Raw genomic sequence first — 72,089 nt, forward strand, 5'->3', positions numbered from 1 at the left:
GCTCTTTACCTATTTTTCCAGTGAAATTCCTGGCATGGAGTCCCATTGGCCTTGGGCTCACAGGCCATCCCTGTGCTCAGGGAGGTCACACATTGATTGTTTGCATCTGGGCACCAAATGAACCAAGAGTAGGTTAGGCATGGTTCCACAAGAAAACTGACGCACATTACCAGAAGCAATAAATGCATATCCACAGTAGTGTTTATTGTGTATGATTAGACTGAAACATTAGACACACTCTTCCCTTGCCCTCCGGTATCATTCTTTTTTCCATTCCAACTTCTCAGTCTTCCTCACAAGATGTACCACACCGACTTTCACTTTAACCTTTTAAAACTTCATTCTGTACTTTGGAAAGTTTTTCAGGCTTTCAGTGGCTTGCCTGGATTCCTAGCTACAGAGGCCCCATGATACTCACATCATTTCATTATTTGTAAAACTCCAGCTCCTGCCAACTGGGCCACAATTCCTGACTGCCATCTATCTTGGATCCCCTGAGAGCTGGGCTTTGGCAAAGCCCCACTCTGCCCTTTTGGGGGAAGTACTAGAAGTTCCAGTACTGAGACTTGAGAAAAACAGACCCACAAAGGCTCTTGCTTCCTCAATGGCTGCCCAGAAGGGTTGGTTAGTACAACTAAGAAAGGCCGGGAAGTTAATGCACACACAGGGTGAGTGATTCATGAGAGGCAGAAAATGAGGAGCTAGAAGTCTGCCTGACAGACTAGGCAACATTTACACAGGGTTTCTCTCTTAAGATTGCATGACCAACCACCAGGCTGTGTTTTCTCCTGAGGCTGTGACCACCTACATAATGCACCCCCGTGTGATTGCTTTCTGGCCTTTCCTACCCCATTCCTATTTTTGTCTTATTCTTACTGTCCCGTCATAGTGCCCCCACACCCCTCCAGTAAAGGGTTAGCACATCACTTGCTTTGGCTTTGCTTCTTAGGGAACCTGAGCTAAGACACAGGACTTTCTACTTAGGTTTCCTCCTAGACACTTGTCATCTCACAACACAACACACATTCTTCTGGGGAGACACCACCCACTCCCATGGTTTCTGCAATATCTATTTCTATATCTATATCTATCTACAACTAATTATATTATATTATATATATAATTATATACATAATTAGTTTTATAATAATAAAGTTTGTCTTATATATAATATATATAATCTGTAATCTGCTCACTCCCAGACCTCCATCTCTATCCCGGGCTTCTCTCCTGAGCTCCCAGCTCCATGGACCCAGCTCTCACTGGAGGTCCTTCCCAGGAAGGCTCACAGGAATCTCCAACTAACAAACTTAGCTATGGGCCAAACCCAAACTGCTCTAGACATTTCCTCTTTTTGGGGGGTCAGGGCGGGGGTTGGGAATTTCCTTTCTTAGTCAATGGCACCATCATGTTTTCCTAAATCAGACGCCTGAAACCACCTTGACCTCTCACTGTCTCTTACTGCTTAGTGGTCACATCATCTCTCATCAGGCCTTGACCGTTTATCTTCTCATCAGTATTATTCCTCTTCAACTGCTGTAACCTCCCCAAGCCATTGTCCCCCCTCTCCTGCAGTTTCCCAGCCCATTCTTTAGAGCACGACCCTGTAAAACACAAATCTCAAAGGCTCTTTGTGCCTTTGTAAACGTTTTTGGATGTTATGAAGTTTGCATTTTATGCCCCACATTCTGTCTATATTTTCGGGTTTATTTCTTGCCTCTCAACAGTCTAGGTGACCTAAGTTCCAACCCTATTGAACTTTTATTTCCTTGGGGGCTCATGAGGTTTTTCACCTCTGAGCCTTCACATAAGCTATTTCCTCTGCTTGAAACAGTCTCATCTCTCTTCATCTTGCTCACTTGTGCTCATCCTTTAGGTTCCAGCCTAGCTATCACTTCCCCCAGGAAGTCCTCCTGGATATTCACTCCTTCCCCCAGTTCAGGCTAGGGGTTCCTGCTGTGGCTGCCACTGCACTTGGACATCTGCTGTCACTGCACTCATCAGAGAGGTTTAGTTGTCCTCCTTTCTGTATAGGGGTGGGGCCTCTGTCTACCTTGCTCATAACTGCTTTCCTCCAAACCAGGCATGGGGATAGGCTTCAAACTATGTCTAACATATAAACACATTTGTAAAACTTTTTGTCTTCTCATCCTGTCAAGTCTAGAACACCCAGTTTCCTTTGCCAAGAAATTCAGAAAACAAGTATGTACTATCTTGCCTTTGCAGTTCTTTGAAGAGCTTTCATTACAGAATTATATGAGGTAGAATTGTGACTTAAGAGACTAAGCTTTCAGCTAGATTGTAGCATCAGTTATTAAGAAATATTACCAGGGCGCCTGGGTGGCGCAGTCGGTTAAGCGTCCGACTTCAGCCAGGTCACGATCTCGCGGTCCGTGAGTTCGAGCCCCGCGTCAGGCTCTGGGCTGATGGCTCGGAGCCTGGAGCCTGTTTCCGATTCTGTGTCTCCCTCTCTCTCTGCCCCTCCCCCGTTCATGCTCTGTCTCTCTCTGTCCCAAAAATAAATAAACGTTGAAAAAAAAAATATTACCACAGATGTGAAAGAAATCGTTATTACATGTTTCAAAGTTTCTTTGCTTTCTGTTTTACATTCTGGTTTTGTTGAAAGATAGAACTTAAAATCTGTAGTCTTTAAACATTGATTTCACTGCAGGTCAGTAAGCGGAACACATGCCTTTACTCTCCACCAGAGGTTGTCACTTGTGCCCAGAGAGCCCGGGACACAAGTCACATTTTTATACACTTATTTTTTAGTGCAGACATTTTACTCATGTTTCTTTTTCTCGGACTTTTTGCCATTGGCCTAACCCAATATGCCTTTGAAAGTTTTTTTCTTGTGGTGTTTGTTTATTTTACCATGATAATTACCATGATATTTATTTTACATGATACTTATTTATTATTTATTTTACCATAATGATTAAAAGTGGCCAAAAGGCATTTAAAAACATTTCCAAAACATATTTTTTCACTTAAAATAAGCACATCACCAGCCTCCTTTAGAAAATATTTATGACACTATTAACATACATATTTTTTTAAATGCCAACACATACATATTCTCTGAGCCACATAGCACACTGCTTAGCACTAAGATTAATTTCTCTCTAATAATATATTCAGTTAATATGAATTATTAATTTTCAGGGTCCTAAAATGTTATTGAAACTTAACTAATATAAACTGAAGTAGAGGTAGAGGTAAGGGAATCGAAATAGAGTGAGTGTAATTCAACTCTAAAACTGGTTTTAGGCTGGTATTCCCTAAAGAGAAGTAAAAGCTCTTTTACAAATCTGTGCTGAAATTTCTATTTCAATTTTGATATGTAAACATAACTCAATTTTTTAAGTCAGTCGAGGCTACATTAGGCAAAAACTAAATTGTAGCTTGCCCCAGGATTCCTTAAGTCAATTTCTTAAAGGCCTAAACAGGTACAGAAATGAGGCAGGAAGAAAGAACCTATAACTTTAATTTTTAACTTTATTTTTTAATGATTGTATATACCAAATTAGTTTAAAATGTTAATTTTCAAAGTAGGGCCGGAAACCTAGGGGGTAACAGGCATTACTCTTAAGACATCTCCCTTCACTACTTTCTAACTCAATAGGGAAACCTGCAGTTCGACCTTAAAAAGTTGTCCAGAGGTGATACAAATTCTAATCTCATTAACAACAGGACCCAGATGAACCTTGTGTATCACAGCAGCATTAAGAAAAGCTAGAAAATGGAAGTTAATTATGAAGGAAATACAGGTCTGTGAACAAAGACATTTAAATTGTCAAAGAAAGAAACAATCTAATGAACAATAAACTTAAGTGAAGCTAGCCACAAAGAAACCTAGTAAATCAAGTTAGGGATTCTTCCATTTATAATAGTGCCCACATTTGGTGTAAATAAAGCTTGGTAGGCTCAAGGAAACGAAAGAACAATACTCAAACGATTATGAAATAACCACTTAGGAAAGTTAATGCTGACCTAATTAGCATATTTAAAAATATTAAATATTGGTCACTTATTTTTTTAATATTATTACAGCTATAAAGCCTTCTCTGGAATTTGGGGTTTTGATAGTAAATAATCAAACTTTCCGATGATAACTTACTTTTTAATCTAGGTACTTCCCAGTAGAATATACAAGTCTATTATTATTAAGGACATAAAACAGCAAAAGCCTTTTTTGTCTTGAGACCACACTAAAATAGTTTATCCTAATGAGAAAGATTTTCTGTTTCTAAAAGATGATGAATAAGACATCGTCACCAGGAAATCTGGTTTTATATGCTCCACTGGCCTCAGATATGTGCTTGCTTTAATCAGGTCATATATGATACTTAACTGATTCTGGAAAGTGATGAAAGTTTTAATTGGTAATATAAATTAGCAGAAAAAAATTCTACACATCCTAAAACAGGATTTTGATATCTTAGGGAAATATAATTAAGAGCAAAATATTCTCCCAATCAAAAAAAAAAAAAAAAGGCTCTCCATAAAAGTAGTAGACACAGAAAACAGTTATTGAATAAACATCAAACCAGAATGTGATGATCCAAGGCAATCTACTAAGGGACTACAAAGAAAGAAATCTCACCCTTTTGTAAAGTCAAGCAGATATAATCCACAGCATACATGTTCTCAAGATAAACCATAATTAGTCCTCAAGTTAGAGGAGCTGACAGCACCATTTGTTAGATATAGCTCATCCTAAATTCACCCGATAATTCCAGCGATTGTATGTGTCTGCTGATTGGTTTTGGACAAAAGAAAATACACTTCTACTATCTTTACTATAGGAAGTGGTTTTGCAACTGGGAGCCAGGAGCCCGTCACCCTATTGTCTCACGAAATTGGGAGACAGGGGTATAATCTCTCTTGATGATTACATTTGAAAGAGATGGCTCTCAGGTCCTTGAGAAAGACACTCTTGGGTCACAGTGCTGGCAAGAGGCTTATTTAGCTTCTAAAAAGATTTATACACATTTCAAAAACACAGAGAATCAAATTTTAATTAAAAGATTTCTAAGAAATGCTCCAATAAGAGGGAGGAGGGAGAAATTTCTTCCTTTATTTTCAACAGGGAGAACTAAGCTTTCCAATTTTTATGTCTTTATAGCTACTGCAATTTATTTTTTTTACTAATAATTGTGGACATTTTTAGATGAAACTCATTAATATATTTTTAATGAATTAATACGTACTTAGTACTTAAAAAAAGCCCTTCTTGCTCCAAATATGGAATTGCTAAATATGAGATTTACTGACGGATCTAGTGTTATAAGTCACTCTGCTGTTACTATCAGCATACTGACTGACAGTTTGAGGAAAAATTGAGAAGCTAAAGAATTTTTCAAAAATGAATGTTCTCTTGACACTTTAAGTGAAATTATCTTTAAAGTTGTTTACATTCAGCAGTGCTTGGGTGGCTCAGTTGGTTAAGCATCTGACTCTTGATTTCGGCTCAGATCATGATCTCACTGTTCGTGAGTTTGAGGCCCACATCGGGCTCTGTGCTGACAGTGCGGAGCTTGCTTGGGATTCTCTGTCTCCCTATCTCTCTGCCCCTCCCCCACTCACTCTCTCTCAAAAATGAATAAACATTAAAAAAAGTTGTTTAGGTTCATTGTAGTGTTATCTTGGACTATACTGATTTAAAACATGACTTACCTGAATCTATGAAAAATATCTGATTTATTGGTCAGTAATCCTCAATGTGGTCTAAGGACCACTGGTACCAGAATTGCCTAGAACAGTGGTTCTCAGGTTAACGTGAAGAAACCCCACCTGAACGGATTGCTAAAATCCTGGTTGCTGAACCCTTCCTTATGGTTTCCATCTGGTAGGTCCAGCAGGGATCCCAAAGATTTGCATTTACAAGTTCCCAGGTACTGCTGTTGGTTGGAACCACACTTTGAGAACCACGGACCCAGTGTATAAAGCAAGCACACATACTCCCGGGCCCCATGCTAGCTGTATAAGATGCAAAGATCTGTTTTCAGTACAATGTTAGACACTATACCTTTGTTCTTTCATGGGTTTCCTTCCGGGGTTTCCTAAGTTTGCTTCTGCACCTTTATTTTTGTTTGTTTTGCATATTTCCTTCAATAGATTCTCAGCTAAGGCAGGTTGATAGTTGCATAAATAACCATATGGATGAAAATGATAAGTTATTTAACACATACATAGCTGTACTTTAATACAGTGAGAAGGAACTGTAAAATCAGAACAGTGACTAGAACCCTCTGCAGGAGGGTAGTAGTTACATTTCCAGTATCAAAGGGGGAGAACCTTAGATTAACTAGTGGGTTTTTTGTTTTTGTTTTTGTTTTTTGGCAAAAAGGGATAGAAAGCTTCTTTTCCAGTGGAATTTCTGGAATTCCCTTTTCTCTGGTTAGGATTTCCATGCATCTTCCCAGCGCTAAGACTTCAGAGGTGTAAACAGGTGTACAGAGGTTCATTTTAACCACATGAACAAGTCTCAAGGCTTCTTTGCCTTGAGACTTTGCTCAGAGCACACCCTACCTCCATTCATAGTAACCCTGCTTCACACAATGCTTAAATTTTCTCCCATGTAAATGGTTCTTAATGATCATAGGTTATAAGCAGCCATCTCAAGACCTCTAATATGGCATGTATATCATCATATGCTTTGATAAACTAATCAGAATATTCCAGACAATGGTCATGAACATACTTAAAGGCTTTAACTGTTTCTATTAAGGGACAACTGGTCTCTGCCTACTTTGGAGTTTAATCCCACAGTAGAGAAGTCTTTATTTTCCTCTGAGGTCATAAACTATGCTTTATTACAATGATGGGTCCTTGTAGCTCTGACATATTTGGTCATTTTTTGTAGATTTTGAGGTCCTGTTATAACTCAGCAAAGAATTTTCAGCTGATAGGGACACCTGAGTGGCTCAGTCAGTTAGGCATCTGACTCTTGATTTCGGCTCAGGTCATGATATCATGGTTGTGAGATACTGCCCTGCATCAGGCTACGTACTGAGCAGGGGGCCTGCTTCAGATTCTCTCTCTCCCTCTCTGCCCCTCCCTCATTTGTTCTCTCTCTCTCAAAAATAAATAAACTTAAAAAATACATAAAAAAAGAATTTTCACCCGATAGAAGGATCCAGCGACACCTGTGTTTCCATATTTTTGATAATTAGCATCTTCATTCAATTTCATCAGATGCTTCTGTCAAGCATCAGCCCTTCTAGATGCTTCTGTCAAGTAGCATCTAAATGTCTTGCATCAGGGTAATTATTCAGAATGTTAGGCTGGATGTCACCCTGTTCTTCAAAAAAAACACTAAATAGCTGAGAACATAAGAAAAATATGATTGCTGATCCAGACAATAATCAAGGTTTAACAATGCAGCCAAGAATTTGAGGCTACTTCCATAAGCATATATCTGACTTGACAGGGGAAAGAGCCCAGCAGCAATGGCAAAGACAGCCCAGTATGTTCCCAGGCATGTGGTCTATTCTCCTGCACTATTACTATTATTATTTTTCTTTTGAGAGACAGAAAGAGAGCATGCATATGTGAGTGGGGGGAGGGGCAGAGGAAGAGGGAGAGAGAGAATCTTATGCAGGCTCTATGTCCAACGCAAAGCCCCAAGTGGGGCTTGATCTCATGACCAGATCATGACCTGAGCCGAAATCAAGGGTTGGAAGACTAACCTACTGAGTCACCCAGGAGCCCCTCCAGCATTATTTTTAATGATCTGTTTGTATGTGCACATGTATGTGGAATTCTGTGTTACTTCATGTGAGCAAATACATCATTTCCATAACATTTATTGCTAACAACTGTGAAAACTGTCAAGTTTATCATGTTGAATCAAAGTTGCTGATGGCAATTTTTAGGGTTATTAAATATAATATGGGCTCAGACCATAAATGAGAATTAAAAAATGGAAAAGATATCCAAAACAATCAACTTGAAAACAAAGATAAGTCTGTTAAGAATGGACATTACAATGACTTTTAATAAACATTAGAACTATGCAAATTAAATTTTTTTTTTTAGTTTTATGTTCAGAAAAAGCTGTTATAGGCTTATTAAGGACATTTTATTTCAAAGCATATTATCTTCTAAATTGATTTGTTTTGGATTATGTCTCTGAAAATCATTTCTAGACCTTCAGTTATTTAAATGTGTGAGTTGAACTGATAATGGGGGTGGGAGAGGGGTGGTAAATTTAAAGACCTTTCCTGTAAGGAGTATTAAACATAGAGTCCCTCTATGGATGTTATTTTAATCCATCTAATGAGACAATGCAGAAAAGGTCACATTTTGCAGGGGTAATAAAACTAAACGTGGTCTGCCTGCATATACAAGCACAGAACTCACTGCAGACAACTGTATCAACAATTAATTATGCAAACAAACCAATCTGCCCACAGTGATTAATCACCTGTTCTGCACCTAGCAGTGTGCTAGATGGTACATGGTGCAGATACTGGCCTTCTAGATACATATTAATTTCTCAGAAGCTATTCTGGGAAATTTAATGACAAAAGCCATTCAGGTTAAAGGCAACTGATATTTAAAATCAATGTGCAGTCATTATTTGGTTTTCAGCCATCACCAAAAATCACTGCTCTGTGGTTGTTCTTTCCACTCACTTGAGGAGGTGACTCACCCTAAAAATAATAAGCATGACTGTCTAGTGACTTCGGGATGGGTGGCTGATATTCAGATAGAAAGACAGACAAATAGAAGTATGTTCTTCTGGGTGTCCAAGAATACCATTTTGAAGGATTTGGCTGTCTCAAATGCTTCCTTAAAAACAAAACAAACAATATAGTAATGCTCAAAATAAACTAGCTATACTTCTTAATGAGAATGTTGTATGTTAGGTTCTTTTTTAAACATTAGGATGACATCAGTTTGACATTTGGATCAGTTTCAGGATTCCAAGAGGAAAGAGACGGCATGCTCAAATCAGGATATTTCAAGGAGGCTTTTATTTACGAAGAAAATAATTATCAGGGCAGGACCAGGGTGTATGTAACTACAGGGGACAGAGTAGGGACCCAGCAGCAGCTGAAGTATTACCAGTCCCGGTCCTGAAGGTGGAATTGCAGATGCTGACAGAAAGGAAGCTACGTGAGCCAAGATGCCAAGCAGAATGCATCTGTGGCTGTCATTTCTCCTTCCTCTTGCAGGTACTTTAAACATTTTAAACTTGTCTTCCTCGTTCCTTCCCAGTAGATAAACTAGCATTTGAGGAGTTGAAAAGAGGATAAAGGGACAATCACTTCTTCCAGAATTTCACTACTGCCACTGTTCTTTCCAAGGCCCCTACTGATCTGACACTAAGTCCAACAGACACCTTTCTGCCCTCGTAGTTGTAAGTTACCTCTCGGTTATAAGTGATAAAAATGCAGCTAAAGTTGCTTAGGAAAAAGGATACTTTGGATCATATGATTGAAAAGTCAGAGTTTATGCTTTTTCCCAAGTGTTCCTGCAAAAGTTGTAAAATGACCTGGCTGGTTGGCATGCCATCCCTGTGAGCACAGAGATGAATATCTGACGGTGTGTGTCTGGGTCATGTTCTAACTGTGGGGCTCCTGGGGGGATTTACTCCAACCAGGGCACTCGAGCCAAAAGTAGAGGAAGCATGGCTCCCGACAGGAAAGCTAAAGTGTCTTTGTCGGAAGAAGGGACGATCCATTAAAATCCACTACAGTTGTTAGCTTGTTTGTCCTGTTTGTCTGAAATACTTGGCATAGATGGGTCCCTTTATGGAATACTTTTTCCTTGCCTTCTTTGACATTATTTAACTTTACGGCCACCTAGGGCCATTTCTATCAGGCTTCCTACAGGATGTACTCTTCATAGTTCAAACACTAGTGTCCATATTTGTTCAGACGCACCTTCCTCCTTAGTCATGCAGCTTACTCTGATCTCAGGCTAGATAAGCCCAACGGTGGCTCGCATCATTCAAGCGTTTATAAAGTCCTGGCTTCCACTGCCAGTGCTTTGTCACCTCTACCACCGTCTGGTCTCTGCCTCCAGTGGGCACAAGGGCCTGACTTCTGCAAAGCCTGGACAGTGCCTACCATAGGGGTGCTGCAGCAGCTCCAGCACCCAAGTTCAACCTGGTAGAACCCCCGAGGGCTCAGGCTTTCCCAGCAGCTGCTTAAGAGTAGGAAGTAATGAGACCTGGAAATGTGGAAGCAGTTGATCAATAAGACACGGGAAATGGGAAAAACCTGGCAGATAAATTGTTTGCCCTTTCTTACCCTGAAACAAAACCTCCTTCATGGGTTTCATACGACCTTTCTGGAGATGTCCTGCATGAATTAACATGTGGCTAATGTTATCCTGTGAGGCTGTGGCTAGTTTGGCAATGTATCACCTTCTATGTGCTTTCCCTCTTTCCTGGACTCACCTGTGTTTTTATCCTTCTTGAACTTGTCCAGGCATGGCACCCCAAAGAAAGTCTGAGCACACACCTTTGTCTCAAGATTTACTTCTTAGGGAACTTGGCATAAGATACAAGACTGCCTTTCTTTGCCTCTCACCAAATTTGGTATTCATTGGGGTATTTCTCAGGTCCTTTTTATTTCTAACAACCCACATTCTGCCTGGAGGGCCTCTTCCACTCTCATGATTGGAATCATTGGAGACTCCAAGATCTCCATCCTAGGTTCCTCTCCTGAGTTCCAGAACCAGATCTGAGATGTCACTACTTACTGCACAGGTAACCAAACACAACGTGTCCAAAACTTAAGTAACAGAATCTCACAGTTGCCACTCCAAATTGCTCATGCTTTGACATTTCATATCTTGTGAATGACATCATCATGCAGTCAGTTGCCTAAGTTAGAAATCAGAATCATTCCTGACTCCTTCCTCCCTTACTGCCCGTTCTGTATATCCCCAGGCCTTGCCATCGCCTCAGGGCACCTTGGTCTCATCCAACTTCATTTCATTTCCACTGTCATAGTGTCTCCAAGCCATTCCCCCATTTCTCCTGCAGTTCTCCAGCCCATTCTTTAGAGAGTGACCCTTGTAAAATACACATCTCAAAGGCTTTCTTTTGTTCTTAAATTTTCCTTAATGCTGTGTAGTCTGGATCTATTGTTTTACTCCTGCCTATATCAACTGTCTTTATGAACTATATCAACTGTCTTTATGAAATCTAGGCTCCAGCTCTATTGATCTTTTTTTTCCCTCATAGACCCATGATCTTCTCACTTATAAGTCTTCACATAAGCTATTTTCTTTTTCTTTTCCTTTCTTCTTTCTCTCTTTCTTTCAAGAGCGTGCACGATAGGGGAGAGGGATGGGGTGGGGAGAGAGAATCTAAAGCAGGCTCCATGCTCAGCATGGAGTCTGACATGGGGCTCAATCTCCTGAGACCATGACCTGAGCTGAAATCATGAGTTGGATGCTTTAACAACTGAGCCACCCAGGCATCCCCACATAAGCTATTTCCTGTGCTTAAAATGGTCTTCCTTCTCCTCTTCACTTTGTTAACTTTTACTCATCCTTCAGGTCTCAGCTGACATACCACTTCCTTTAGGAAGCCCTCCGGTCTCTCCCTTTCCCTCAGTTCATGAGAATGGTTCTTTCTATAGTCCCCATGGTCCCCTGTATGTTGAATTTAATCTGAGGGATCAACTTTCCTTCTCCTCTGTGTCTAGGGATGCAGACTCCCTTGTCCATAACAGTTTCCCCCCAAACCTGGCATGGTGACTGACCCAGTAATTGCTTAAATATACACTGAAAAAACAACAAGGCCAACACAAAAACTTCATTTAAAGTCATTTTTCTGATAGCAGGTTCCCAGAATTTCAGAAAACTAATGTGGATAGTCTTGTCCTTTTAGATCATTTTAGAAGCTCTCCTTACAGAATTATAGGAGATTTCATCTTAATGATTTTGAAGAAACTAAGCTCTAAGGTAGAATGCGTTATCACCTAGTCTAAGAAATAACGTCACTGAGAGGTGGATGCAATTCCTATTACATATTTCAAAGTTTCTCTGGTTTCTGCTTTTTTAAATGTTTATTTATTTTTGAGAGAGACAGAAAGAGAGAGTGCAAGCGTGCACTAGTGGGGGAGGGGCAGAGAGAGAAGACGACAGAGGACCCAAAGCAGGCTCTGTGCTGACAGCACACAGCCCAACAGGGGCTCAAACCCATGAGCCGCAAGATCATGACCAGAGCTGAGGTTGGACGCTTGACCAGCTGAGCCACCCAGTCGCCCCTCAGGTTTCTGTTTTGAATGCTGGATTTGACAAAATGCAGAGTTTAATGCTCACCATCTTAAGAAAACAAAAAAGTTTTTAAGAATGTGTTTCACAGCAAGTGAGTGATGAAGCACTTGTGGTGGAATTGCCTGCCAGGACATGGACTGTCGGTCACGCAGATGTCGGCAGGAAACACACTGCATTCTTAACACACTTATGTCCCTTAGTGTTAATACTCATTGCCCTTGTTTGATCATGGTTGTCCTTTGGGTTTTTAATGTCATGACTGAAATTGAGTAGGTTTTATCCGTTATTGTCCTTTTAAAAAAGTTTTTGGGGCATCTAGGTGGTTCAGTCGGTTGAGTGTCCAACTTCAGCTCAGGTCATGATCTCGTGGTTCATGAGTTCGAGCCCACATTGGGCTCTGTGCTGACAGCTTGGATCCTGGATCCTGCTTCGGATTCTGTGTCTCCCTCTCTGCCCCTCTCCTGCTCATGTCCTCTCTCTCTCTCTCTCTCTCTCTCTCTCAAAAACTGAATAAAATATTAAAAAAATATATTTTTTTAAGTTTTTGAGTGTCAATATTTTTGTTGATCTTGTTTTTGTGCTTCTTTGCTACTTTATGTGGGCACAGGCATTGTTTCCATTTTGTATGTTGCTGTGTTTATAGTTTACCATCCCTTGAATAGAAATTAATGATCATGATTTGTAGGGTAATTAAATGAACTGGAGGCTCATAAAAATTGAGAATTTAGAAAATGTGATGTTCCCAAAGATATCAAAATTAGCAAAATATGCATATGTTGTAAATGATACAATGCTGTATACACATTATACTATACATGTAAACTATAAACATTAGAAGTATATACATTCACCTTCAGCATGGTGTATGATGGGCGGCTGGGGATGGCAGAGGGAGTGGTCTACACAGACAGGGACTTCAGGGACTTCCACTTTTCAATTCTAGGTCTAGGCAAGTTTTATATACTCAGCAAGTACTTCTTAATATCTAAGCATATTATCTTCTAGAATTGCTTTCTCTTTAGTATTTAAATGCCTCAGTCGGCAATTTTGGAAGCAAATGGGAAAAACAGAGGCCAAAGCACCATAAGACAGATACAACACCTTGTCCTGTGCACTGTTCTGCAGTTTTAAATGTAAACGGGTGTCTCATATATTATAAAGAGAATTGGTTCAGGCCTCTGAAAATCATTTTCTAAGTTCTATTTTATTTGTACCCCTAAATTAAGCCGGGCTGCAGAAATTAAACTGTCTAGGAGACATATGACCAAAAAAGTCCTGTCAGCCAACAATTTCTACATTTACTTTCCCTACAGGATGAGAAAATAACTTTTTGAGTTTTAGGCCATTGTATCTATAAACAGCTCTGCTGATGGAGCTCTCTATGAAGAATCATTCAGATTGGTATGTTCTTCAATGTCAAGATTAACTCTGTCTTCTAGGACTACTCAATTGCTGCACCTTCCATGAACCTGTTCCAGCTCATCTCCCCAGGAGAGTCAAGCTCCACAGAGCTGTTCCTATGGCTCTTGGAAATGCCTAGGACAGCCCTCTCTCCAATTTGGACTTGGAGTACTTCAATTGAAGAGAATGATATGTTTTTTTTCTCTTTGTGGTCCTGGGTCAAGGATAGTGCCAGTCACTTTATAGATAATAAATATATGCTGAGTGGTAGATGACAACTAAAAAGGGCTCTCCTAGAGACTACTTACTAGGAGACCAGAGCCTGCAATTGTTAGGATGTTATAGTAGCATATATTTTAAAATATAACCTACCATTCAGCCATGGCTCCATTATTTTATTTATATTGTGGGTAGCTTTGGTTATTTGAAATACGTCGACCAGATAAGATGATAAACCCCAAGAGATCTTGCAACTCATTTCAAAGTAATAATTTTCAAGAGTTAATCATAAAACAAGGAAGAACTTTAGAGAAAAATAACATCTTGGGAAAGTATATTCTTGGGGAAATAATGTTATTTTTTTGTGTATATATAAATGGATTTTGGATTATAAGGGAAATGGGATTTTTGAAATGTTTTGGTTCAAAACCTTCACATGTAAAATATTAGTTAAATATGATTTGCTTCACAAAATTAGTCTAAAGGCTCCAAAATGGAAGGCTCCAAAATGGAAGTATAGAGAGGACATCCCAGCAGATCTCTAGTTGTCCAAACTAAAGCAGATGTAACAGCAGTAATGTGTTTCACATTAAGCCCCAGAATAGATCTGCGCAGGAGATCTTTGAGTTTACAGAGATTCAAGTTCTTAATATAACTTCTATATTTAGTAAATACTCAGAATCAGTATATTCTTTTATCTTCAATTCTCTTATCTTCAAGATATCTTCAATATCTTGGGAAGGTATTTGAAAAACTGGGATCTAAAAGTATCTGTGTGTGTGCACATGTGTGTGCATTCATGTATGTGTGTAGACAATACTATCATCTCTTCATTACTTTAAGAATAGCCATGCTCTGGGGCTCCTGGGTGGCTCCGTCGGTTAAGTGCCCGACTTTGGCTTAGGTCATGATCTCATGGTTCGTGGGTTTGAGCCCTGCGTCTGGCTTTGTGCTGACAGCTCAGAGCCTGGAGCCTGCTTCAGATTCTGTGTCTCCCTCTCTCTCTGCCCCTCCCCCACTCACACTCTGTCTGTCTCTCTCAAAAATAAATAAAACGTTACAAAAAATTTTAAAAAAAGAACAACCATGCTCTTTCATATGTAAATGAGATCCCATTCCAGAAAAACAAGTTTTAATTTTACTACTACCACATTCTACTCAAAAATTAGTATGACTTCATTATATTTATTAAACATAGGTGAATAAACAGCATCATTTACATATTATTTAATGTATAATATTTAATATATAATATATTATTTAATGTATAACTAAATCTAGTTCAGTTTCCCTCTCCCTAAACATGTGCAAGAAATAAAGTAATAATTTTGAGTATTGCAGGAATTCAGGTCGAGTTCTTGCTAAGGATGAAGCAAAAAAACATCCTCAAAAAACTGCTGCTTTACTCCCAAGTTATCCTTGATCTTGTGATCCCTAACTCTGTGATGAAGAGGATTGGGCGGTGAGACAATATTTTTAATAGTTACCCAAACTCTATTGTTATACTGATAAGCTTCCCCTTGTCCAATCGGCATTGAGAACCATCAACGTTCTGCTATGATTTGACTTCAGAGGGCACATCATTATCAAACAAAAACGTGGATCCTTTGTATGAGTAGTAGTTGCCATGCAACTTCTACCTGGATGCTATTTTAATCTATTTAGTGAGAGATTCTTTAAAAATCAGATTCTGAAAGACCGTACAGCTATGAATGGCAGGCTGCATGTATAATTACACAGCTGCTTGCAGAAAACTTCGTGTGTAATTATGGAAACAAGTTACCTGCCTGCTGTCTAACGCTGTGCCAGGTATTCTAGACAGTGCAGAACAAAGACCTTTAAAATTTGTATTGATTTCCAAGAAACTATTTTAAATAAATGTTATAAGATCATTCAGAAAAAAAGCAGGATCAATATTTAAAATCGATACATAGCCATTATTTTGCTTTTAGTAGTGACTGACATGGCTACTTCATAGTTCTTTCCAATGCCCTGACAATTAGATGAATGTCTGATTCACTTAATCTTTCAAAGGCTCTAAGAGCCATAAACCTGAATGTCTAGTAACTGGGATAGTGTCAGAGAGATAGACAGATGCCTGTCTGGGACTGTCATTTAAAAGGATTTAGCTGCTGAACGGACCATTTTCCAAAGAAACACCAATCATTTTTAAGTCCTACCAGAAGACTGATACTTACCAGTATTCCCTAAGAAAGGTAATGGTGTAAAACTTTGACATTTATATCAGTCAAGGTCACAAGAGGACATGGATGGCACATGGAAATCAGGGTATGTTGAAAAAGTTTCACCGACAAAGGAAATGATTACAAGATGGGGAAGAGGGTCAAGAACCACATAGGTGAATGCAGAACACAGAACTGTGGTGAAAATGTTGCCTTTGCTACGTTTGAGAGAGAGATTACTGACATGTGGAAGGAGAGCGTCCTTTCACAAAGGTCAGACTGAGAGCAGGAGTGACCTTTGGGGAACACGTGGCTAGCCTGACAGGAGCTCACAGGAGGTCACTCTTTGTTCTTACTCTTTCTATTCTCTATTAACTGCTGGCTCCCCACTGGCCAACTTGAAGCCTGAGAAGCTTCTAACTTGAAGCCTGAGAACAATTGAGCACTTTTGTGTCCTTGAAATTTGGGGCGGACATGAATGGGTGGATAAGCACAGATAAGGAGCCTGGAAGGGCAAATGGAGGATATTCAGCACAATGTCAAAACAAATTGCTCTTCCATGCCATTGTGATTATTCCATTATAACAAAAAGCAATCTAGTGACCATACGGCTTTTATGGCAGGAATGGTTCTCTCTTAATAGACGGGAGGCTATCTTATGAATGTTTGAAGCACTGAATGGGAAAATTCCCATAGGTGGCTGCTAAACCACAAAGACAAGTGACCTAACATGGCAGACACTCAGCCTTACTGCTGGGGCAGGTTTACGGGGCCCCTTTTGTCCATGTTACCTGGACAGCCCACGGGAAGCTAACAAGGCCTGGCATTGCTCAGCCCTTGAGCAATGGGCCTCTTAAGCTCCATGACTGGAGCAGCACCAACCTGTCCCTGGCACAACTGGGAGCTGGGTTGAAGCCTTGCTGCTGCGGTGAATATGACTTGGTCCTGTGGTGTCACATGCCACCTCAGTATTTTCCACGGGGCTTAATTGCAGTGAGGGTCTGGATATGACACAGCTTCCTGGGAGTCCAGCCACAGAGAACTGGCCTTACCTCTGTGGGTAAGGTTTTGTGTGGCAACTTCCCAGCTCATCGGTACGTTCTTCTTTTTCTACCAGGTCAAGAATGTTTTGAGCAGCGGTGGAGTTCTGTGGAGGTTGTAAGTACTAGGACTCAGACAGGCTGAGTCACAGGCTCTGAGCTCAGGACTGACCCTAATGAGATGAGCTTGGTCAAGTTCTTTCCTCTTCCTGGCTTTAACTTTTCTCAGATTTGGAAGCTGGGGGATGATCAGGTGGATGCTGGATGAGGTTATCTAGAGTGATTCTTTCCGATCTAATATCCTGTGATTGTACTCTCTGTAATTGTCATCAGTGTCTACTCCTCAACTCTAGAACACAGAAGAATGTTCTTAAAATTAGTCTTTGAAAAAAACTTTTGAAGATGATTTGCCTGTGTCTAATACTTTGTAAATGCTAGATAGTGAGTATGGGGAGAATTCTGAATGCATTATATAAATTTAGGGGAATGTATGCTTCCTTTTGTGTTTACTAACAAAGATTTGTGTTTAGAACTGGTTTCCCTATGAGCCATGATAAAAAACAACAGGATTTTGTAAATCAGCACCAAATAGCAAATAGCGTAAGTAGGAGGGATCTATGGGTTTAGAAAAGGACCAATTCTAGTTGATCTGAACTTAACATTTGATGAAATAATTTGCCTACTACCTCTGTGTTTAAAGAGAGTAAGACAGAAAGAAACTACAAGACAAAATGGAATTACAAAATTCTGTTAGATATTCTTAAACTTATAAATCATATAGTGACTATATTTTGATTCATCTAAATAATAATAACCAGTTTCCCTATCAATAGATTAAATATCCTTGTCTCTGAGGGATATTTTGCATGATCGCTCTTTACAATTTTCTGAGTTTATGAGATGTTAATTAATAGTGAGCTTGAACTATTTCTGTTTTTAACAGTCCTCATTTCCTCACAGTGGAGTATGGTTGCATGCTTATTTTGGCTGAGTGCTCCTTATACACCGCACTGAACACTGGACCTCTTCTGGCCACTAACCTTAGGGACTTGCTCTGTGGCTGCCAGCCATTTCCACATATGGGTTTACAAGCATAGAGGGGATCACTTCTTCATCAACCTTAGAATAATGTGTCAAAAAAATTAAGTGGAAAATCGTTCATTAAAAAAAAAAAAGAGGGCTCCAGGGGCACCTGGGTGGCTCAGTCGGTTAAGCGTCTGACTTCAGCTCAGGTCTTGACCTCACGGTTGCTGGGTTTGAGCCCCGTGTAGGGCTCTGTACCGACAGCTCAGAGCCTGGAGCCTGCTTAAGATTCTGTCTTCTTCTCTCTCTGCCCTTCCCCCCCGCCTCTCTCTCTCTCTCTCTCTCTCTCTCTCTCTCTCTCTCTCAAAAATAAATAAACATTAAAAAAAAAAGAAGGCTCTGAAAAAATTTGTGAGATCTGTGACATAGGGGAATGTTATACCTAAGGGTTTCCTAATTATTAGTCTTCCTATGTACATTCACAAAGGTAATTCTGTGCTCTTCACATTTAGAAGTGATCTCGTCTCGGATTTGCACCATATTCTCCCCTAGAACCATTTCCTGTGCTTGGGCACTTAGTGCCAAGATGAGCCTTCAACTGACACTGCTGTAGTCTTCCTGAATGCTAGTTGTCTTCGGACTGGCTTAGCTATGGCAAGCCTGCAAAGAGCAAACGTGGTACAAAGTATTCACAGGCTTCTGAGAGCGACAAGGCATTTCGTGGCTAATCTCTTAGCTACAAAGTTCCATCCACATGGTTAAGGCAGCGTCTTTTAAGCATAGTTCAGCTGGCCCAACAATTACTTTAATAATCTTCCTGTGTCACAGGTCAGTGTTTACCCAGCAGAAACACAGCAGTACTTGCCACAAAAACAGACACTCAAATCAATGGAACAGAATAGAGAACCCAGAAATGAACCCACAAATGCATGGCCAACTAATCTTTGACAAAGCAGGAAAGAATCTCCAATGGAATAAAGACAGTCTCTTCAGCAAGTGGTGCTGGGAAAACTGGACAGTGACATACAGAAGAATTAACCTGGACCACTTTCTTACATACACCATATACAAAAATAAACTCAAAATGGATAAAAGACCTAATGTAAGACAGGAAGTCATCAAAATCTTCGAGGAGAAAACAGGCAATAATCTCTTTGACCTCAGCTGCAGCAACTTCTTACTTGACACATCTCCAGAGACAAGGGAACAAAAGTACAAATGAACTATTGGGACCTCATCAAGATAAAAAGCTCCTGCACAGGGAAGGAAACAATCAGCAAAACTAAAAGGCAACTGACAGAATGGGAGAAGATATTTCCAAATGACATATCACATAAAGGGTTAGTATCCAAAATGTATAAGGAACTTATCAAACTCAACACCCAAAAAACAAATAATCCAGTGAAGAAATGGGCAGGAGACATGAATTGACACTTTTCTAAAGAAGACATCCTGATGTAACAGACACATGAAAAAATGCTCAACATCACTCATCATCAGGGAAATACAAATCAAAACCACAATGAGATACCACCTCACACCTGTCAGAATGGCTAAAATAAAAAAACTCAGGCAACAGCAGATATTGGCAAGGATGCGGAGAAAGAGGAACCCTTCTGCTCTGCTGGTGGGAATGCAAACTGGTGCAGCCACTCTGGAAAACAGTATGGAGGTTCCTCAAAAAATTAAAGATAGAACTACCCTATGACCCAGCAATTGCACTAATAGGTATTTATGCAAAGGATATAGGAGTCCTGTTTCAAAGAAGCACATGTACCCCAATGTTTATGGCAGTGCTACCGACAATAGCCAAAGTATGGAAGAGCCCAAATGTCCACTGACTAATGAGTGGATAATATATATCTATATCTATTCATTATGTGTATCTATACCTATATCTATATGTATATACGTGTATACACATATATGTATATGTGTATATCTATATATATAGATATAATGAATATTACCTGGTGATCAAAAAGAATGAAATCTTGCCATTTGCAACAACATGGATAGAAATAGAGTGTATTATGCTAAATGAAATGAGTCACTCAGAGAAAGACAAATATACTATTTCACTCGTATGTGGAATTTAAGAAACAAAATGGATGAACATAGGGGAAGGGAAGCAAAAATAGTATAAAAACCAAGAGGGCGACAAACCATAAGAGACTTGTTTTTGTTTATTTTTGAGAGAGAGAGAGAGAGAGAGAGAGAGAGAGAGAGAGAGAGAGAGGCAGAGAGAGAAAGAGACACAGAATCTGAAGCAGGCTCCAGGCTCTGAGCTGCCAGCACAGAGCCCAACGCGGGACTTGAACTCACAAGCCGTAAGATCATGACCTGAGCTGAAGTTGGACACTTAACCGACTGAACCTCCAGGTGCCCCCATAAGAGACTCTTAAATACAGAGAACAAACTGAGGGTTGCTAGAGAGGAGGTGGGTGGGGATGGGCTAAATGGGCAATGAGCATTAGGAGGACACCTGTTGGGATGAGCACTGGGTGTTATATGTAAGTGATCAATCACTAAATTCTATTCCTGAAATTAAAAAAAAAAAAAAAGGAAGAAAGAAATGCAGCAGTACCGCGTGTCTTTATGAACATTAGTCAAACAAATTCATCAAGTATTTCAAGTATTCTCTAAAATAATTAGCATAATTCCATAATCTAATTTAGAGTTTTCTTTCATCTAGAAAGTAAAGGTGTTCTCTTCAATTCCTATGGCAAAGTCTATGGCTTTTTCTACCATGTTGTTGGGGGTTAGAAAAATTTGAGAGACTGTGATATAACATTCATAGGAAGTAAACTAGAAGCAGTCACAGGGATGCTTCTGTATGCTCTAGACCAAGTTTGATGGACAGAAACATATCTAACTTGGACTTGCCTCAGGGATCTTCAGAAAGGACCCACCGGATTCCTTTGTTGACACAAGTCAGCATACAAAAAAGATAAAAGCAACCAGAAGAAAATCATAGCATCTTGCCATAACCAAATTGAATTCATTACTACCTCTGCATCCATAGTTCCTTCTCTCTTTTTGAACATCCCTGTGCCTGAGTCAAATCCTTCAACTTGTTCTTTGGACGTCATCACCTCCAATTCATTCAAGACCATCTCTGCAATTATCCCCTCTCTCTTGCAAAAACCTTTTTTTTCCCTCCCAATTGGAGCATTCCCATTGACAACTTCCTGTATTTCAATAAAGAAAACAAAGGTCCAACACTCCCTTGAGTGGTTATTATCTCCTCAGTTACTGCTTCGTTTTTCCATTTACCTTGGTAACAGAACTGGCAACACGGTCTCCAAATCCTCTTCCGTTCCTCCTTCCGTTCAGTGCTAGGGAGTGCCACTCCTCATGGACTGTGACAGGGCTCCTGTTGAAGACAGCAGACTTTTGTGTCCTGTCAAAACCAATGGGCAATTCTCCCTCCTTACCTAATTAGAATCTCCAGTAGAATTTGGCCTGGTTCACCACACCTCTCATTCTTTAAACATTCTTCCTCTTCCGTAACCTCACTCACCTGGCTTTTCTCATGCTTCATTGTCTCAAACTCTTTTTCACATCCTTCGGTGGCTTCCCTCTCTCTAACCAGCCTGTGCGTGCTAGAATTCCCAGGGCCAGCCATGGTCTCTTTCTCTTCTCTCTAGCCTCAGGTCACAGGTGATCTCATCAAATCCCTTGGCTTTAAGCGCCATCTTAAATAGGAAATGTGGAAGTCTGACTGCAAGTTTTTCTTGCCTCTGGAGGTGACATAGCAGGGCAGAGATTTCAGGGGACAGCATACTGATGCAAACAAAGTAGCTGATGTCTCCAGGGCAAGTTCTAAGCAAGTCGAATGGTAGTATGAGCCTGTTCCATGCTATAGGGGCAAGAGTGTTGGAACCGCTGAAGTGTCAAGAGATTTCCAAGGAGAAGGAAGAATGAAGAAGAAAGATGCTGTCTTTGAGCGGAATGTGGGGATAATGGGACACCCATGATCCTTCATGTAAATTTATGGGAATCTGAATCATCAGTGATTGTCTCTGTCAGAAAAGTGGCTTTAGTTTAGGCAAACTGGCCAGATAGCATTTGATTGTGGAGTGAGGGCAGAATCAGCAGCATTTGACAAGCAGCCTGCTGTGGAAAAATTAGAATTGGGCCACCTTTCATAATAAGTATCTACTTGGGTCCTGGCTTGAGAAAAAAAAAACAATATCAGAAATATTAATGAGCATTGTTATTTTTGGCAATCAGAGCTTGGTGCTACACTACTTTCTAGCTCTGCTCTATCTAATAAATCTGTGACAGTGGGGGTTAGCCAGATGCACTTACCTGAAGATCAGAAGATCCTTTCAGGCAACTTAGAGGATAACCCTTTTGCACTGAGGATATAATTGACACATGAATAATACATTTCATAGCCTATCTCACCTCTGTCTGACTCTGTGTCTCTCCTTTCCAGTTACTCTCCCCTTAACTCTGGCCCCTGCAACTCAGGTGTGGAAGACCTAAATATATAATATGGATCCACAGGTAGAATGGAGGACAAAAGCCCTTTTTAAAATTATAATTGTGAGAAAATATTTCGGATGAGATTTTGTTTTTGTTGTTGCTGTCATTTGTTTTTTTTTTTTTTTTTTAAGCCAATATCCTTTCTCATCCATCATTACTTTGTGAAACAAGGTGACCTTTTTCTAAGGTTTTAGCTCCTTTTAGGATGGGACAATGATTCAAAAATTTTCTAGGCTTCTCGAAAACATTGGGGTGCCTGGATGGCTCAGTCAGTGGGGCGCCTGGATGGCTGAGTCGGTTGAGCGTCCAACTTCGGCTCAGGTCATTTCATAGTCCTTGCTGACAGCTCAGAGCCTGAAACCTGCTTTGGATTCTATGTCTCCTCTCTCTCTGCCCTTCCCCCACTAATGATCTGTCTCAAAAAACAAATGAACATTAAAAAAATGTTTTAAAGAAAAACATTGTAGCTAAGCACTATAATGGTACACTTATCTGGAGAAAAACATGTTTCTGAGATTTTACATAATTTTGAAACACAGAATTTATTATTACTATTTTATGTGGTGTCTTGCCACTTAAAAACATTATGGTATCATCAGTAGTTAGTGAAATGTATTTGGCAATTCCCTTTAGTCTGAATAAAACCTACCACTAAGTACCTTTCTGTGCTGTTCCAGGATGGGATTTATAATGCAAGAAAGGTTAAGGATTCTACATAATATGGTTGGCATAGTTCACCTTGTGGAAACCTGACCCTTTCACTATGCATTCTTGTTCCTCACCTCCTTTTTTTGTTTCTTAACCATCATGTTTGACACATTAAGACCTTGATCCCTGGCCCCAGAGCGACTCCTCCAACCCTTGAGTCTCAACCTTTGGAAGGTCTGTTTCTGCCGCTCTATATGCACTGTCATGCATCTTGATTCTCTAGAATGCATTCACCATGGGCTCTCAGGAACTATAGGATTCCCACCCTTTGTAGGAACAGAAAGACCTAGAAGTCCACCTGCACTCAGATAACAAGAATCCAAAGAACAAGAAGAGTGGACATACGCTAAATGCAGTTATGCAGGACACTTTCTGTGAGGCCTGCTGCTTGTTGATGTCTTTATTTCCCATCTATGTGGGAAGCTCCGGTCCCACATAGTCCATTGTTCATTCCATTGTGATCTTAACACGTGTCTTCCTACTTCAGCTTTCCTGTGGAGTGGGATATGGGTGGAAACCACCTGGCCCAGCACAGTTGGCTGAGATACGAAGCTCATTTGTATGCATATACTATTGCAGGAAATGCCAGGCATCTCTCCAGCTTGCTTGTCACATGTAGCAAAAAGGTGACAATTACTGGGAAACTTTGAGCAGTCCCAGAGGTGCTCTTCAAAACCTCTTGCTCATGAAAGAGGAAATATACTTGTTTTATGTCTGGTTTTATCTGCTATTAATTTTTGTCATTAAAAGATTCGTCAGTAGAATAAGAAATTAAAAAAAAATTTTAATCTTTATTTATTTTTGAGAGAGAGAGAGAGACAGAGTGCGAGAGGCAGAGGAACACAGAGAGAGGGAGATACAGAATCTGAAGAGGCTCTAAGCTCTGAGCTATCATCACAGAGCCTGATGCGGAGCTTGAACCCACAAACCGAGAGATCATGAGCCGAGCTGAAGTCAGACGCTTAGATTGAGCCATACAAAAACCCCTAGAATAAGAAACCTTAAATAATACTTTCCCAATAAAGTACTGAAGTATATTTTGTTAAAAAAACTTGATTTCTGTCAGTGTGAGCATGAAATAGAAAATTCTGCACTTTTGAATACAACATGAAGAATACACTTCCTTACAAAAAATCAAATTTTCTTAAAAGAAGCGAAAGAGTATAGTTTTATGTTTCAATTACTCTAATGCAGCAATGAGATTTGCTAACAGTTGTGCAATTCACCGGCAAGAGCTATCATCAATATACTCTATGCATTTACGACTTACATACTTAGTTCTCTCTTGCAGTCCTTTGTAGCAGAATTTATGCCATGGCATAGTTTCCTCTTATTTAGAAAACCAATGCACTGAAAGATGTACGAATAATTTATTTCTCTAGCACTTGTCAGCCATACTTTTATAAGTGCAATCTAATGTATGGGAAAGGTCCTGGGGGAGATAAAGCATTCAGTCAAGTGTCAATGAAATTGCTGAAGGATACCGATCAAAATGGTATCACATGGGTAGCTGTAATTTACATATACTCAAATTAGTCTTAAATATTCACATATGCTCAATTTATAGGTGAGTATTTACATATATTCAATTTATATATACTTAAATTTAGTCTTACAGAGAGGATTTTATATCCAGGAAGAGAATTTTTCTTTGAACTGCTAAAGACATGACTTTTCAAAATTTCTGAAAGATTTATACTTTAAAAGTTGGTGCTTACCACTGCATATTTCATCTTTTGAGGGCAGAAAGATATTTACTTGAGTACTACTTGGCAGGGAAGGAGAGAATCACAGGATGAGGATGTGGTTGCACATGTGTTTGTGTGTGTCAGTGCATGTGCATATGAATTCCTGTGTTGCTAAAGATGACAAATTATTTGATCTGGAATTGGTAAGAGAAACACAGAACAAAAAAAAAAACTTAAGAAGTAATTACATAGAGAATCAGAAGAGTAGGAATGCATATCTTTGAGATAATTTCATTTTTAATTTCTAAAATATTATATAATAAGAATAATAAAGATTGACTAAATCTCACCCTTCAAATAATGCCCGCAGCAACACTGTGAAGTTTAAGCCAATTTTTACAGAAGCAGAAACTGAAGCTCAGTGAGGTTGGATGGCTTGCTCAGTCAGCCATGTTGGACCATGGAGTGAGGGTCTGCAGTCACGAGTGGCAGGCCCTACCCTACACTGAAGAATCCTTCAGGGCCTGCCCTGCTCTGTCCCTGTAGCTGACAGCCATTCTGCCTCAGGTCCTTGGCCTCCTCCTGCAGAATGAGCTAGAGATGGAACACCTCCCCTCAGGTCGGAAAAAAACCGATAGGGATGTGTTTTAATTCAGTTTGAGTAAAATTTCCATTCCAACAAGGGTGTGAATTTGTTCTCAATTTCATAATCCTTCAGGGCCATTTAAATCCTACCTTCTAATTAAAGATTTTGTACCAAAATTGTATTAGTGGATACTCTGTTTTTCAAACTGCATTTCCATCTAACAGTATATTTTCAAACCTACAGAACTGAAAAGAATAAAGCACTTTAAAAATTGTGTTGATGTACTCAAAAGGAAGCTTGGTATTTTCACTTAAAACCTTGGCTCAGCAGAGTGCCTGTGTGGCTCAGTTGGTCATGATCTCATGGTTCGTGGGTTCGAGCGCCGCATCGGGCTCCATGCTGACAGCTCAGAGCGTGGAGCCTGCCTCGGATTCTGTCTCCCTCTCTCTCTGCTCCTCCCCCGCTCACACTCTCTCTCTACTTCAAAAATAAATAAATATTAAAACAAACAAACAACAAAAATCTTGGCTCAGCATTTCACAATGAATTTTGGTGGGAACACTAGTGTTTTCTAAGAGTTGATTCCTAATTGAAATTTCTAATTAGGATAAAAAATATGGTAGCAATATATTATACTATACACACATACATGTGTACAAACATATGTATATATAAAGTGCAAAAACTACTAAAAATTTATATATTTAAGAAAAAAATTTTTAATGTTTATTTATTTTTGAGAGAGAGAGAGAGAGAGAGAGAGAGAGAGAGAGAAAGCATGAGCGGGGGAAGGACAGAGACAGAAAGGGAGACACAGAATTCGAAGCAGGCTCCAGGCTCTGAGCTGTCAGTACAGAGCCCCACGCGGGGCTCGAACCCACAGAACATGAGATCATGATCTGAGCTGAAGTCAGACGCTTAACCACTCGAGCCACCTAGGTGCCCCTAAAAATTTATATTTTTAAAAATTAATACGCTGGTTTGTTTAGAAGAAAAAGGTATTGTGTTTGTGAAAGGAGCACCACCTGAAAGATGTTCTGATAAAGAAGACTCAGTTTCCTGGGCATGAAATATAGGCAGCCTCTCTCTCTCTCTCTCTCTCTTAAAAATAAATAAACATAAAAAAACTTATTAACTATGATTATAGAGGCTTGGTAGTATATTATTAAATTTATTTGAAAAAATTGAAAAAAACAGTTGCCATTCCAAAACCATGCTGGGCTTTTATGTAACAGGGTATGCCGGTAATGTGCAACCTGAAATCTGCCTTAAAGAGCCCTACATGGCAAAATTAAAGTGACAGCTGAGACATTTTAGAGCTGAATTTGTCAGTCTTCAAAACAGTGTTTTAAAAGTAGACCAAAAGCCCCCAGCCCATTCACTTTCATGTTGTACTTTTGTTTCATCTGTCCACTTATCTGCGGGTATAATCCATCTTGTATAGTGAAATGTCAATTCTGATGATTTGTTTTAAAGAAATAGTTGTGTCTTTTTGCAATAGCAAAAAAAAAAATCCTGAGTAGAATCAGGATAATGGTCTAATGTCAATTTTTATTCACAAAGCACTTCAATGTTCAACTTCTATCATCAAATCTACCGTGTTACATTTTACCCTTGAAAACTGAGATCAGAGATTAAAAAAATGTATTAAACAGTCTTCATTCTTTTCCTTTTCGAAGAAAACAGAGGAAAAGAATTATTGAAACAAATCGTCAGAGTTGATATTACACTGTATAAGACAGAAGAAGCTGTAAGTATCACTCTTCAGGTAAATTTTATTGCTAAATAAAAAGGTTATGTTGCCTTATTTTCATATGGAAAACAAAACTTTAACTTTTATTTCAAATGATTATCTACTGGCATATGCAATTTCAATGTGGGAGTTACAAGAAGAACCTTGGCTTACAAGGTTTAAACTGCCAGCAAAATATTGAAAAATTTAATAAATAAAGGTAAACTCTAAAAAAAAATCTAAATATACAGCAAGATTACTTTCTTCTAAAGCAATGATAGTACAGAGGGTTCTCACATACCCTCACCTAGTTTCTACTGATGTAAATAACTTTCGTAATCATGATACAGTTTTCAAAACTAAAAAACTAACATTGGGAAAATTCTATTAACTAAGCTATGGACCTTTATTTGTATTTCATTAATTTTTCCACTGATACCTGCTTTAAAAATTTTTTGTTGTTCTAGGATCCAATCTAGGAAATCAAATTTCATTTATTACATTGAGTTGCAGCACCAATCTGTGACTGTGTTTTAAGTCTTTACTTGATTTTTATGAACTCGGCATAGAGACTTTTGAAGAATACTGGGTGTTTTGCAGAATTCATCTGGATTTTTCTGATGTTTCCTCATAACTTCACTAGGATTATGAATTTGGAGGAAGGATATCACAGTGGCGAAGTACCCTGCTCATCACATCCCATCATGGGGTACATGATACCAACATGGCTTCTTCTTAGTGATAGTAACCTGCGTGACTTGGGTAAGGTGCGGTCTGACAGATTTCTTCACTGTAAAGTTGCCATTTTCCCCTTTCTGTGCTCTTATTGTTTGGGAGCAAATCCTAAATCCAGTCCACACTGAAAGGAAGGAAAAATGAAGTTTTACCTCTTGAAGGGAAGGAGAATATCAAAGAATTTGTAGACACAGGCCCAAACCAACACAGTCATCAGTGAATGTTTCGGGGTAGATACTCTGAATCTATGCAGATAACTTACCTCTCCTTAATGTTCTGTCCACTAATTTTATCTGCCCTCTGTGAATCTCGCCCATAGCAATTATTGCTGTGCTATCCAAAGGTAATTTTCTACTTTGGTCCTACCATATCCTTTTGAAAAGCAACTAAAAAATAATAATTCTGGCACAGCATTAAAGTAATTATATTAATTATATCTGTTGGGATGGTTGAGGAATCAATAAAATGTATTCATAGTGTTTTCTCTGAACTAACGTGAGCTCCAAGAAATAAAAGCCCATCACCACAGACCAGTTAGTGCATTAGAGCACTGAGTCATGCAAGGTGCTTTTAATGGTTCCGAGAGAAGGTGCACTGCCCTCTCTGACAGTGCTCATTTGCATACACATGTTTAATCCCAGCAGGAGGTGTGAATGCAGGTATCACCAGAACAGAAATACAGGCATTCTCAGGCAAAAGCAGTTCTTCATAAACTTTATAACCTCATTCGAAACTCCAGTTGTCAGTTTACAGCTTTCAGGGTGACATCTTAAATCAGGAAAATGCCACACGTGTACAGTAACTGGCCTAATCTTTTTGGTAAATTGCTGCCTATGATTTTCAAAAACATAGTAAATTGCTGGCAACTGACATTGTGTCTCCCTGCGCGATTAACTTCACTTCTACACAGTTAATAAATCAGTTTTAAATTATTCATCAGATCACCCGGTGTCTAGGCTTTGATTGACAACCACTGATTTTGGGGACCTGTAATTCTAACTTTTATACTGAGGCGAAATTTGCCAGCTGATTGTTTCCATTCTCTTCCAATGTAAAATTAAAACCGTAAGCAGAAAGATGGCAGTGTAGGAAGATCCTGAACTCACCTTCTCCCAGGGACACACCAAATCTACAGCTACATATGGGTTATTTCTTTCTGAAAAGGATCTGAATGCTCCGATGGCTGCTCTCAACAACAAAGAATAAAAGTGCCACATCAAATTGGATGAGAGGCAGAGACACAGTCTGGTGCAGCAACACACAATAGGGTGCAATCTCACCAGACAGGTGTTTTCGCCGGAAGAGTAAAGAAACGGTGACCCACACTGGGCGCCCTGGCTCCTGGAATCTGCACTGGAGAGGTGAGCCCTCGGGACACCTGGCTTGGAAAATCAGTGGGGCTGACACCAGGGGTCCCAAAGTGCTATCGGAAACCGAAAGTCCCCTTTTGGAGGGCTCATGTACCCTCACACTCGCCCCTAGACCCAGTGGAAAAACATCATCAGCGTTTGAAAAATGTCTAGATTATATGTGAGGGTGAGTCAGCTGTTGATCTGGAGGTTTCAGCTGGAGGTACAGGGGACAATTAAGATGCTCCCCCTTGGAGCATCTGGATAGCTCAGTTGGTTAAGCGTCCGACTTCAGCTCAGGTCATGATCTCACAGTTTGTGAGTTCAAACCCCGCATTGGGCTCTGTGCTGACAGCTCAGAGCCTGGAGCCTGCTTCTGATTCTGCATCTCTCTCTCTCTCTGCCCCTCCCCTGCCCATGCTGTTTTCTCTCTCTCTCTCTCTCTCAAAAAGTAAATAATAAACATTTAAAAAAAATTAAAAAAAAATGATCCCCGGAGGCAGAGGTTCTGGCAGATGCCATTGTTGCACACTCCATGTAGTCTGCTAGCACAGGGGGGTGAGCTTGGGCATGGCACTCTTCCACCCTCTTGCTGGGATGGGTAGGGAAAGCGGTTGGGGCACTCTCTAAGGCAGGAGAATGTGGGTGGTTGTGGCGCTCCTGTGCTCCTTGGCTGGGGCTGGTGAGCCAAATAGCTGTGGCATTTTTCCACTCCCAGCCTGAAGCCAGTGCATGTGAACAGACAAGGTACTCACTTACTGCATTGTTGAAGCCACAAGCACTTGTAGTCAAGACATTTTCCTACTGCCTTTCCGAAGCCAGTGAGTGGCCCACCCACTACACCCTCCAGCAGCCTTGCTAAAGCCAGCAGGTAAAAGAAGTATACACAAGGGGCACCCCTTGATCGCCTGACCCTGGTGGACAAGAGACTGGTGTCTCTGCATGGTGCCTTCAAAGCTGGAAAGACAGTACTTGGTAGGCCAGCACCAGCAGGACACTGCACAGACAGAAATTTACTCAGCCTGGAGCTTCAGCCTCAGGGACGCACTTCAGGTTTCCCACACATGTAGAGGCTAAAGAGGCACTCCCAGGAAACATAAGCAGGGAGACACTATCCATGGCTCACTATAGCTCAGTGAGACTTCCCATAAAGGGCCTTATGTACTTGTCTGGAGCCTGATTTTTGCCAAGTGTCACGTAGGGGACACCTCCTGATCTCCTGGTCTGGAGGTCAGCAGGGTTTACAATTGGGGGCCCATGACACTGTATATATTTACATACTTTATTTTTTAAATTTTATTTTTAATATTTATTTACTTTTGAGAGAGAGACAGAGCGTGAGTGGGGGAGGGGCAGAGAGAGAGGGAGACACAGAATCCGAAGCGGGCTCCAGGCTCCATGCTGTTAGCACAGAGCCTGACGTGGAGCTCGAACCCATGAACTGTGAGATCATGACCTGAGCTGAAGTTGGATGCTTAATCGACTGAGCCACCCAGATGTCCCATATATTTGCACTTTAAATGCTGCTGCTTGAGGGTCTGGCTTCCAATCAGCCTGAAATTAGGTGCTAAATGAGATTCCTCCCCTTTGATCACTGACAGGTCTTGGCATACCCTCAACAAAACAACTGGACATACAAAAAATAAGTCAGGTAGCTTAGACAGTCATCAAGGTCCATGAGGCAACCAAGAGCCAGGGCAAGGTTGAATGAATCACCTACACGAGGCCACCCCTTCAAGAGTGAGAGAGATAGCTGTTTTGCCTTGTATATGGAAACAACACGGAGTCAAGCAAAATGAAGAAAGAGAGCGATATGTTTGAAAAGCAAGCACAAGATAAGACCTCAAAAAAATACCTTAATGATATGAAGAAAAATAACCTACATGAGAAAGAAGTAATGGTCATAAAGATGCTCACCAAATGTCGTACAAGAATGGACGAACACAGTGATATTCCTCAACAAAGAGACAGAAAACATAAGTCGGTACCAAACAGAAGCCACAGAGCTGAAGAATATAATAACTGACCTGAAAAAATACACCAGAGGGTTCAACAAAAGACGAAATGAAGCAGCAGAATGGATCAGCCACCTGGAAGAGAGGGCATTGGGACTCATCCAGACAGAGTACTGAAAAGAGAGAATTAAAAAAAATGTAGATAACTTAAGGGACCTCTAGAACAACATCAAGCATAACAACATGGCATTATAGGGGTCCCAGAAGGAGAAGAGAAGGAAAAAGGGGCAGAACAACTATTTGTGGAGACATAATGGCAGAAAACTTCCCTAATTTAGTTAAGGAAACAGACACCCAGGTCCAAGAGGCTCAGGGTGTTTCAAATAAGATGTACCCAAAGAGAACCACACCAAGACACTTAAAATGTCAAGTCAAAGATAAAGAGAGAATCTTAAAAGCAGCAATAGAAAAGCAAGTAGTTACATATAAGGAAACCACATAAGTCCATGAGCAGATTTGTCAGCAGAAACTTTGCAAGCCAGATGGGAGCGGCAGGGCATATTCAAAGAGCCGAAAGGAAAAATCTACTTACGAATACTCTTCCCAGTAAGATTATCATTCAGAAGTGAAGAAGATAAAGAATTTCCCAGACAAGCACAAACTAACACTTTCACATTTCATTATTATTACTACTATTACTATTGTGATAAATTTATCTATGTTTCTCATTATATAGAAAATTTCATGGGAATAGCAGCTGACCTTCTGGTATATTTTTATGTTCCTATTGCCATGCTTGTCAGCTCTAAATTAAAATCTGCATGTATAGATTGGGTTGTATACTACAGAAAAGCTCCAAAAACAATGGCTTAAGAGATATTTCCACATAGGAAAGAAATCCAATATTACACAGTCTAGAGATGATATAACAGCTTCACAAAGATACAAGGTCCCAAGATGTCGTTCTGTCTTTCCATTCTATTATCTCAGTCGATAACTTGTCTCCTCAAGGTTATCTTATGGTCCAAGCTGCTCAGGCTCCAGCCAATCTGTTTCCCCATCTTTCTCTGTATGATTGGTTTTATTGCCTCATCATTCTGCCTAACCAGCATTCTCAGCCTTGCTTTTTTAGAGTGAAGGATCTAGAACTCTTGTGGGCATCCTGTGACAGTCACCCCAGTAAATCACACATCAAATGCACAGCTACTCCAGTGCTTCTCATGTTCAAGGCCACTCCAAAGCCTTAACTCATAATTTCTCATGCATCAATAAGAAACTTTCTCTGTGTAAAGAGAAAATTTTTAGATAAATGTGATTTTTGTCAAGTGAGATACAGAGGCAAATTTGTATAGCTAATTCAATGACTTTTTTTTTTCCTTTATAATATCCCAGAAGGTAGTGTTCCATGTTCATGTCATAAGCTCTGTTCCTGCAAGGCTCTCCAGCTAAATGTTCATCATTTATTTAACTGTGGGGTAGTGTTCTTTGTTATTGTACAAAACTACTGGAAGGCATAAATTGGAAAACAGTAAGAGACATGCAAATAAACATGCTTATCAGGCTCTCTTCTATACTCTTAGGAGCATTGGCGAATGTCACCTAAAATTCATTTGGATTTTCCTCTTAATTGAAGTTTCTCAACCATGAGATGGTATCCATTAAATACACGAATTAACATCACAGTAGCAGAATCCATAATCTTAACGGCATTTACTGGTGTTCTATTTGTTCTACACATTGTTATTGTAGAACAACCTTATGTTCAATTTGTTCCATCAAGAATTCCACCCATACTGCTTGAATTTCCTTTATTAAAAAGGTGGAGAGACACATTGTACTAGATGCTGTTAGAGCTGCCTCAGTCTATGGCTCAATGGTGTATTTTTGGCACAGTGTAGCCTAACTCTCATATGTTGAGACAATTAAAGATTGATTAAGACAAAAATGTTGCTTTTACTCATGAGTGAAGTGGATACATTTGGAGACTGTCACATGAGCAGAACCCCAGGAACACCAGGGAAGCTGGGTGACAGCGATCGCTTCCCAACCTCTCTCCTGCTTTAGTCTGGCTGAGGAAGATGAGAACCACTGCTCTATTCTGTCCCCTGCCCTGGGAGGGGCGGGGGGCAGAGTCTGGGAGAGGAAGTGCGGGGAGGGGAAGAAACCCGGAGCCAAAGCCACACAGACTTTGCTCAATTTCTAAAACTGTTTCTATAAATGCTTCTGGATCATTTCCTAGAGTAATTATTCTTAAATACAGGTGTTACCAGTCTCTAGACTTCGACTAGTGTCTTATTTCAAGATTTCTTTTGAGAGTTGCCCAGGTAGAAAGAAGTCACTCCTAGGAAAAGCTAAAAGTAAGTAGTAACTAGTAATAAATTAAAGAAATTATATCTATTTCATTAATTTAAAATTAATTGTAAGTAATAAATGTATTAAATAAACTGCATCTATTTGAATACAAACAAAATATACAAAGCACAGCTGCTGAAGTTCAGTCTACTGAAAATAAAAAGGAACTGATGATGCATAAAAATGTTTAGAAAGTTTATTAAATATAATGGCTAGATTGTGGCCAGTTGGGAGGAAACTGGGATTTGGGTTTCCTAGCTTTAGAACTCTTACTTGGCTCTCTAAAGTATTTCCAATTCAAAATACCACGTGCAGCAGGAAAAAGAACCAAACTCTGAAATTTAGAAATTGAATCTTAAATTGGTATATTTAAACCAGTCGCATTTAAAGTAATTATTGATACAGATGGACTAATGCTCTCTTGTTTGCAACTGCTTTTTATTCATTGCATTTGATTTTTCTTTTTTCTCATTTCTGCCTTTCCTGGTTTTAAGTGAGCATTTTTTATGATTCCATTTTTATCTTTCCTAAGCATATCAATTACACTTATTTAAAAAATGTTATTGGTTTCTCTAGTGTAAAATACACATTTTTAATCAAAGTCCACCTTCAAATACCACTATAACTTAGCATGCAGTATAGTCAGTTTGTAACAGAATATTCCCAATTTCTCCCTCCTATCCCTTGTGAAATTGCTGATATTCATTATATTTTTCCAAATACCAATGACATTGTTACGATTACCGCTTTAAACGGTTGTCTTATAGATCAACGAAGAATAAGAAAAATAAGGATTTTTGGGGCGCCTGGGTGGCGCAGTCGGTTAAGCGTCCGACTTCAGCCAGGTCACGATCTCGCGGTCTGCGAGTTCGAGCCCCGCGTCGGGCTCTGGGCTGATGGCTCAGAGCCTGGAGCCTGTTTCCGATTCTGTGTCTCCCTCTCTCTCTGCCCCTCCCCCGTTCATGCTCTGTCTCTCTCTGTCCCAAAAATAAATAAACGTTGAAAAAAAAATTAAAAAAAAAAGAAAAATAAGGATTTTTAAAACATTTATTCTTTCTCTTTATGTGATACTTTATATAAATCCAAGTTTCTGATCCATATCATCTTCCTCTTGCCTAAAGAACTCTTAATATTTCTTTTCTTCTACTTCTTTTTAAATATTTATTCTTGAGAGAGAGAGAGAGAGAGAGAGAGAGAGAGAGAGAGAGACAGCAGAGAAGGAGGGAGACACAGAATCCAAAGCAGGCTCCAGGCTCCAAGCTGTCAGCATAGAGCCGGATGCGGGGCTTGAACTCACGAACTGAACCAGAGATCATGACCTGAGCCAAAGTCAGACACTCAACCAAGTGCACCCAGGCGCCCCAAGAACTCTTAACATTTCTTGAAGAAGGGTGAGTCTGTTATCAATGATTTCCCTCAGTATTTGTTTATCTGAGAAAAAAATTTGTCTCTTTTTCTCCAAAGTAATTTTGCTGCATATTGAATTCAAGGTGGAAAAGAGGAAAGAAAAAAAAAAGAATTCAAGGTTGATGCTTTCTCCTTCTAAATAGTTCACTCCACTTTCTTTTGCTTACATGTGTTCCGATGACAAGTCTTTGTTTTCTAGAGGTAACACTACACATATTTTTTCATTTCCCCATCTTCTTTCAAGATTTCATCTTTAACTTTTTGCAGTTTGAATGGTAATATGACTAAATATTTGTGTGGCTTTTTGTTTTTGCTTTTAAAATTTATTCTGTTGGTATCATCTGAGTTTCATGGGTCTGTGGCTTGGTGTCTGTCTTTAATTTTGGAAAGTTCTTGGCCATTACTACTTTAAATTTTTCTTCTGTTCCCTTTCCTCTTCCACTTCTGATTTCTCAATTATGAATACATATGTATACCTTGGGATAGTGTCTCACAGTTCTTGGATGTTCTATTTTTTTAAATGTTTCTTTTTCTCTTTGCATTTCAGTGTAGGAAGTCTCTATTGACCTATCTTCACACTTCTTGATTCTTTTCCCAGCTACTTAAAGTTTCCTGAGGAGCATTCTTCATTTCTGTTACCAAATTTCTTTCTCTAGCATTCACTTTTCACTCTTGGAGTTTCCATCTTTCCGTCTACCTTGCCTATTTTTTTTTTTTTTAATTTGAGAGACAGAGTGGGGCGAGGTGGGAGAGGGGTACAGGGAGAGAGAATCTTAAGTAAGCTCCATGCGGAGCTCACTCCCACATCCCTGGGATCATGACCTGAGCCGAAATTCAGAGTCAGACACTCAACTGACTGAGCCACCCAGGTGCCCCATACTTTACTCATCTACTTTTGTATGCTACTTTTATCCTTATAGCCCTAAATTATTAACCATGGTTATTTTCAATTCTCTGATCATTCCCACATCTGTTATATCTGAGTCTGCTTCTGATGACTGCTGTGTCTCTTCAGAGAGTAGTTTTTTGTTTGTTGCATGCCTTGTGATTTTTTTTTTAAACTAGACACATTGTTATTAGATAATAGGAATTGAGGTAAGTAGATCTTTCATTGGAGAATTTGTATCAATGTGGCTAGGATTAAGCTGTGTTTAACATCTGCTGTAGTTATAAGTCACCAAAGGCTTTGAATTCCTTTGGTGTCTTTGTCTCCTCTCTTGACTTGGCCCCCCTCTTTGTAATCCACTTCTGAGAGTCTGTATCTTGGCAGTTCTTTTAGCTGCAATCCACTGTTACTGTACTAGAAAGCTACTGGTATGGTGGTAAGGTGTTGGGGAGCGGAACTGTTTGTAATATTCTAATTAAACCTAAGTCTTTGGGTGAAGACTGTCTCAGGACTGTGACCTCACAGTATTTCTGCTGCTTTGTAGCTCCCCGCCCCCCCCCACTTCTTCCATTGCCTCCTCCCCTCCCTGGTTCCCAGTCTATTTCCTCAAAGCCCTGGCCTCTGCTGACTAAGTTTCTTTCCTTCTTTGCTGAGATTGGAAGTCTGGAGGGGCACAGAGTGGGGAGGAATCCTCTGTCACAATCTGGGCATATTTTACGGTCACGACTCTCCCCCACTCCCCACCTTCTGGAGGAAGCCCTTAAAGGGGTCATTCTCAGATCGTCACGTGAGAACCTGGTGGGTTTCCTGGAGGAAAAGTCCATGGAAGGGTGGGAGCCCCCTAAAACTGTGCTCTATCATTTAAGTGTTCCTAATAGCTTCTGCTCCAGGTAGGTAGATCTCTGTTCTGTCTCTGGATGCGCCTGTCTCTCCAAATGTGCCTGAAACCTCAGTTTTCTGATGGGTCCAATTAAAATCTTAATTTACGGTTTGTCCAGCTTTTCTTGTTGTACATTTGGAAGTGAACTTCAAAATCTTCTCAATCTATTAACTTTCTATTTACATTATCCAATTTTTTCAAACCTCCAGAGTCAGGAGCCTGGGTCATTTCTACAGTTTATGCTCTTCTAAAAGTAAGTTGTAGCAGGAAAACCTCCATTTTGAAGGCAACACGAGAGATGTGACACCTCACTCAACCAAATTGTGAACTACACATTTAAAAAAAAAACATAAGTGACAAAAAGCACAGGGAATATAAATTTTCTGACTATGATGAGCCTCTGAGAATAATGGCTATAATTATGAATAGGTATGGCCCACAATGCACAGTTCTAATAATGGGTAGAGTATAAAATAAAAAAATAAATGTAATAAAACAAATACAATATTCTTTATAATTTTATTATCAGTTAAAAGTCATTTATTATCATAACGGTTAGGAAACAATAATATAATCCATGTGTCTACATAGTGAAAATTAAGGAAAGCAAGAATTTATGGACTTTTCTGGGTAAGTAAAATAAATGAAAGAACTATTGTATCTAATGTGGTGACTTTTTTCCAAGGAAATTATCATTCTCAGTCATCCGAGCTATAATTAAGTTCTCTGGAGCACAGTTCCTTTATCTTGGTGAGCTCTAAGATTTCTATCTAAGGCTAACTTGAGTGAAGGATACCAATGCTCTCTAGTATATGAGGTATTTTCTACCGCAATAAGAGTCATTAATAAAAAAATCACCTGTGATGTCAACAGATTTACAGGTTGCTGCATTTGATTGGAAGCCTTTCCTTCATCATGGAAATTTGTATTAATTTATTCATCCTAAACTTATTCATTAAGATTCCATGGCCTGTGTTAGTTAATATTTTTCACCACATGATCCACAGACAACACGTTTTCCACTTCTGTAAAATGGACCAAAAAAAAAAAAAAAAAAAAACCACCCAAAAACAAAAAACAAACTTTACTAACTTAAGTCCAAACATCTGTTTTTAGAACTGGCTTTTCTATCTGGACTATGGAAGTGCCGTCATTCACTATCTCCAGCCCTGACAGTTTATTAGTGTAATGTATTTTGGTATCATGGGTGGCCTTATAAAAATTTGCATAATGTTATCTGTTATAACAGGAGAATCCTCAGAAAACAGTAATCAAGCGAGCATTCAGGATAAAGTAAGATTTTCAGGCCAGCAAAGCACTTTAAAAATTAATGTAATTTTACTGGCAAGTACTGAAAGTAGAAACTATTGAAAGATCTTAGTGGACCTTATAAAGAGAACACTTTTCTGAGTGCACCCTGTCTCTTTCTTCTTAGAAGATTCAAACTTAATTGACCTTTTGATTAGTGACCTGTTTTGTATATATGCCTTTCATCCCCACATTTTTCTTCTTACTCTTTCTATTTTCTTTTTGTCTTATGTACCATGTGAATTTCCCTTTGAGGCACCTGGAATGTTTTAATTAACCTATTTTGCTCTGGAAGTAGGTAGTCTCTCTAAAATTAAGTTTATCATCCTGTTTATCACAGTTTATCATCTATTCATGTGGAAAAAGCACACTTACAAGTTATTATAACACATATTATTGCTAATGTAGTAATTGAAGATAATATAAAGAAAACGCTGATTTGATGAACAAATAATGACTTTGGAAATATGTAAATATAATAAAACCTCAAAACAGTAGCCCCATGTTTAGTTTTTCATGCTGAAGTGGGACTTGCCTTCCAAGGTATCTTCATGTACACTTTTAAGTGAATTCCTATCAGTATGGCTATGGCTCCAAATAGGTAAGTGATACATTGTTTTTTGTTTTTTTTTTTTGTTTTTTTTTTTAATTTTTTTTTTCAACGTTTATTTATTTTTGGGACAGAGAGAGACAGAGCATGAACGGGGGAGGGGCAGAGAGAGAGGGAGACACAGAATCGGAAACAGGCTCCAGGCTCTGAGCCATCAGCCCAGAGCCCGACGCGGGGCTCGAACTCCCGGACCGCGAGATCGTGACCTGGCTGAAGTCGGACGCTTAACCGACTGCGCCACCCAGGCGCCCCAAGTGATACATTGTTTTAAACATTCTTGTTATTAAAGCAGGAAAAGGAATTGAATAAGAATGTTAGCACATTATGCATAGCAAATTGGTGTCTCAGTTTGAATAAATTCTGCAAAATATATGTATTACATAGGATGGCGTCTTTGCATGTTTTTAGGTGGAATATTTACCTACCAATAACCGAATATTTTATTGTGATGATTCCTATTTTTTTAAATTTTCTTAATGTTTGTTTGTTTATTTTTTTATTTATTTAGAGAGCATGAGCAAGGGAGTGGCAGACAAAGAGGGAGACACAGAATCTGAAGCAGGCTCCAGGTTCTGAGCTGTCAGCAGAGAGCGTGACGCGGGGCTCAACCTCATGAACCATAAGATCACTACCTGAGTTGAGGTCAGACGCTAACCAACTGAGCCACACAGGTGCCCCTCATATCCCTAATTCTTGATCAGATAGCAGACAGTAGCCCAGATGCACCCTTACATGTCAGTCTATCTAGCATCATGTCAGTAGAGCATAGAGGATTTTCATGCTTTCTACAGAAGCAGTAAATGATTGCCATGCAAATATAAGAGCAGCTTGTGCTGAATTTTTATTTAAGCGATTTAAATATTTTCCTGTACACAGCACAATTTGTCATTGTAAAGAAGAGCCTAAATGGTATAATTAAATAAAAAGCCATATCTATTTTTAAGCTTCTCATTTCCAACTACAGTAGTCAGACGTATGCTGTTGTTCTAAGTCACTCTTGAAGCTCTCTAAGTACCATGAAGTGCCTCTCTTTGCCCTTATGGTTTACAACTTAGCAAGTCTGCCTTGACCAGCCCTGATTCTTTTTGTTTTTAATGTTTATTTAATTTTGAGAAAGAGAGTATGTAGGGGAGGTGCAGAGAGAGGGAGACAGAGAATCCCAAGCAGGCTCCACGCTGTCAACACAGATGCCCCACACAGGGCTCGAACTCACTAACTGTGAGATCATGACCTGACCCATGACCACGACATGAGACCATGACCAAGAGCTGGATGTTTCACTAACTGAGCCACCCAGGTATCCCGAACCAGTCAGTACAGATTCTTATAGAATCTAACAAAGACTCCAGTGAGGACTTTTTGTAGTAAGGGGCATTTGATTTGGTGAATCAGTAAGAAATCCCCAGACGATTTCCTCTAGAACAACCCCCCTCTCCCAGAGGTGGTTTCTGTTAGTTCTATTATAAGTACCGTGCAGTTACAACCTGTCAGTATTTCTCACGTCAGGGAATGTGTTAGTGAACCCCACACCCTAAGTTTAATATCTGTAAGCTAATATTTCCCTTTAATAATGTGTTGTTATTTAATAATTGCCCAACTGTCTTCCATCACATGCAGAGTAGGAAGGAATTTCAGATTTTATGAATAAAATGATTACATCCATTAAGTTTTGTGTTATTTCAGCACATTTTGCATCTCGTCATTTGAATTTATTTACCTCTATGAAACATGATTTGAGATAGACTTCAAATTAGACTAGAAAAGGTATGTCCTGTGGACCTGGTGACATAGGACCTTTCTCTTCTGTGACTAAATTCTTCAGTATCACTTCCAGTTTCCTGAGACGCTCTCCCTCTTCCACCCACTTCTGTCCTGTCAAACACCACAAACACAGGACTGCTGTGCATAGGCGACAATTATCGAAGACTTGTAATAAAAGAGAAATGGCAGAAGAGCACTTTATGAGTAAGAACTTAACTCGAGCATTAGATTCAGAGAGCCGTGACCATCTTCTTCACAGGAAATTTATCACGGGTCATTTTTTCCTCAAAAGATCCTACACATCACCATTTTAACTGCCCCCCTACCATTTGGTTCTACCCTTCCTGCCAGCCCACACCTGCCCTCCCTTTGCTCAGGTTCCGCCAAATAAATTTCCAACATTTCAAAACCCCAAATATCCAGTCTTCCTCCATTCAGTAGGAACACTGGTCCACAATGGGAAAGTGTCTCCAGTCATAAAGTCAGGGTGACCTATCTTAGATATCACATTAGGTATTTTTCTTCTTTCAAGATTCACATTCCTCAGCTGCCTGATGTTCAATGCCTGAAAACAGTTACTTTATATATGTTTTTTCAGTTTTGCTGTTATCTTCACCACAAGGACAATTCCAGTATCAGTTAACATGTCGTAGCCAGAAGTGTGCGTCTATACTTTAAGGTTTTCAATTATGGTGATCATGTGGCAGGTAGAACTTACATACTGACTTTGTTTTTGTTTTACATAATATAAAAATTTCTCATATTATTATAAACTCAAAATGTTTTTTTAAAACTCAATTGTTTTTAATCATTTCATAAATCAAGTAGATAATTTTCTTAACTGTTTTGCTATTTTCCACCAGTTGTGTTGCTTCTAAATTTATTATCATAATGATTTCTTACCTTTGTTACTTTGGTAGTAAAAAAAAGTCTTTTCTAAAAATTTCAATTCTTTGAAATGTATTGAAAATATTTTTAGCACTCTTATCTTGAAATAGAATTATTGAACCACTATATGAATCACTGCATGTCTGGAACTAATAGGATTATAGTGAAATTTTAAAAAAAAGAAAATGTTTTTACAGGCCAGCATACAGTTTACCTTGGCAAATGTGCTATGCACACTTGCAAAAATATGTAATCTTCAATTGTTGCATGTATTGTTCTATAAATATCAATTGGGTCATGGTAGTGGGATAATATTGCTCAGATCATCGTTGCTTCATTGATTTGTGTGTGTGTGATTTGTGAGGGGCAAGGCCCCTGCTCTGCCTGCATGCACATGTGTACTCTCTCTCTTAAAATAAAGAAAAAAAAAAGAAAGAAAGGGAAATAAGTATTGTTATTCTAAGCAACCAAGCTTTAGGTGTTTGTTTGTTTGTAGCCACAATTCTATCAATTGTTGAAAGAGACGTGTTAAAATTTTTAAGTGTTTGTGGAGTTGTCTCTTCTGTCAATCTTTGTTGCGTGATCTTAAAGCTCTGCTCTCAAGTGAATATAGATTCCTCACTGTTTCGTGTTTCTGATTCTTCTATCAGTACTCAATGTCCATGTTATATCTGATACTTCTTTTGCCCTCAGTCTATTTTACCTGATATTGACACAACTGATACCGACATAATTGATTTTCTTTCTAATGCATACTGTTTGCATGTGGAGCTAGGGGTTTCCTTGATTATGTATATTGTTGAATAACTTCTTATATACTAAATAAGCAGCTCGTTTTTAAATATCTGATAATTGTGCATTTTTAACATTTTTACCTTTAGGTAATAGAACGTTTTGTTTGGTTGTACTTAACTCCTCCGGAGTTTAATTTTGCAAACAATTGTATGAACAATATTTACTTAGAAGTCTTCCCCTTGATCTGTCATACTTTTTACATAATATAGTACATTTTTTAGGGCCTTTCTCTAAAGATGTCTATTTGGTTTCATTGATTTTTGTATATGCCATCAGTACTGTTTTAATTCATTTAGTTTTGGAAGTACTTTAATATATCATAGGTTTTATCTATGTGTCTCTTTTGCTAAACTTTCCATAATGTTTTCTATTTTCCTACCCAAATAATCTTTACAATATCACTAATGATATTCTAAAAATACATATTAATATCTGTGCTCTAATACATCTCATTCCACATGTTCTTTTTCGGATGTGATGCTGACACTCCTCACAAAAGCCGAATTCCCTGTTCCCTCCTCCTGTGTGTGAATGCTAGGACTATGGTGAAAGCGACACTATGTAACACCTGAAGCCACATAAATCTTCTTCCTGGTTCCCTTTTTCTCTCTCTCAGCTGACACACCTTGGAATCCCTGAGGGCACAGTTTGAAAGATCACATAGAGAGACGATACAGAGAATGGGAAAGATGGCCAAGGAGCCCCAGCTGCTGCTTCTTAGCTCACGTGTCACATGCATGAGTCACAAGTGATCATTGCCCCACTGTTCCAGCCACCCTGGCACCCAGTGGAACTAACACAAAGTATTCCTATTGAGCCTTGTCTAGGATGCAGATTGAAAGGGAAATGAGGAGGCACCTGGGTGGCTCAGTCAGATCGGCATCTGACTCTTGATTTTAGCTCAGGTCATGATCTCACAATTCGTGAGATTGAGCCCCACATTGGGCTCTACGCTGACAGTGCAAAGCCTGCTCGGGATTCTTTCTCTGCCTCTGCCCTTCCTCTGCCTACATGCACATACACACACACATTCTGTCTCTCAAAATAAATAAACTTAAAAAAAAAAAGAATGGGAAATAAGTATTATTATTTTAAGCAACTAAACTAAACTTTGGGTTTTTTTTTAATGTAGCCACAATACCCAAAACAATATATGCATATTTTGTTTTATATTCATTATATTTAACTTTTATAATAATTAGGAAATGGCTGACAGAAAGTTGTTTCATAGAAATCCAGAAAAGGATTTGAGTGACTCTGTCAAATGCCTATGAAGGATCATGTAACATGAGAACTAAACCAAAGTCACAAACACTTGAGGTCCACTCAACAGCCATCCCCCCTTACCTTTCTTATGAAGAATACTCTTACTTTTTCAGATATCAGCTCTGTGCTGTGACCTTGTTCTAAATAAAATGCCTACTTCTGGTAAACCTTTGCAGATTCAGGGCACAAGTCTGTCTTTTCCCAAATTAATCATGGTTATTACATTTATTTCCCTTGCCTGGCTTGGGAACGTGCATATGATTCAAATCTATCCAATGACACACAATACATTTGCCTAGGGAATATTTTAGGGGAGTTTCCTTAGCGCTTAAAGAGTGAAGGGCAATTGACCAAAATGGCAACACAGAAAATGCCTCAGCTCCCTCTTCTCAGAAACACACTGTACAGCTACCCATGGAACAGTTCCCTTGGAAGCAACCTGTCAGTTGATAGATAAACGGATAAATAAAATGTAGCGTATATATGCACTATGGAATATTATTCATCCTTAAAAAATAAGAAATTCTGTCATTTCTGACAACACAGATGAAACTGGAAACCATTGTTCTAAGTGAAATAAACCAGACAAAGACAAATAGTGCATGGTATCACTTATATGTGGAATCTTAAAAAAAGAGGGAGGGGGGGTAGGGAAAAAAGAAGAAAGAAAGAAAGAAAGAAAGAAAGAAAGAAAGAAAGAAAGAAAGAAGAGGAAGAGAAAAAAGAAAAGGAGGAAGGGAAGGAGAAAGGAAGGAAGGAAGGGAGGGAGGAAGAAAAAAGTTGAAGTCATAGAAAACAGTGGAAGAGTAGTTGCTAGTGGCTAGGAGTGGGGGAAGCAGGGAGAGATCAGTCTAAAAGAGAGCAAACTTTCAGTTATAAGATGAATAAGGTCTGAGGATCATATGTATAGCATGGTGACTATAGTTGATAATACATACTGTATAACTGAAATTTTCTAAGATAAATGTTCTTACCACCCCCCAAAAAAGCAAACACGTGAGGTGATGGAATCCTTTCACGATGTATATGTACACTTCCATCAAATCATCATGTTGTCTGTTTAAATGTCTTACAATTTTATTTGTCAATATTACTTCAATAAAGCTGGCAAAATAGAAAGGAAAGTTAATTATTTTTTCCTGCTACTTGACATTGATGTGGGGGAGGTTGTGATGGCTGGAATTACTGAGCCACTTTGAGATAATGAGGAAAACAGCCAGTTAAGGGTGACAGAGCAGGAAGACAAAAAGAATCTGTGTCCTTAATAGCATTTATTATACCTCTGAATTGAACAACCCTGAAACCACCAAATTGCAGATTACTTATTATATGAAATGATAAATCCCACATATGTTTGAGGAGATGAATTCAATTGGGATTTTCTGTTGTTCACTATTAAAAGCATCCTAATTGAGAGAGGTAGGTTACTTCTTCACGCTTCCCCCAAGTCCACTGTATACCCCCCTGTATAGTCTTAGGATGAAGAGCAAGTTCAGTGAACCCTTGCATTCCTAGTGTCCATTCCAATGCCTAATGCACAGGAGGTCTATGGTTTATGGAATGATTACTTCACTCTACCTCCTTCTCCCACTTCAAGGTGATCTCACAGCATCTCTCATTAATATGTCCATGGTGCAGTATAGCATGCTGGTGAAAAAAAATATGGTTTTGAGTGTCCAGCTCAAAATTCATACAAGTGTATGCCTATACATTTGAATCTCATATATGATCTTTCCTAGCAGAAAAACTTGGTGGGTGTATTACTTTTTGATATATTTGACTCTGAATAAAGCAGTGCCCAAACCCATATAATTCTGATTTCAAGGGAACATATTATTCACAAAACAGGAAGTGTAGCAGTAAGATGAATGGCTAGCTCTGTACCTCAGTGATCCAGGTTTTTTTTGTATTGTTTCCACTCTCCTGTCTTCAGCAGAGCCTTCCCTGTGGCAGGCACTGTTCTGGGTACTCAGGACATATTAGTGAAATAGACATAAAACCTCTGCTCTTGTGGAACTTACACTGTTGCCAGGGAGTGAAGCTATAATATAAGAATGAACACAATAGTGATATATGATAACATATATTAACAAGGAATATAATAATGCATAATACATATAAACCTTGAATATAATAACAGGAAATTATATAGTATGCTAAAAATGATGCATTCTATGGGAAAAAATAGAGCTGGGTAAGAGGAATTGGTATTGGGGTGTTGGATGGGAGATGGCTTGAGGGCTTTGTCTTCACATTCATTCATCTTGTAGTATCAAGATGCTGATAGCAGATCTAGGTCTTAGATCCTCACAACACTCAAAGCCCAGAAGATAGAACATTGGCTTTTGTTTGTTTGCTTTTTTTAAAAAGTGAGAAACTCTTCCTACCAGTCATGCAGCAAAAGTAGACCTTATACTTCTTTTGGAGATACGTGTTCAAGTTCACTTCTCAGTCAATCCCAAGGGAGATGGAAGGAATATGCTGGAATGAGACCACTCAGTTTTTAGTCCTGGAGCTGGAGAAGGACCCAACATCTCCAGGTGTTTTCATGCTTGGAAAAAAACCTGATGTTCTTTGGCAAGGAATAAGTTCATGGACACGAGGAGTGACGACCGGGTAACCAAAAACACCCTCCCTAGCAAATTATCTACTAAAGCCTTAGGTTCCTTTTCTTCAAGATAGAGATAATAATAGCATCGATTTAATTGGGTTGTTGAGAGAATCAAGGAGATGATGTGTACAAAGTGCTCAGTAAAGAAAGGACCCAGCATATTTTGATCCTTTAATAAATAGTGGTTATCGTCATGTTCATCATCACTGTTATTAACAACCATCACAACACTCATCTAGTACTTTAAGATGTATGTGCATTTCTATGCATTACTATAAAAGGGGAAATTATAGGACTAAGTGGCATGTTAAGTACATATAATGGTCCTGTTGATAAAATCTCAGATCTGCACATTAACCTCACAGCTGTAACACTATGAATTAAACCGGGTCCCTTAACACGTAAACAGCTTTTTTGGAATACATTCACAGCTAGATTCTCCTGGTGTTTCTATTGCTCTCTTTAGGAGTACTTTGTGTATCTTTGGAAGTCTCCAAGGATGTTTTTCATGCTACACTTTAAAATCAACAAGAGCACAATTAAGTTATTGTTGCTTCCTTGGAAATTACATGACATAGATCATTTTCCTTCTAAGTAATAGCTATAGCATGTAAATATTCAATCACATGTCATCTGGCACATTTAAAATACAAAGAAATATACTGAAAATTTAGATTTTCCAAAGGAATTAGTCTGACATGGTAGTGCCACCTTGACAATTACTAAAATTATAGGCTAATTTTCCTATTATTTGTTTTCCTTCAGAGCTGTGGAACTTTTACTTTAGTGATTCTAGAGAGTTTTCAATGTGTCAGATTCTTAAAGCATTCTTAAAGTGTACAATTATAAATTAAAAAGTTATACACAGAAATAGATGAGTGTGAAGAAATTCTATAGATTTATCTTATATTAATCATGAACTTGGATCAGAAGCCTTCTAAAAGCAACAATAGGAGAAATAGCTCATGTTTACTGATCACCTACTCTGTACACATTATTTTACATTCATGTTTTTAATTTTATTCCTACAGCAACTTTGAGGTAAACATTGTATTCTTTATTGTATGAGGAACTTCAACTCAAAGAATCTAAGTAAGATGCCAAGAAGACACAAAGAATAAACGGGGAAGATGGGTTTTATCTGCAGATCTCGACAATCAGATTTGTACCTTATATACTAGAGGGCCATCCACACAGATTTAGTCCAAAAATGGTATGTTTTAGCAAATAGAGGTTTCCGACTGGGTACTTGCTTTCTTCTTGTTATGTAAAATGTTTAAGATCTTTTTATATAGTGGCCTGATTTGTTAATATTTTGATTCTTTAAGAAACTTAGTGTTTCAAAGTTGTAATAATAGAAACTTAACTTCCTTTTTGACCTGACAACATTACTCATGACAGCTTTCTTTACTGTGAAATGCTTCACTGGTATATTTTGCCTATAAATCCTGTCAAGGTCAATGATAGAATTCTTCCTTTTTAAGTCATTCCTATCACATAATTTACATGGTTCCTCTCAACATGGCTGGGAAAGCATTTTATCCAGAACTGTTAAAAGCTGAACTGAGGCACATTAAAACTTTCAACAGTTTAGTTGAGCATTCATTGATGCAAATCAGGCAGTGACAATGCAAGTGGTTGGGAGTGATTCACTGACGGGAACTAGGGAAGAGATTTTTGTAGAGAAGACAAGGGAGCAGAGCAAGGAAGTTATTTCATTGGCTATAGCTCAAGAAGCTGCCTTACTTGGGAAAGCCCAGTTGGCTGTATGTGATTGGTTGTTCTTAAGTTTCATTTTCTCAGATACCAGTGCACTGAGTCTGGCTTAGGTTTCAGTGTCCTCGGGTAGGTTACCAAGGCATTAGAGCCACCTCAGTCTATTGGCCTCTGTGTTGCATTATTTTAACCCAACACACTTCTAAGCAACATAAGCAACACACAAGTCAAGAAGTCTCAAGAAAAATTAAAAGATATTTTGAACAGATTAAAAATAAAACATAGAAATTTGTGGGATACAATAAAGGCAGTAGTGATTTGAAGGAAATTTATAGCACTGAATGTATGTATGAGAAGAGGAAAGATCTAAAAAACATTAATCTAATCTTCTCTACCTCAGGAGGCTAGAGAAAGAACAGCAAACAAAAGTTCAAGCAAGCAAGCAGAAGAAAGGAAATACGAATTTTAAAAGTGCAGCATGAATCAATGAAATTGAAAACAAGGAAACAATACAGAAAAATCAATGAAACCCAAAGCTGGTGCTTTGGAAAGATCTATACAATTGATCGATCTCTTGTCAGGTTTAAAAAGAAAAAAGAGAGAGGACACAAATTATCTGCTGTTATCTTGTCATCCTTGTTAGGCTTTCAAACTCCATCTCATCTGTCATTACTACCTCTTCCAAGAGAGCCCTCGACCTAGCTCCTGCCTCCCTAACTTGGATAATTAACTACCGTAGAGAGAGTAGGGTCTCTATATTTTGTATTCTTTTTTTATTTCCCCAGCACTAGCATAGTATGGTGGGTCCCTAATTGAATAAATGAAAACCACCAGTTACAGATTTCTTACTTCATGCCACGTGTAAATAAATACAGCCTGTAGAATCTTCCTGCATAGATCCCTTTTGCCTAGGTAAAGTTCTCCCACTGTGTATCCTTTTTTCACACTGTGCTCCTTTGTAGTACCTGTCATGGCCGCAACTTAACATACATGGGAATTGTGATCTGGTGGAAGGGTATCTCCCCTCAGTATTCTATATGCCTAAGAGAAGACTGGTCTTTTTTACTCATGAGTGTATTCCAGAGCCTAGGACAGTGCCTAGCACATAGTGAGATCTCAACACATATTTCTGGAATGAGTAAATAAAAGAAGAAAGGAAGAGATAGAGGTAGGGAAAAAGGGAGGGGGGTAAGGAGGAGGAAGGAGAAGGGGAAGAATGGAGAACAGTGTAAGAAGAGTTTGGTCATGTAGGTGGGCCAGGAAAAAAGACTGTGGGCTTTCTTTTTTTACTTCATCCTGCTGACAAATCATACCAACTATCTTCTGTGACCACTATATGGAGCCAATAAGAAATTTTAGGTAAGAAGCAATATAATTTAGGAAATAATACAAAGGATGATTGTGGGGGAGGTGAGGTAAGAGCTGAGGACAAACAGCAAATAAAAGCCAATGAAAGAAATGATAGAAGCAAAAATCAAAGCAGTAGTTGTATAAAAGCTGTGAAGAGCTGGTGTTTAGAGGGTAAAAGCAACAGGACTTGAAAACAATACTATCATGTGCTGTATCTAGTAGAATCAATTGGCCATCTGACGTTTAGAGACTGAGCAGAACAGCAGCATCACAAAATAAAAAGTCACTGATAAGTGAAGTACTCTCTGTTCCTAGTAACACTACGGGTCAGAATTCAGTAACAGTTTAATATTCTGAAAGGCATCATCATGCAGGCAACCCCAACACCAAGGCACACGTTCTCAAGAGATTGTGCAGAAGACTACAGAGGAGAGCTTTTGCAGCATTAAAAATAATGCAGAACTTGCTCAACACAGGAAAAAACCCCAGCTGATATCAAAGTCCCCAGTGTGTCCCATGGCAGGCATTTTATGTACAGAGACGATTCCGTGGTCTTAGTTATCTTCACTGATGTGATCTGATGCAATCTAATTTTAAAGATGAAAATTGTTGCTTTTGGAGAATTACTTATAGCTTTACTTCTTTAGAAAGATAAGGATAAATTTAAATCAGGATTGAACACCGGCATGTTTGGGGAAGAAAAAATATTTTATAAAATCATGACCTGCAGAGTAGAACATGCAGTAATTCTGAATATTCTAGCTTTAAAAAGTTACAACTGAGAATTTCATTCATATTTACCTATAGCACTTGCTATTTTGCACAATATTTTTTTCTTGTGCAAGTAATATTAAATATAGTCTTTAGAGAAATGAAATTAAGTATAATGAATACTTGATTAGATTGTGGTTCATAGTATATACTCTTTATATTGGCCTAGAGTAGAGTATGTATCTTCATGTTCGAAAGAATACGGAGTTTTTGTGTTTTTTTATCCCCCCAAATTAACTTAATGATTTGGAGAAATGCTCTATACTATGTAGGATGACATTTATTATGGATGTGTAAGAAATAAATTCAGTATATGTATTTATAATTTACTAAATCAATTATAATTTGAATTACATTGTTGTTTTCTACCTTCAAATAGGATTAATTTAATTTAATTTTATTTTAATTTTTTTTTTCAACGTTTATTTATTTTTGGGACAGAGAGAGACAGAGCATGAATGGGGGAGGGGCAGAGAGAGAGGGAGACACAGAATCGGAAACAGGCTCCAGGCTCTGAGCCATCAGCCCAGAGCCTGACGCAGGGCTCGAACTCCCGGACCGCGAGATCGTGACCTGGCTGAAGTCGGACGCTTAACCGACTGCGCCACCCAGGCGCCCCTAAATAGGATTGATTTTAAATGGGTTTTTGCATTTATTATTTACATTCTGATCAACACTGTGTTCCTTTCCTTGCTGCAAGACCAAAATCCATCCTCCGGTTCTGGTCAGACTCCATTTTAAATTCCCTGGGCAAACTTTGACTTCAGATGTGTTGCAAGACAAAATGTGCCAATTTATGCTTAGTGTCCTATTGTTTTGTTCTCACTGCACAATACTCAGTATGGGAAAGCCCTTGCTATCCTCCTTGCAGACAGTCCTTTCTTAACATAATTTAATATTTGAGTTCTAGAGTAATAATTCTACAGTAACCTGTTAAAGCAAATGATGAATTATTTCACTCACCCTCTTGTAACAGTTTGGTAGCATTCAATAAAAAGACATGATAAAAATAAGACACTTCCAACCACTATGTGTTAAGAACTATACTGACAGGTTCTAAACAAATCCATCTAGCAACTACTATATGTAGAAAGTTGCCAGTAATGGAAACCCAGTGGCAAAACAAACAAACAAACAAACAAACAAACAAACAAACAAACCAAAACAAAACAAAACCAACCAGGGAAATCGAAGCTATCCCCTAAGTTCTTCTGGAGCTTTGCTACTTACCTATCAGTCAATCTCCCTCTGCAGCTCCCACCTTTGAAATCAGGCAGGCTGTGGTTGCCTTGATAAGGAGAATGGGACAGAATTGGAAACTCTGAGGCGAGGTCATAGTAAATTTTATGACTTTCACCTGGCTCCCCCAGTCTTTAGATGTGTTCCGTTGGACCAACCCACGTGCCATGAACAAGTCTGGGCCACTCAGTGAGGCTTCTTACAGGAATTCTAATTGACAGCATCAGCTAAAGTCTCAGCCAGCAGCCTGTACTACCTGCCAGATGTGTGTGTGACTGAGCCAACAGCTGCCCTGTTTTCCAGCCTTCAAGACTTCGATCTGGGACTTCAGACTTCATGGAGCAGAGGCAAGCCATCCCCACGGCCCCGACTGAATGTCTGACAACCAAATCTGTAAGCATAATAAATGGTTGCTTAATAGACGAAATTCCACAATCATAGCAAACGGAAAAGCTAGTGAGATCTGCATGTTAAGTTTCATGGTATGGCAACATAATAATAGACGAATATCATATAATATTTTATGCAACTTTTCTCAGAATTTGCCAACGATCTCGTGAAAATTATGATTTCAAGTATAAAATAGATGTTGAAGCTATATAAACAAATATATGCTTAAGTTATCGTCCATATTAGCAAAATCTGGAAAGACTTATCACTTAAATTTACTACTATGCTTGATAAGACAATTGGCTTATATCTGAATAATAACTTCAGGCTTACAATAACAGAGATAATGCTATGTGGAGGAAATTATTTTACATTACTGTTTCCCTGTGTGCAAATACATACTTTCTTTTTCTTTTTTTCTCTAAAGAATGGCAATTTTGATGAGAACTAACTACTTACTAAAAACAAAGCTTGCTTATTACTTACTATGTCCTCAAGTCCTAGAGCAAATCAGAAGAAAGCAATCCCTTTGAAGCACTTTTTGTTGAGAACTTATATGAAAATTCCTCTCAAATAAAACTCTTCGAGAATTATCAAATTAAAATTATAGAACCATGAGAGTTTTCAGTTATGTCAGTATTAGTCCATTTTCATTATTTCTGTAATGTTGTTAAGCAATTATGAAATATACTAAAATATGCATTCATATAACTTATGATGATATGACTGAACTTCAAGTTCAATAACTATCAATAAGACCGTAATTCTGTATGAATGAATTTTACATTCTAGATCTGTGATTTTTACAATTCCACCTGCTATATTAGGATACTATCTGACATATTTCAGGCATTTCCCTCCTAGATTTACACTGATAATATAAGAATAACACAAAAAAATGAACCCGTGATTAGCTATGCTGATAGCACTAGAAGCAACGGGAGTGAAAATGGCACTTGGAGTATATTGCTAGGTATGCATGACAGGTGTTTGGACTGAACGGCTTTAATCTCCTTTGACAAAAAGAAATGTCCTTCATCCAGTAAGCTGAATTTATCTTGCTTAAGATTCACCTTCAGCAAGTTGTGGAGGAGAAGAGAAAAGAGCAAATGCCTGAAGACAACCACACCAGAACCACATTCATTTTACGGGTACCTCCTAATTATTAAGTGACTTGTCACCATCTCTTGTATCCACATATCGAAAGATGTATGAAATGACCAAAGAGCAGATGATCAGAGGAATGTAAATAAAAGGGCCGCCTTTTGATTTTCTGTTTGTCTCTGATCGTGACTCTAAAATTAGTTCCCAACAACAGTCTACTGAAAAAGCAGCCAGTTGTTTCTTGATCCACATGTGCAATGAAGGGACAAAAATGAGCGCTGTGCTCAGAGGAAAAAAAAAAAAAAAAAAAAAAAAGATCCCCAGAGAGCAGCTGCAGGGAATACAGTCTGAAAAGCAGCATTATTTTAAAGCTGTCATGTAGGACAAAACGTTCAAGGTAAAATTTTCAAATGGATAAAAACACAATTTCCTATTCTGTCAGAAAATGCATGGGTAACAACATTCCATTTTATGATATTAGACAAAAAGTACGTAATGAAAAAGACTAAATACTGACACCTATTTGGGGACCTGTATTCTTTACTGAAGGAGAGTATTATCTATCATCTATCTTTCTATCATTCTATCATCTATCAATCTATTCCATGAATATTTCACAAATACATTTGAGGTGGCTTGAAATAAAGACACAAATAAAAGATCACCTAAAATAATTTATGCAAAATAAGAGCTAAAACAATAGGAAATGAAAGAAGCAAATCATAACAAGAAGCAGCCTTGCTGAAGAAAGAAAGAAAACCTATAATAATACATGCTATTGAACTTATTAAAAGTAGATTTGGGTACCATACCTTAAGAAGTAAACTATCACTAACAAAAAAGCAAGTAAGCAAACAACTTTTTAAATCCTTTGGGCCATTTACTCAAGTAACTTTCCAGCAAAGGTATGTCTACATTTCAAAACTTGTCTAAAGACATCATTTTATTACATATATCAATGCATTGCATACATTACATTATATATGTACATATATACATATATATCTATTGCATATATCAATGCATTACATACATTACATTATATATATATACATATATACATATATATCTATTGATCTGTTAGCTCACAAAAAGCTTGAATTATATGAAATATTTTTGTCAACTGGTTATAATAAAAAGTGGGGCTAATGAGTAAGCTTAACTTACTGTTAAAACTCAAAAGTGTATCAATTACACAGTATTAACAAATAAATATGGATTTCCCATTCTATAAATTTCATAGCAACAAATAAATATATATTTTTAAGTTTTTAAAATGTTTATTTATTTTTGAGAGAGAGAGAGATAGACAGTGCATGCATGCATGAGCAGGGGAAGGGCAGAGAGAGAGGGAGACACAGAATCCAAAGCAGGCTCCAGACTCTGGGCTGTCAGCATAGAGCCCAACACAGGGCTTGAATCCATGAACTGTGAGATTATGACCTGAGCTGAAGTTGGACACTTAACCAACTGAACCAACCAGGCACCCCAATAAATATTTTCAATAAACATATATTTTCAAACTCTGACATATCATCAGAAAAACATAGGATATAATAAGATCATAGATTTAAACAAAATTTTGAATATTTAAAACAATTTAAGCCTACATCATAACTAGGTAAGCATATATACATATATATATGTATGCATACATTATATGCATACATATATGCACATATTCGTGCATATATTATATGCACATGTATATATGCATATGTGCATGCATATGGATATATGTATATATTACATATGTATATATGTATGGATATGGATATATATCTATATCCACCTATATACAGTATGTGTAAATCTTACAATCACCACTGAAAAGAAAAAGAATTTCTAAAGCCTCAAATAAAAGGGTCTGAGATACAAATGCTCTTCTAACCTTGAAATAGACATACTTCCTGGGTCTTGAATTATTTTGAGCTAGAAACTAAGGAATATAGTTGAAACTCAGAAAAAAACAAAGTTTTCAAAAAAAGTTGAAGCTTATATATAAATTTTGTGCTAATAAATGCTAGAAGAAAAATAAAACATTTATGCTATTTACAGATAAACCAACTTCTCAGAATCATGAGTATATTTATATCATGTGTAGATAGAAAAATTACTTTTCCTGAAATCCAACTTAGTGCAACTTGGAAGCTGACACAGAAACACCAGGGCCATTATAAATGTATTGCCACTTGCTTAAGAAAAAAATAATACCCAGATTATACCGCATAAAGACTACTAATTAGTAACTAGGCGTTTCATCTCTTGAATCCTTGACATGCAATTCTATTTGGATCCACAGGAGAGAAGTAAAAATTAAGAGTTTAGTGTTTAAAACATGCTGATTCTGTATCTTGATCTCTGCAGTATATTCATGATTGATTAGATTACAGAACCAGTTCAGAATAAGTTTGACAGAGCTTGATACTTTTGAAGTGATCTTAAAAACATCTGGATACATTTGAAGGACAAAACAGATTTCATGATTTATAGGTTAATAGGATACCATTATTTGAATGATTTTATTGGCTGATGACTCCAAAGATGTCTCACAAATTAGAAGATGTGGGAAACAGGCATTTATACATTTCTATGCTGATTATAAGAGAATGAACTGTGAAGAACTTCCTCAATCTTGAAAATGCTAATCAGGGTTTCCAGGTCAAATTGAGAGTATTTGTACCCTACCCTTCCATGGCACTTTCTAAAACTTAGTGAAGGAATTGAGAAGATATACTTGATAGCAGTGAAAAGAATGATGGGTGTTCATTTGCAGATGAGAAATTTCACCACATAACTGGAAAACAGAGAACTGGGCTAACAGATGGCAACTGATCAGAGGAACCCTGAAGAGTCCCAGACTCAAAACAATAAACACTATAGAGGCTGGTAATGAAAAGTCTGGCTGGATGACAACAAGAGAAATTATAAGTCTGTAAATAATAAATAAATAAATAAATAAAATAAAATAAAATAAAATAAAATAAAATAAAATAAAATAGAAAACTATATTGAAAAATGCTTTCTTGGGGCGCCTGGGTGGCTCAGTCGGTTGAGTGGCCGACTTCGGCTCAGGTCATGATCTCACGGTCCGTGAGTTCGAGCCCCGCGTTGGGCTCTGTGCTGACCGCTCAGAGCCTGGAGCTTGTTTCAGATTCTGTGTCTCCCTCTCTCTCTGACCCTCCCCCGTTCATGCTCTGTCTCTCTCTGTCTCAAAAATAAATAAACGTTAAAAAAAAAACTAAAAAAAAAAAAGAAAAATGCTTTCTTCTACCCCAGATTATGAGAATTTAAGGTGAAGTCCATGGATGTTCTAATGGTATACCTGGGGGACTAAAAAGATACACCTTAAAGATATGGAAACTATTTTGCTTATAAACATGTGTACATTTTCGCCCCGGGTAAAGTGTTGCATGTTTATAACATTTTAACAATGTTTACTGACTTCCAAAAACAAGAGTCCTGTCATCTAATTTAAATAAACAAAAACAAAAGCTTTCTACAGTCTGTGGTGATGTACATTCAGGATTGAGAACCACTCTGAAGAGAAAAGGATTTTGTTTTAAATATGGCTAACTTTGCCATGTCTCTACCATCTTTGATCATATTTTGAATGTTATAAGTGTGCCCACATCCAAGATGCCCATGGCAGACCACCATGGCAGACCACCAGCCATACAGTGCTGTAGGCGCTGCTGACAAAGAAGCAGCTTCTTCCTGCTTCCTGTTTGTATTTCTTTTCCTGGGTATCAGGAATATTTATTGGTCTTATGAGTTTCATGTAAGATTTTATTTGAAAATGGGCCACAGTGCAAATAAAAGTATTTATTACAAACAAACATCTCCCCACACCTCTCCCTGTATGCAGAATCCAGCAGCCAGACCACCTTTACCTACTTTTGCTGTTGATCTCTGTCTCTGCCTCTTTCAAACACACACACTAACACATGTGTGCATACATGTGCACTGTTCTCTGAAGAAACTGAATGAACTGCATGAGAAATAGTGTGACTGATGCCATCCCAGAAAACTCTCCATGTTCAAATATTTGAGTCCACTCACACTAGTGACCAGATTCTTGCACACTCAGCTCCAAGCTAAGTGTGCCAAGTGACACAGTCTGCCCACGTGAATTGAGTTCCCAGTCTGTTTCTTAGCTGCCACATTATGTAGTGACGAGCAAATAATCAAGGTTCACTTGTCAACAGAGAAAAGCCTGGAGTAAGATCAAGTATACAGAGAGAAAAATAGATCTGGAGAAAGCAGAGAAGTCATAGAAAGTCACTTTTTACAGGGGGTCTATCTTCAGAGACTGCTAGAAAGCTATCTGAGGCTCATAAGAATCATACAGTGGTGAGAAAAATGGAGAATGGGAGAATATAAAGGATTCTTGGGCACTAGAAATATAATTAAATAAACAATTAAAATATTTGAGAGTTAGTACTGTGGGAATGTTCCTGAACACAAACAAATGGACAAGAATTAAAATTTTAAGAGAAATGATAAAAACCATATAACAAAGAATTCTGTTTTCTGCTAATAATTTCCAAAAAAGATGAAAGAGAAAAATAGCAAATTATCAAACTATTAAAACAAGAGATTTTCTAGAAAACAAAGGGACACTAGTCTTTGAATTTAAATGTCTTATTGAGCGGAAAATAATCTGAATAAAAATGTGGCCCATATGTGGCCACATCATTGTGTTATTCTGAAACTCGTTCAGTAAAAATATCATAAAATTTTTGTAGAGGAAAAAGAGATTACTCACAAAGACCTGAATTTAGACCAACATTAGATGTCTCTTCAGCAACATGAATGTCAGAATAAAATGGAGCAATGTTGCCAATGTTCTGAGGAAAAATTGTCCTGAATCAAGAATTTGATACTTAGCTAAATTACTAATCAAATGATAAGCACAGACTACAGATATTTTAGACAAGTAAGGAATCAGAAAAATCACGAATATCCTTTTGTTGGTTAATTACCTGATGATAGAGCAAAATGGAGTAAATCAAGAAAGATGAAGATATGAGCTCTAAAAATAATGGCTATGACCCAGGAAAGCGGTAAAAGTCAGTCACTAGCTAAAACAAATAAGAGAATGATGTCCATTGGCCATACCTGATCCATCATCTGTTTTTGTAAATAAAGTTTTATTGAAACACAGTCACATCCATTTATTTATATATTATCTATGGCTGCTTTTATGCTACAGTGGCAGAGTTGAGTAGCTGCAACAGGGACTAAATGGTTTGCAAAGACTAAAACTATTTATTTACTATCTGCCCTCTTTAACAGAAAATGTTTACTATCATCTGATGTATACAATTGCATAATGTGAGGATACAATGAAGTTACAGAGTTCAAAAAAAACCAAAAACACCCAAAAACATCAGTTAGACACTCCAGGAAATCAAAAAGCTGAATATGAAGCAACAAGTCAACCAGTCTGAAAGCAAGCAGAACCTTGAAGAACAGTAGAATAATTTCTGTGTAACAGAGAAAATGTATTATAACCAGAAGTTATTAGGAATATGATAAAGAAGACCTATGTCTTGGGGCACTTCAGTGGCTCAGTCGGTTAAATGTCTGACTTTGGCTCAGGTCATGATGTCACAGTTTGTGAGTTTGAGCCCCACATCTGTGCTAACAGCACAGAGCCACTTTGGATCTCTGTTCCCCTCTCTCTCTGCCCCTCCTCCACTCATATTCTCTCATTCTCTCTCTCTCTCAAAAATAAATAAATATTTAAAAAAAGGAAGGAAAGAATAAAGGAAAACAAGCCAATTGTTAACTTGAAAGACATGGTTCATATGAAAAGAATACTAAAACTATCATAACTTTGAGTGTAAGAGTGTAAAGTACATGAACACATGGGTTGTAATGTTAAGACTGTAAAGAAGGGATGTGATCTTGGCTTATTACTACCTTTCACATTAAGTACATTTACATGTCATTATGAAATAAATGTCATTTATTGGTTCATAACATTTACAGTCAAGCTATAGAAAAAGCATCAAAAACTTCATTAGAGTTGTGGATTAGAATGTAAGTGTAAGCATATTCAGTAACATCTAAGTATATTACTAAGCATATTACCAAAAGACATGAAGTGCTGGAGGTTTTGTCATGTATCATGAATATTATAGCAAAAGAAAAGTGTTTTTTAAATCTCTTTTGACAATGGCAGGCATTCTTTTTTCCCACTTGGCATGAAAGTGAAAATCTCTACCCTAATTGGACACCAATACATTTGCCATCACATCAGTCATTGAAATTGATCTCTATCCATTTTCTATTTTTTCTTTTTCTTTTTGTTTTTAATAACAAGAGATTTAATTTATTAAGAACTTATTATGTTTCAGACACTGTACAAAAGGTTTTTTGTTTCACCCTGGCCTGTAGTTCTCTATCTTTGTAGTGTGTTTATCTGGTTTTGGTATCAGGGTAATGCTGGTCTAAAAGAATGAATTTGGAAGCTTTCTGTCCTCTTCTATTTTTTTTGGAATTGCTTGAGAAGAATAGGTATCAACACTTTTAAAAATATTTGGTAGGATTCACCTGTGAAGCTATCCGGTCCTGGACTTTTGTTTGTTGATAGTTTTGGGGGTTTTTTTTTTTGATTCAGTTTTATTACTGGTAATTGGTCTGTTCAAATTTTCTATTTCTTCCTGATTCATTTTTGGGAAGCTACAGGTTTCTATGAATTTAACTATTACTTTTAGGTTGTCTAGTTGTTTGCATAATTCTTCATATTATTCTCTTATATTCCTTTGTATTTCTGTGGTGTCAGTTGCTACTTCTATTTCTGATTTTAATAATTTGAGTTCTCTCTCTCTCTCTCTCTCTTTTTTTTTTTTTTGATGAGCCTTGGCTACAGGATTATCAATTTTGTTGACCTTTTCAAAGAAATAGCTCCTGGTTTCATTGATCTTTTCTATTGTTTTGATCTTGCTTATTTCTGTACTAATCTTCATTATTTCCTTCCTTCTACTGGTTTTGGGTTTTGTTTGTTCTTCTGTTCCCAGGTCCTTTAAATGTATATTTAGGTTGTTTGAGATTTTTCTTTCTTCTTGAGGTAGAACTGTGTTACTGTCTTCCCTCTTAGAACAGCTTTTGCTGCATCCCAAAGATTTTGGACTGCTTTCATTTTCATTTGTTTCCATATATTTTAAAAAATTTCCTCTTTGATTTTTTGGTTGACCCATTCATTGTTTAGTAGCATGTTGTTTAACTTCTAGGTATTTGTGTTCTTTCCACATTTTTTTTTTTTTTGATTTCTAGTTTCATAGTGTTGTGATTGGAAAAGATGCATGGTATGACTTCAATCTTTTTGAATTTGTTAAGATTTGTTTTGTGGCCTAACATGTGATCTGTTCTTGAGAATATTCCATGTTCACTTGAAAAGAAAATGTATTCTGCTGCTTTAGGATGGAATGTTCTGAATATATCTGTTATATCCATTTAGTCCAATGTGTCTTTAAAAGCCACTTGTGTTGATTTTCTGTTTGAATGATCTATATCCACTGATGTAAGTGGGGTGTTAAAATCCCCAATTATTCAAGATGGCGGCTTAGGAGGACGCTGGGCTCACCGCACGTCCTGCTGATCACCTAGATTCCATCTACACCTGCCTAAATAACCCAGAAAACCGCCAGAGGATTAGCAGAATGGAGTCGCCGGAGCCAAACACAGACGAGAGGCCCACGGAAGAGGGTAGGAAGGGCGGCGAGGCGGTGCGCGCTCCACGGACTGGCAGGAGGGAGCCGGGGCGGAGGGGCGGCTCGCCGGCCAAGCAGAGCCCCCGAGTCTGGCTTGCAAAAGCGGAGGGGCCTGACAGACTGTGTTCCCACAACAAGCTCGACTTAGCGTCTGGGAGGTCATAAGTTAATAGTCAGCTCGGAAAGCAGGAAGGCTCGAGGACAAAGGGAGGGAGAGCTGCTGAGCCCCCTGACAACAGAGCTCAGTTTGGTGGGGAACAAAGGCGCTCGCCAGTACCATCTCCCCCGCCCATCCCCCAACCAAAATCCCAAAGAGAACCAGTTCCTGCCGGGGAACTTGCTCGCTCCGCGCAAACACCCAACTCTGTGCTTCTGCGGAGCCAAACCTCCGCCAGCGGATCTGACTCCCTCCCGCTGCCACAGGGCCCCTCCTGAAGTGGATCACCTAAGGAGAAGCGATCTAAGCCTGCCCCTCCTGTCCCCGAGCACCTTGCCTACCCACCCCAGCTAATACGCCAGATCCCCAGCATCACAAGCCTGGCAGGGTGCAAGTAGCCCAGACGAGCCACACCACCCCACAGTGAATCCCGCCCCTAGGAGAGGGGAAGAGAAGGCACACACCAGTCTGACTGTGGCCCCAGCGGTGGGCTGGGGGCAGACATCAGGTCTGACTGCGGCCCCGCCCACCAACTCCAGTTATACACCACAGCACAGGGGAAGTGCCCTGCAGGTCCTCACCACACCAGGGACTATCCAAAATGACCAAACGTAAGAATTCCCCTCAGAAGAATATCCAGGAAATAACAACAGCTAATGAGCTGATCAAAAAGGATTTAAATAATATAACAGTAAGTGAATTTAGAATAATAGTCATAAAATTAATCGCTGGGCTTGAAAACAGTATACAGGACAGCAGAGAATCTCTTGCTACAGAGATCAAGGGACTAAGGAACAGTCACGAGGAGCTGAAAAACGCTTTAAACGAAATGCATAACAAAATGGAAACCACCACAGCTCGGCTTGAAGAGGCAGAGGAGAGAATAGGTGAACTAGAAGATAAAGTTATGGAAAAAGAGGAAGCTGAGAAAAAGAGAGATAAAAAAATCCAGGAGTATGAGGGGAAAATTAGAGAACTAAGTGATACACTAAAAAGAAATAATATACGCATAATTGGTATCCCAGAGGAGGAAGAGAGAGGGAAAGGTGCTGAAGGGGTACTTGAAGAAATAATAGCTGAGAACTTCCCTGAACTGGGGAAGGAAAAAGGCATTGAAATCCAAGAGGCACAGAGAACTCCCTTCAGACGTAACTTGAATCGATCTTCTGCATGACATAGCATAGTGAAACTGGCAAAATACAAGGATAAAGAGAAAATTCTGAAAGCAGCAAGGGGTAAACGTGCCCTCACATATAAAGGGAGACCTATAAGACTCGTGACTGATCTCTCTTTTGAAACTTGGCAGGCCAGAAAGAATTGGCACGAGATTTTCAGGGTGCTAGACAGAAAAAATATGCAGCCGAGAATCCTTTATCCAGCAAGTCTGTCATTTAGAATAGAAGGAGAGATAAAGGTCTTCCCAAACAAACAAAAACTGAAGGAATTTGTCACCACTAAACCAGCCCTACAAGAGATCCTAAGGGGGACCCTGTGAGACAAAGTCCCAGAGACGTCACTACAAGCATAAAACATACAGACATCACAATGACTCTAAACCCGTATCTTTCTATAATAACACTGAATGTAAATGGATTAAATGCGCCAACCAAAAGACATAGGGTATCAGAATGGATAAAAAAACAAGACCCATCTATTTGCTGTCTACAAGAGACTCATTTTAGACCTGAGGACACCTTTAGATTGAGAGTGACGGGATGGAGAACTATTTATCATGCGACTGGAAGCCAAAAGAAAGCTGGAGTAGCCATACTTATATCAGACAAACTAGACTTTAAATTAAAGGCTGTAACAAGAGATGAAGAAGGACATTATATAATAGTTACAGGGTCTATCCATCAGGAAGAGCTAACAATTATAAATGTCTATGCGCCGAATACCGGAGCCCCCAAATATATAAAACAATTACTCATAAACACAAGCAACCTTATTGATAAGAATGTGGTAATTGCAGGGGACTTTAACACCCCACTTACAGAAATGGATAGATCATCTAGACACACGGTCAATAAAGAAACAAGGGCCCTGAATGAGACATTGGATCAGATGGACTTGACAGATATATTTAGAACTCTGCATCCCAAAGCAACAGAATATACTTTCTTCTCGAGTGCACATGGAACATTCTCCAAGATAGATCATATACTGGGTCACAAAACAGCCCTTCATAAGTTTACAAGAATTGAAATTATACCATGCTTACTTTCAGACCACAATGCCATGAAGCTTGAAATCAACCACAGAAAAAAGTCTGGAAAACCTCCAAAAGCATGGAGGTTAAAGAACACCCTACTAACGAATGAGTGGGTCAACCAGGCAATTAGAGAAGAAATTAAAAAATATATGGAAACAAACGAAAATGAAAATACAACAATCCAAACGCTTTGGGACGCAGCAAAGGCAGTCCTGAGAGGAAAATACATTGCAATCCAGGCCTATCTCAAGAAACAAGAAAAATCCCAAATACAAAATCTAACAGCACACCTAAAGGAACTAGAAGCAGAACAGCAAAGGCAGCCTAAACCCAGCAGAAGAAGAGAAATAATAAAGATCAGAGCAGAAATAAACAATATAGAATCTAAAAAAACTGTAGAGCAGATCAACGAAACCAAGAGTTGGTTTTTTGAAAAAATAAACAAAATTGACAAACCTCTAGCCAGGCTTCTCAAAAAGAAAAGGGAGATGACCCAAATAGATAAAATCATGAATGAAAATGGAATCATTACAACCAATCCCTCAGAGATACAAACAATTATCAGGGAATACTATGAAAAATTATATGCCAACAAATTGGACAACCTGGAAGAAATGGACAAATTCCTGAACACCCACACTCTTCCAAAACTCAATCAGGAGGAAATAGAAAGCTTGAACAGACCCATAACCAGTGAAGAAATTGAATCGGTTATCAAAAATCTCCCAACAAATAAGAGTCCAGGACCAGATGGCTTCCCAGGGGAGTTCTACCAGACGTTTAAAGCAGAGATAATACCTATCCTTCTCAAGCTATTCCAAGAAATAGAAAGGGAAGGAAAACTTCCAGACTCATTCTATGAAGCCAGTATTACTTTGATTCCTAAACCAGACAGAGACCCAGTAAAAAAAGAGAACTACAGGCCAATATCCCTGATGAATATGGATGCAAAAATTCTCAATAAGATACTAGCAAATCGAATTCAACGGCATATAAAAAGAATTATTCACCATGATCAAGTGGGATTCATTCCTGGGATGCAGGGCTGGTTCAACATTCGCAAATCAATCAACGTGATACATCACATTAACAAAAAAAAAGAGAAGAACCATATGATCCTGTCAATCGATGCAGAAAAGGCCTTCGACAAAATCCAGCACCCTTTCTTAATAAAAACCCTTGAGAAAGTCGGGATAGAAGGAACATACTTAAAGATCATAAAAGCCATTTATGAAAAGCCCACAGCTAACATCATCCTCAACGGGGAAAAACTGAGAGCTTTTTCCCTGAGATCAGGAACACGACAGGGATGCCCACTCTCACCGCTGCTGTTTAACATAGTGCTGGAAGTTCTAGCATCAGCAATCAGACAACAAAAGGAAATCAAAGGCATCAAAATTGGCAAAGATGAAGTCAAGCTTTCGCTTTTTGCAGATGACATGATATTATACATGGAAAATCCGATAGACTCCACCAAAAGTCTGCTAGAACTGATACATGAATTCAGCAAAGTTGCAGGATACAAAATCAATGTACAGAAATCAGTTGCATTCTTATACACTAACAATGAAGCAACAGAAAGACAAATAAAGAAACTGATCCCATTCACAATTGCACCAAGAAGCATAAAATACCTAGGAATAAATCTAACCAAAGATGTAAAGGATCTGTATGCTGAAAACTATAGAAAGCTTATGAAGGAAATTGAAGAAGATTTAAAGAAATGGAAAGACATTCCCTGCTCATGGATTGGAAAAATAAATATTGTCAAAATGTCAATACTACCCAAAGCTATCTACACATTCAATGCAATCCCAATCAAAATTGCACCAGCATTCTTCTCGAAACTAGAACAAGCAATCCTAAAATTCATATGGAACCACAAAAGGCCCCAAATAGCCAAAGGAATTTTGAAGAAGAAGACCAAAGCAGGAGGCATCACAATCCCAGACTTTAGCCTCTACTACAAAGCTGTCATCATCAAGACAGCATGGTATTGGCACCAAAACAGACACATAGACCAATGGAATAGAATAGAAACCCCAGAACTAGACCCACAAACGTATGGCCAACTCATCTTTGACAAAGCAGGAAAGAACATCCAATGGAAAAAAGACAGCCTCTTTAACAAATGGTGCTGGGAGAACTGGACAGCAACATGCAGAAGGTTGAAACTAGACCACTTTCTCACACCATTCACAAAAATAAACTCAAAATGGAATAGGACCTGAATGTGAGACAGGAAACCATCCAAACCCTAGAGGAGAAAGCAGGAAACGACCTCTCTGACCTCAGCTGTAGCAATCTCTTACTCGACACATCCCCAAAGGCAAGGGAATTAAAAGCAAAAATGAACTACTGGGACCTTATGAAGATAAAAAGCTTCTGCACAGCAAAGGAAACAACCAACAAAACTAAAAGGAAACCAACGGAATGGGAAAAGATATTTGCAAATGACATATCGGACAAAGGGTTAGGATCTAAAATCTATAAAGAGCTCACCAAACTCCACACCCGAAAAACAAATAACCCAGTGAAGAAATGGGCAGAAAACATGAATAGACACTTCTCTAAAGAAGACATCCGGATGGCCAACAGGCACATGAAAAGATGTTCAGCGTCGCTCCTCATCAGGGAAATACAAATCAAAACCACACTCAGGTATCACCTCACGCCAGTCAGAGTGGCCAAAATGAACAAATCAGGAGACTATAGATGCTGGAGAGGATGTGGAGAAATGGGAACCCTCTTGCACCAACCCTCTTGTTGGTGGGAATGCAAATTGGTGCAGCCGCTCTGGAAAGCAGTGTGGAGGTTCCTCAGAAAATTAAAAATAGACCTACCCTATGACCCAGCAACAGCACTGCTAGGAATTTACCCAAGGGATACAGGAGTACTGATGCATAGGGCCACTTGTACCCCAATGTTCATAGCAGCACTCTCAACAATAGTCAAATTATGGAAAGAGCCTAAATGTCCATCAACTGATGAATGAATAAAGAAATTGTGGTTTATATACACAATGGAATATTACGTGGCAATGAGAAAAAATGAAATATGGCCTTTTGTAGCAACGTGGATGGAACTGGAGAGTGTGATGCTAAGTGAAATAAGCCATACAGAGAAAGACAGATACCATATGGTTTCACTCTTATGTGGATCCTGAGAAACTTAACAGGAACCCATGGGGGAGGGGAAGAAAAAAAAAAAAAAGAGGTTAGAATGGGAGAGAGCCAAAGCATAAGAGACTGTTAAAAACTGAGAACAGGGGCGCCTGGGTGGCGCAGTCGGTTAGGCGTCCGACTTCAGCCAGGTCACGATCTCACGGTCCGTGAGTTCGAGCCCCGCGTCAGGCTCTGGGCTGATGGCTCAGAGCCTGGAGCCTGTTTCCGATTCTGTGTCTCCCTCTCTCTCTGCCCCTCCCCCGTTCATGCTCTGTCTCTCTGTCCCAAAAATAAATAAACGTTGAAAAAAAAAAACTTTAAAAAACTGAGAACAAACTGAGGGTTGATGGGGGGTGGGAGGGAGGAGAGGGTGGGTGATGGGTATTGAGGAGGGCACCTTTTGGGATGAGCACTGGGTGTTGTATGGAAACCAATTTGTCAATAAATTTCATAAAAAAAAAATAAATAAATATACATATTTTGGAATTAAAAAAAAATCCCCAATTATTATTGTATCCCCTATTATTACTTTCTTTAATTATTTTGGTGCTTCATGTATTTGGGTATTTCCAGGTTGGGTGCGTAAATATTTACAATTGCTTTATCTTCTTGTTGGATTGTTACCTTTACAAGTATGCAGTGTCGTTCTTTGTTTTAGTCTTTGTGTTAAAGTCTATTTTGTCCGATATAAGTATTGCTATCCTGGCTTTCTTTTCATTTACATTTCCCTAATAAATGTTTTTCTATTTCTTCACTTTCAATCCGCATATGTCATCTGAAATGAGTCTCTTGTAGGCAGTGTATAGATAGATCTAGCTTTTTAAAATCCATTACATCACTCTATATCCTTTGATTGGAATATTTAGTCCATTTACATTCAAAGTAATTATTTTTTTTTAATTTTTTTTTCAACGTTTATTTATTTTTGGGACAGAGAGAGACAGAGCATGAACGGGGGAGGGGCAGAGAGAGAGGGAGACACAGAATCAGAAACAGGCTCCAGGCTCTGAGCCATCAGCCCAGAGCCCGACGCGGGGCTCGAACTCCCGGACCGCGAGATCGTGACCTGGCTGAAGTCGGACGCTTAACCGACTGCGCCACCCAGGCGCCCCCAAAGTAATTATTGATAAGGATGTAGTTATTGCCATTTTATTATCTGTTTTATAGTTGTGTGTGTAGTTCCTTTCTTTTCTTGCTCTCTTCCCTCATGGTTTTCTGGTCTTCATAATGACATACTTGGATTCCTTTATTTTTATTTTTTGCATATATATTATCAGTTTTTGATTTGTGGCTACCGTTAAGTTTATATATAACATCTTGTGTATATAGCAGTATATATTAACTTGACGGTCATTTAAGTTTGAATGAACCCTCAAAGAACAAAATTTTTACTCCTCTCATCCCGTTTTAGGTAGATGGTGTCATACTTCCCAGCCTTTTCTTTTGTGAATCTTTTGACTGATTTTTTATAACATTTCATTTTATTCTTCTGTGCTTCCTACTTTTCCTGCCCTTGCTATGGTCTTTCTTTTCCACTCAAAAAGTCCCCTTTAACATCTTTTTTGTCAGACTGTTTGAGGGGTGATGAATTCCTTTAACTTTTTTTTTTTTTCTTTTTGGTCTGGGAAACTCTTTATTTCTTCTTTTCTCTCCCTTCCGGTCTGCAAAGTTTTCCTGAAAAATCAGCTGATAGCCTTATGAGGTTTCCCCTTTATGGGACTGCTTTCTCTTGCTGCTTTAAAAATCCTTCTTTATCACTACATTTTGCCATTTTAAGTACAGTGTATCTTGCTGTGGGCCTCCTTGGGTTGATTTTGTTGGGTGCTCTTTGTGTCTCCTGGATCTGGAGATCTGTTTCCTTTTCCAGATTCAGGAATTTTTTAGCTACTATTTTTAAAAATATATATTCTGCCCCATTTCTCTCTTCTTCTTCTGGGATCCCTCTAATGCAAATGATATTACACTTGTTGGTATCACTAAATTCCCTTAATCTATTCTTTTTTTTTTTTTCTTTTTCCTTTTTGCTGTTCAGCTTGGTTACCTTCCATTACTGCCTTCCAGGCCACTGTTCCATTCTTCTACTTCCTCTAGTCTACTATTTATTTCCTCTAGTGTATTTTTAGTTGCAGTTACTGACTTATTCACCTCTGATTGGTTTTTTTTTATCTTTTCTATTTCATTGTGGAGAGTCTCACTGAGGTCCTCCACTCTTTTCTCAACTCCTGTGAATATTTTTATGACCATTACTTTAAATTCTCCATGGGGCATATTACTTCTATCTGTTTTGTTTAGCTTTCTTGCTGTGATTTTGTCCTGTTTTTTCATTGGACATATTCCTCTGTCTCATCATTTTCTAACTCTCTGTCTGATTCTATGTGTCAAGAGCTATGTCTCCTGCTCTTGAAAGTAGTGGCCTTATGAGGAAAAGATCGTGTAGTGCCCTGCAGTACAGTGTCTCTTATTCACTAGATCCTGGTGCTTAGCAGTGTCTCCTATGTGTTGCATGTGCCCTACTATTGTGGCTGAACTGTGTTTGCCTTCAGTCCAGTCATCCGCAATGACTCTCTTTGCCTGTTGTGGGCAGAGTTCGGCCCCTGAGTTAGTGGCTCATTCTAGCCCTGCCTTGGTCTTGAGTTGGGTCAGATTAGATGTTTGCCAGAGCTGTGGTATCACTGAACTGGAGGGCACTCTCCCTGTATTGTCCCTTGAGAAGCTTTTGTTGGAGGGCTGGGTTTGCAGTCAAATCAGATATCTACCCCCACTGCTGGGGCTGCAGTTGAACAGTGGTTTTCTTCCACTCTCCCTGGGGTGGGAGTCACTTTAAAGTGGTACTGACCCTTTTTGTGGCTGCTTTCACACTGCCATGCTTGTGGTGCCACTCTGGATGGACTCCTGCCAAGGCTGGGATACAGGGAATGTGTCCACAGAAGAGTGTGGTGGCAGAGTGCACTATTAGTAAGCTAGGTGGGGAGTGTTTGTGCTCTGCTGGTTCTCACAGGTATCCATGTATCTAGGCTGGGGGGTAGGAAAGAAATGCCACCACCAGCTTTTTAATTCTTGAAAAAGTCTCCCAAAGATACCTGGCTCTCCACCATAAACTCTGAGATTAGTAAACAAATCTCCCTCCTGTGTACCCAGGCATTTTTTAAAACTGCTGCTTCTGTATTGTATGTCAGTGGGGCTGTTTGCTGTGCTCTTTTTTTTTTTAATTAAAAAAATTTTTGTTTTACTCTTAATTTATTTTTGAGAGACAGACAGAGCCTGAGTGGGGGAGGAACAGAGAAAGAGGGAGACACAGAATCTGCAGCAGGCTCCACGCTCCGAGCTGAATCATTTGTACTTAAATAGTGTAGGAAATTATGGGCAAAATTATTTTATAATCATTATAGTATGAAGCATATATCCTTTCTTTAGAATGGAGTTTAAAAGCCCTAATTGAAATTCACATTAATTAAACTGATAATTTTCCAGAGCATTTCAAACAGAGCACATCTGGGTTATTAATACAGCACATCTATAGGCCTGGTAAGTCTTTGTAGCCCACAGAGCCACTCCTACTACCACGACCACTGCTCGCTCTTTCCTTTTGTGCTCTAAAATTTCCTGATGCCCAACTTTTCCCCCAAATATTTTCCATGTTTGGAGTTGATGATTTCTAACTTCTACGCACAGTTATGGTCTGAAAAAGCTTATGATCTTATATTTCAAGTTATGCTTCTCTGAATATTGATTGTGGTCTGAGAATTAATAGATACAATGGCTTTCATATCACAGACGTACTTCATAAAGATTTGCTACTAATGGTACTAGTGACTTGGAGATTATTTACTTGGGAGATGCTGAAATGGGTCCAACTCTGGAGAGCCTTCTATATCTACACAGATTTCTTTAGGTATAGAGACATCCTGGGATGTTTAGACTTTTTTTCATATGATAAAGGTAGTGATAGTATTAAGTTTTTCACAATTTCTATGATTTTATCTTTTTATGCTTTGCTTTAATTGCAAAAAGTCAGGTCACTGAAATGGGACCAATATTTGGTGAAGCCAAATAAATAGATAAAGGGCAAAATAATTTAAAACATTACGGAGTTTTCCTATTCTTTCAGGACAGCTCCAGTGGCCTAAATGACCTTCAGTTAGTACCTATGTAGTGCTTGGGACTGAGGAAGGACTGAATATATGGATAAGGTAACATTTTTAAACACCAAAAAGAATTGTACAAATTTTTCTTTAAAACGGCATTACTGGGTAATTATCTTAGAATATTTGAGAGAGGTTCCTGTAAATTCTTTCTACAATTTAAATCCATATACATTAAGGGAGTTTAATGAGCATAACCTGTTCTTGGAAACTTTATGACTCATAGCAGATGTTTGAATTACATGATAATGGCAACAATTTTGGAACCTGGAGAAAAGTTACATAAAGTGTTGTGAATTTTCTCTCTATGGAAATAGGGATTAGGAATAATATATTAAAGTAGTTTTCCCATGATATTACAAGCTTCATTGTGAATGGACAAATTTACGGAGGCTGAAGAGCTGGAAGAGAGCCTTTGAATGGCATCTGTGTACTACAAACACCCTCAGAAAAGTTCATCACAGTATGCTATGCACTGACTCAGCATTCAGCTGGCAGAGTCACAATGAAACCATAGGAAACGGGTAACAACTACCTCACCAACCTCTCAATGTGTCACGGAGTAAGCTAAAGTATTCAACAAATGCTCTAATGCCTGAAATAATAGCAATACTGTGGGTAAGAAATCATTTAACGTGAATATTTCCACATCTGTTAATCTCAAATGATGCTAATAAAAGTACGGTTATTTCTACTGGGTATATGAAAACAAAATCTATCAGCCAATTAGCAACAGAGCTAAGAATATAAATTTCATTTTGTAATCCTATTTCATTTCTATCATACCGTGTTGAAATCAGGCAGCAAAAAGCTCTTTGCTTAATTAGAGTGAATTCCAAGATAAGCTTTATCACCAAAGGGGGGAAAAAGCATAGTGTGCAAGATGGAGCTTTATTCATTCTATTGTCTCCTCTTCCCAGTCTTAACCTATAGTCCTTCAGTGTCTAGTCGAGGCAATACAAATCTTTCTATCCTTCAGAAGAGTAACATGGCACTTAAAAATACTTATTATCTGTGTAAACTTTGCCAAGTAACAACTTTTGAGTGTCGGTTTCTTTGTCAAGTATTTGTAACCTCAATCCTTGCTTTGTGGGTAGTTATCAGCACATGAATGCCTGTAAAACACTTAGACACTTAGATGCTAGTCAATAAATGAAAGATGCTATTTTTAAAAAAAGAAAAAGAAAAAGAAAAAGGAAGATGTTATTTGCTGCCTGCTCAATCTAGAGATTCCTCTTGGATGGTATTGCTGAACCATCCTATGATCACAATCGTCATATGACCATAATCTGGAGGGCAAAACTCAGAAAACATCTTTCCCTCAGTAGGCCCACACCAGCCCTTGCAAAATGTATACGTCCTCATTCCTCTCTCAACCCCAAAAATCTATGTCTGAAATAACATCATTATCTTTTCCAGCTGCAACTGCCATCAATCCAGTACTGAGCAGGCCAATACCTCTTCAGCAAACCTATCTGCACCTAAGTCATTCTTACTAATAGGAAACATGATTTCCTGAAAATGTCATTGATTCAGCACTTTTCTGCAAAATTTATAGTGCATTAATGTTAGCAAGTGACATATATAAATGAATGACTCCACAAAAAAATAAAATGCTAACAACTGGACTTAAATGAAAGGGAAAGTTGTGTTTCCAGCATGTCATGTCTCCTAGTATTACACTTTTTAAAATGTCAACATCGTAAGTCCTTATCCTTTGCCTAGAAAAAATTGCTTTCATGCCAGCAATGAAGAGAATCACTTGTGTTATGTCGAGTGATTTTTAATGATCAATAACAATACTTAGCACTTATGTAGCGGTTTTCATCTTCAAACCACTTTACTGGCATTAAACAAATTCAAGAGGCTGTCATTTTACTCACAAGAAAATCCATGGAATGAATGTTGTCATTCCAGATTACAGAATACGAATGGTAGAGGCATGGACTTCACACAAATCGCATAATGGCGGATCATTTTTGGAAGTTAGTTAAAATTAT

The 72,089-nt window shown here is 38.6% G+C and overlaps 1 long non-coding RNA gene across 1 annotated transcript; it reads right to left on the reverse strand.

Moving 5' to 3' along the window:
* Nucleotides 1-20,900: 20,900 nt before the first annotated feature.
* LOC122496055 lies at nt 20,901-51,299 on the reverse strand. The gene is made up of 3 exons (XR_006300660.1): nt 51,191-51,299; nt 28,070-28,179; nt 20,901-21,488 (listed from the first exon to the last, which is right to left on the reverse strand). It is a non-coding gene; the product is annotated as an uncharacterized LOC122496055 (long non-coding RNA).
* Nucleotides 51,300-72,089: the final 20,790 nt, after the last annotated feature.

Source organism: Prionailurus bengalensis, chromosome F2, assembly GCF_016509475.1.
Source record: "Prionailurus bengalensis isolate Pbe53 chromosome F2, Fcat_Pben_1.1_paternal_pri, whole genome shotgun sequence".
Lineage (NCBI taxonomy): Eukaryota > Metazoa > Chordata > Mammalia > Carnivora > Felidae > Prionailurus > Prionailurus bengalensis.